Source organism: Rattus norvegicus, chromosome 4, assembly GCF_021556685.1.
Source record: "Rattus norvegicus strain SHRSP/BbbUtx chromosome 4, alternate assembly SHRSP_T2T, whole genome shotgun sequence".
NCBI lineage: Eukaryota > Metazoa > Chordata > Mammalia > Rodentia > Muridae > Rattus > Rattus norvegicus.
Genome location: NC_141537.1, coordinates 158,882,145 through 158,954,233, shown reverse-complemented (window position 1 = coordinate 158,954,233; position 72,089 = coordinate 158,882,145). Strand labels below are relative to the sequence as shown.

The 72,089-nt window shown below is 39.4% G+C and overlaps 1 protein-coding gene and 1 non-coding gene across 2 annotated transcripts; one reads left to right on the top strand and one right to left on the bottom strand.

The window, feature by feature from the left end:
- Positions 1-13,645: 13,645 nt before the first annotated feature.
- On the top strand, positions 13,646-65,754 carry Vom2r51 (vomeronasal 2 receptor, 51). Its single transcript, NM_001099510.1, is given in 6 exon segments — positions 13,646-13,860; positions 14,999-15,296; positions 28,355-29,164; positions 46,863-47,087; positions 48,309-48,432; positions 64,862-65,754. Coding segments are annotated over 6 exon segments (2,565 nt in total).
- LOC120102683 (small nucleolar RNA SNORA17) lies at positions 51,134-51,261 on the bottom strand. Its single transcript, XR_015687375.1, has one exon. It is a non-coding gene; the product is annotated as a small nucleolar RNA SNORA17 (small nucleolar RNA).
- Positions 65,755-72,089: the final 6,335 nt, after the last annotated feature.

Sequence of the window (72,089 nt, the reverse complement as noted above, 5' to 3'; positions counted from 1 at the left end):
TTTTTGTTCTAGAGCTTTTAGGTGTGCTGTCAAGCTGCTGACATATGCTCTTTCCTGTTTCTTTCTGCAGGCACTCAGAGCTATGAGTTTTCCTCTTATCGCAACTTTCATTGTGTCCCATAAGTTTGGGTATGTTGTACCTTCATTTTCATTAAATTCTAAAGAGTTTTTAATTTCTTTTTTTATTTCTTCCCTGACCAGGTTATTGTTGAGTAGAGCATTGTTCAACTTCCACGTATAGGTGGGCGTTCTTCCTTTATTGTTATTGAAGACCAGCTTTAGACCATGGTGGTCTGATAGGATGCATGGGATTATTTCTATCTTTCTGTATGTGTTGACGCCTGTTTTTTGACCAATTATATGGTCAATTTTGGAGAAAGTACCATGAGGTGCTGAGAAGAATGTATATCCTTTTGCTTTAGGATAGAATGTTCTATAAATATCTGTTAAGTCCATTTGGTTCATGACTTCTCTTAGTCTGTCTACATCTCTGTTTAATTTCTGTTTCCATGATCTGTCCATTGATGAGAGTGGCGTGTTGAAATCTCCTACTATTATTGTGTGAGGTTCAATGTGTGCTTTGAGCTTTAGTAAGGTTTCTTTTACATATGTAGGTGCCCTTGTATTTGGGGCATAGATATTTAGGATTGAGAGTTCATCTTGGTGGATTTTTCCTTTGATGAATATGAAGTGCCCTTCCTTATCTTTTTTGATGACTTTTAGTTGAAAATTGATTTTATTTGATATTAAAATGGCTACTCCAGCTTGCTTCTTCTGACCATTTGCTTGGAAAGTTGTTTTCCAGCTTTTCACTCTGAGGTAGTGTCTGTCTGTGTTTCTGAGGTGTGTTTCCTGTAGGCACAGAATGCAGGGTCCTCATTGCATACCCAGTTTGTTAATCTATGTCTTTTTACTGGGGAGTTGAGACCATTTATGTTGAGAGATATTAAGGAATAGTGATTATTGCTTCCTGTTATATTCATATTTGGATATGAGGTTACGTTTGTGTGCTTTTCTTCTCTTTGTTTTGTTGCCAAGACAATTAGTTTCTTGCTTTTTCTAGGGTGTAGCTTGCCTCCTTATGTTGGGCTTTACCATTTATTATCCTTTGTAGTGCTGGATTTGTAGAAAGATATTGTGTAAATTTGGTTTTGTCATGGAATATCTTGGTTCTCCATCTATGCTAATTGAGAGTTTTGCTGGATACAGTAACCTGGGATGGCATTTTTGTTCTCTTAGGGTCTGTATGACGTCTGTCCAGGATCTTCTGGCTTTCATAATCTCTGGCGAAAAGTCTGGTGTGATTCTGATAGGTCTGCCTTTATATGTTACTTGACATTTTTCCCTTACTGCTTTTAGTATTCTTTCTTTATTTTGTGCATTTGGTGTTTTGACTATTAAGTGTCGTGAGGTGTTTCTTTTCTGGTCCAATCTATTTGGAGTTCTGTGGGCTTCTTGTATGCCTATGGGTACCTCTTTTTTTAGGTTAGGGAAGTTTTCTTTTGTGATTTTGTTGAAGATATTTACTGGTCCTTTGAGCTGGGAGTCTTCACTCTCTTCTATACCTATTATCCTTAAGTTTGATCTTCTCATTGAGTCCTGGATTTCCTATAAGTTGTGGATCAGTAGCTTTTTCCGCTTTCCATTATCTTTGACAGTTGAGTTGATGATTTCTATGGAATCTTCTGCTTCTGAGATTCTCTCTTCTTTCTCTTGTATTCTGTTGGTGATGCTTGTATCTACGATTCTTTGTCTCTTCTTTTGGTTTTCTATATTCAGGGTTGTTTCCATGTGTTCTTTCTTGATTGCTTCTATTTCCATTTTTAATTCCTTCAATTGTTTGATTGTGTTTTCCTGGAATTATTTCAGGGATTTTTGTGATTCCTCGCTATAGGCTTCTACTTGTTTATTTATGTTTTCCTGTGTTTCTCTAAGGATGTTCTTCATGTCTTTCTTGATGCCCTCCAGCATCATGATCAAATATGTATTTGAAACTAGATCTTGCTTTTCTGGTGTGTTTGGATATTCCGTGTTTGCTTTGGTGGGAGAATTGTGCTCTGATGGTGCCATGTTGTTTTGGTTTCTGTGCTTGGGTTCCTGCGCTTGCCTCTCGCCATCAGATTATCTCTAGTGTCACTTTGTTCTGGTATTTCCGACAGTGGCTAGACTGTCATATAAGCTTGTGTGTCAGGAGTGCTGTAGACCTGTTTTCCTGTTTTCTTTCAGCCAGTTATGGGAACAGAGTGTTCTGCTTTTGGGCGTGTAGTTTTTCCTATCTACAGTTCTTCAGCTGTTCCTGTGGGCCTGTGTCTTAAGTTCACCAGGCAGGTCGCTTGGAGGAGGAAGGTTTGTCTTACCTGTGGTCCCAAGGCTCACGTTTACTCGTGGGGTGTTGTTCATGAACTCTCCGCGGGGGCAGCAACTGGGAAGGTCTGTGCTGCCCTTTCCGGGAGCTTCTGTGCACCAGGCTTCCAGATGGCATTTGCTGTGTTCCTCTGGAGTCAGAGATGTGGGCAGAGTGTAGTCTTCTCTGGTTTCCCGGGCATGTCTGCCTCTCTGAAGGTTTAGCTCTCCCTCCCTCGGGATTTGGGTGCAGAGAACTGTTTATCCGGTCAGTCCCTTCAGGTTCTGGTGGTGTCTCAGATGCAGTGGACTTGCTGCTCCTGTGCCCTTATCCAAGGGCACCCAGAGGCCGTATACAGTTTCCTCTTGGGCCAGGGATGTGGGCAGGGGTGGGCAGTGTTGGTGGTCTCTTACGTTCTGCAGTCTCAGGAGTGCCCACCTGTCCCGGCGGTGAGCTCTCACTCCCACAGGGATTGGGAGCAGTGAGCTGGAGGCAGGGAGCGTGAGATTGGGACTCCGGCTAAAAGCCGGAAGTGTCCGGTCCTAGAGGAATTTTGCCTCTGTGTGTCCCGAGTTCACCAGGCAGGTCGCTTGGAGCAGGAAGGTTTGTCTTACCTGTGGTCCCGAGGCTCAAGTTTGCTTGTGGGGGTGTTGCTTATGAGCTCTCTGTGGGGGCAGCAACCAGGAAGATCTGCGCCACCCTTTCAGGGAGCTTCTGTGCACCAGGGTTCCAGATGGTGTTTGGTGTTTTCCTCTGGAGTCAGAGATGTGGGCAGAGTGTAGTCTCTTCTGGTTTCCCAGGCGTGTCTGCCTCTCTGAAGGTTTAGCTCTCCCTCCCTCGGGATTTGGGTGCAGAGAACTGTTTATCAGGTCGGTCCCTTCAGGTTCCGGTGGTGTCTCAGACGCCATTTCTACTCATTCTTGTTCTGAGTATGATGAACAGTCATGAGTTTTTCTCCTTCCTGGGTTTCTAAGAACAAAAAATTGTATGACCACACCCATGTCCATTCAGTGTTTTGAGTTGCTTGTTTAACCTCCTCTGATGGAAAGTTTCTCTTACAAGGACTCTACCTGCCTCTGCAGGAGTTGACTTCAACTGCTTGCTCCTGATATGAAATAGAAGGCAAATTCAGATTCATATTGCTTTACTTTTTTCTGATACTTTGTTTACGATATTCCACTATAGAGACTCAAGTCCTTAGAGATGACCCAGTGCAAGAACAGTGAACAACCCCAAACATTAAGGACTACTGTCTGACTTCCAACATAGTAAACCTTTCCAAAGATTCTGGAAATGTGCTGGGATAGGTTGGTGGCAGTGTTCCTGGACTGCACAGGCCCTGGATCCTATCTCCAGTGCTGAAAACATAAAATGAAACAGAGAGTATTTTTTGTCTAAAAAGTTATTCAACTTCTCTTTTTATCTGATTTGAGTGGTCTCCATTATAAAGAACAAAAGTTGTATTTGGATAGGTGATAAAAAACAATGAAATCCAAGCATGTGTAAAAACACATATGTGCTTCCTGGTTGCTGCCGCTGCAGAGAGCCCGTGGGCAGCACCCCACAAGCGAACCTGAGCCTCGGGAGCACAGGTAAGACCAAATTTTCTGCTGCAAGAAAGCTGCCTGGTGAGCTTGGGACACACGGAAGCAGAATTTCTCTAGGACCGGGCACGTTCTGTGTTTACCGGAAGTCCCACACCCGCGGATCCCGGCCCGCAGCAGCTCTCTGCTCCCAGACCCGGTGAGAGAGAGACCCAACCACCTGGTCAGGTGAGCACTCCTGAGGCTGCAGAGCGGAAGAGACCACCAACTCTGCTCACCCCTGCCCACATCCCTGGCCCAAGAGGAAACTGTATAAGGCCTCTGGGCTCCCGTGGGGGAGGGCCCAGGAGCGGCAGGACCCCTGCCTGAGACACCGCTGGAACCTGAAAGAAACAGACCGGATAAACAGTTCTCTGCACCCAAATCCCGTGGGAGGGAGAGCTAAACCTTCAGAGAGGCAGACAAGCCTGGGAAACCAGAAGAGACTGCTCCCTGCACACACATCTCGGACGCCAGAGGAAAAAGCCAAAGACCATCTGGAACCCTGGTGCACTGAAACTCCTGGAAGGGGCGGCACAGGTCTTCCTGGTTGCTGCCGCTGCAGAGAGCCTGTGGGCAGCACCCCACGAGCGAACTTGAGCCTCAGGACCACAGGTAAGACCAAATTTTCTGCTGCAAGAAAGCTGCCTGGTGAACTCAAGACACAGGCCCACAGGAACAGCTGAAGACCTGTAGAGAGAAAAAACTACACGCCCGAAAGCAGAACACTCTGTCCCCGTAACTGACTGAAAGAGAGGAAAACAGGTCTACAGCACTCCTGACACACAGGCTTATAGGACAGTCTAGCCACTGTCAGAAATAGCAGAACAAAGTAACACTAGAGATAATCTGATGGCGAGAGGCAAGCGCAGGAACCCAAGCAACAGAAACCAAGTCTACATGGCACCATCGGAACCCAATTCTCCCATCAAAACAAACATGGAATATCCAAACACACCAGAAAAGCAAGATCTATTTTCAAAATCATATTTGATCATGATGCTGGAGGACTTCAAGAAAGACATGAAGAACTCCCTTAGAGAACAAGTAGAAGCCTACAGAGAGGAATCGCAAAAATGCCTGAAAGAATTGCAAAAATCCCTGAAAGAATTCCAGGAAAACATAAATAAACAAGTAGAAGCCCATAGAGAGGAGACACAAAAATCCCTGAAAGAATTCCAGGAAAACATAAATAAACAAGTAGAAGCCCATAGAGAGGAGACACAAAAATCCCTGAAAGAATTCCAGGAAAACACAATCAAACAGTTGAAGGAATTAAAAATGGAAATAGAAGCAATCAAGAAAGAACACATGGAAACAACCCTGGATATAGAAAACCAAAAGAAGAGACAAGGAGCTGTAGATACAAGCTTCACCAACAGAATACAAGAGATGGAAGAGAGAATCTCAGGAGCAGAAGATTCCATAGAAATCATTGACTCAACTGTCAAAGATAATGTAAAGCGGAAAAAGCTACTGGTCCAAAACATACAGGAAATCCAGGACTCAATGAGAAGATCAAACCTAAGGATAATAGGTATAGAAGAGAGTGAAGACTCCCAGCTCAAAGGACCAGTAAATATCTTCAACAAAATCATAGAAGAAAACTTTCCTAACCTAAAAAAAGAGATACCCATAGACATACAAGAAGCCTACAGAACTCCAAATAGATTGGACCAGAAAAGAAACACCTCCCGTCACATAATTGTCAAAACACCAAACGCACAAAATAAAGAAAGAATATTAAAAGCAGTAAGGGAAAAGGTCAAGTAACATATAAAGGGAGACCTATCAGAATCACACCAGACTTCTCGCCAGAAACTATGAAGGCCAGAAGATCCTGGACTGATGTCATACAGACCCTAAGAGAACACAAATGCCAGCCCAGGTTACTGTATCCAGCAAAACTCTCAATTAACATTGATGGAGAAACCAAGATATTCCATGACAAAACCAAATTTACACAATATCTTTCTACAAATCCAGCACTACAAAGGATAATAAATGGTAAAGCCCAACATAAGGAGGCAAGCTATACCCTAGAAGAAGCAAGAAGCTAATCGTCTTGGCAACAAAACAAAGAGAATGAAAGCACACAAACATAACCTCACATCGAAATATGAATATAACGGGAAACAATAATCACTATTCCTTAATATCTCTCAACATCAATGGCCTCAACTCCCCAATAAAAAGACATACATTAACAAACTGGATACGCAACGAGGACCCTGCATTCTGCTGCCTACAGGAAACACACCTCAGAGACAAAGACAGACACTACCTCAGAGTGAAAGGCTGGAAAACAACTTTCCAAGCAAATGGTCAGAAGAAGCAAGCTGGAGTAGCCATTCTAATATCAAATAAAATCAATTTCCAACTAAAAGTCATCAAATAAGATAAGGAAGGACACTTCATATTCATCAAAGGAAAAATCCACCAAGATGAACTCTCAATCCTAAATATCTATGCCCCAAATACAAGGGCACCTACATACGTAAAAGAAACCTTACTAAAGCTCAAAGCACACATTGCACCTCACACAATAATAGTGGGAGATTTCAACACCCCACTCTCATCAATGGACAGATCATGGAAACAGAAATTAAACAGTGATGTCGACAGACTAAGAGAAGTCATGAGCCAAATGGACTTAACGGATATTTATAGAACATTCTATCCTAAAGCAAAAGGATATACCTTCTTCTCAGCTCCTCATGGTACTTTCTCCAAAATTGACCATATAATTGGTCAAAAAACGGGCCTCAACAGGTACAGAAAGATAGAAATAATCCCATGCGTGCTATCGGACCACCACGGCCTAAAACTGGTCTTCAATAACAATAAGGGAAGAATGCCCACATATACGTGGATATTGAACAATGCTCTACTCAATGATAACCTGGTCAAGGAAGAAATAAAGAAAGAAATTAAAAACTTTTTAGAATTTAATGAAAATGAAGATACAACATACCCAAACTTATGGGACACAATGAAAGCTGTGCTAAGAGGAAAACTCATAGCGCTGAGTGCCTGCAGAAAGAAACAGGAAAGAGCATATGTCAGCAGCTTGACAGCACACCTAAAAGCTCTAGAACAAAAAGAAGCAAATACACCCAGGAGGAGTAGAAGGCAGGAAATAATCAAACTCAGAGCTGAAATCAACCAAGTAGAAACAAAAAGGACCATAGAAAGAATCAACAGAACCAAAAGTTGGTTCTTTGAGAAAATCAACAAGATAGATAAACCCTTAGCCAGACTAATGAGAGGACACAGAGAGTGTGTCCAAATTAACAAAATCAGAAATGAAAAGGGAGACATAACTACAGATTCAGAGGAAATTCAAAAAATCATCAGATCTTACTATAAAAACCTATATTCAACAAAACTTGAAAATCTTCAGGAAATGGACAATTTCCTAGACAGATACCAGGTATCGAAGTTAAATCAGGAACAGATAAACCAGATAAACAACCCCATAACTCCTAAGGAAATAGAAGCAGTCATTAAAGTTCTCCCAACCAAAAAGAGCCCAGGTCCAGACGGGTTTAGTGCAGAATTCTATCAAACCTTCATAGAAGACCTCATACCAATATTATCCAAACTATTCCACAAAATTGAAACAGATGGAGCCCTACCGAATTCCTTCTACGAAGCCACAATTACTCTTATACCTAAACCACACAAAGACACAACAAAGAAAGAGAACTTCAGACCAATTTCCCTTATGAATATCGACGCAAAAATACTCAATAAAATTCTGGCAAACCGAATTCAAGAGCACATCAAAACAATCATCCACCATGATCAAGTAGGCTTCATCCCAGGCATGCAGGGATGGTTTAATATACGGAAAACCATCAACGTGATCCATTATATAAACAAACTGAAAGAACAAAACCACATGATCATTTCAGTAGATGCTGAGAAAGCATTTGACAAAATACAACACCCCTTCATGATAAAAGTCCTGGAAAGAATAGGAATTCAAGGCCCATACCTAAACATAGTAAAAGCCATATACAGCAAACCAGTTGCTAACATTAAACTAAATGGAGAGAAACTTGAAACAATCCCACTAAAATCAGGGACTAGACAAGGCTGCCCACTCTCTCCCTACTTATTCAATATAGTTCTTGAAGTTCTAGCCAGAGCAATCAGACAACAAAAGGAGATCAAGGGGATACAGATCGGAAAAGAAGAGGTCAAAATATCACTATTTGCAGATGATATGATAGTATATTTAAGTGATCCCAAAAGTTCCACCAGAGAACTATTAAAGCTGATAAACAACTTCAGCAAAGTGGCTGGGTATAAAATTAACTCAAATAAATCAGTTGCCTTCCTCTATACAAAAGAGAAACAAGTCGAGAAAGAAATTAGGGAAACGACACCCTTCATAATAGACCCAAATAATATAAAGTACCTCGGTGTGACTTTAACCAAGCAAGTAAAAGATCTGTACAATAAGAACTTCAAGACACTGAGTAAAGAAATTGAAGAAGACCTCAGAAGATGGAAAGATCTCCCATGCTCATGTATTGGCAGGATTAATATAGTAAAAATGGCCATTTTACCAAAAGCAATCTACAGATTCAATGCAATCCCCATCAAAATACCAATCCAATTCTTCAAAGAGTTAGACAGAACAATTTGCAAATTCATCTGGAATAACAAAAAACCCAGGATAGCTAAAGCTATCCTCAACAATAAAAGGACTTCAGGGGGAATCACTATCCCTGAACTCAAGCAGTATTACAGAGCAATAGTGATAAAAACTGCATGGTATTGGTACAGAGACAGACAGATAGACCAATGGAATAGAATTGAAGACCCAGAAATGAACCCACACACCTATGGTCACTTGATTTTTGACAAAGGAGCCAAAACCATCCAATGGAAAAAAGATAGCATTTTCAGCAAATGGTGCTGGTTCAACTGGAGGTCAACATGTAGAAGAATGCAGATCGATCCATGCTTATCACCCTGTACAAAGCTTAAGTCCAAGTGGATCAAGGACCTCCACATCAAACCAGACACACTCAAACTAATAGAAGAAAGACTAGGGAATCATCTGGAACACATAGGCACTGGAAAAAATTTCCTGAACAAAACACCAAGGGCTTATGCTCTAAGATCAAGAATCGACAAATGGGATCTCATAAAACTGCAAAGCTTCTGTAAGGCAAAGGACAGTGTGGTTAGGACAAAACGGCAACCAACAGATTGGGAAAAGATCTTTACCAATCCTACAACTGATACAGGGCTTATACCCAAAATATACAAAGAACTCAAGAAGTTAGACCGCAGGGAAACAAATAACCCTATTAAAAAATGGGGTTCAGAGCTAAACAAAGAATTCACAGCTGAGGAATGCCGAATGGCTGAGAAACACCTAAAGAAATGTTCAACATCTTTAGTCATAAGGGAAATGCAAATCAAAACAACCCTGAGATTTCACCTCACACCAGTGCGATTGGCTAAGATCAAAAACTCAGGTGACAGCAGATGCTGGCGAGGATGTGGAGAAAGAGGAACACTCCTCCATTGTTGGTGGGATTGCAGACTGGTACAACCATTCTGGAAATCAGTCTGGAGGTTCCTCAGAAAATTGGACATTGAACTGCCTGAGGATCCAGCTATACCTCTATTGGGCATATACCCAAAAGATGCCTCAACATATAAAAGAGACACGTGCTCCACTATGTTCAACGCAGCCTTATTTATAATAGCCAGAAGCTGGAAAGAACCCAGATGCCCTTCAACAGAGGAATGGATACAGAAAATGTGGTACATCTACACAATGGAATATTACTCAGCTATCAAAAACAACGAGTTTATGAAATTCGTAGGCAAATGGTTGGAACTGGAAAATATCATCCTGAGTGAGCTAACCCAATCACAGAAAGACATACATGGTATGCACTCATTGATAAGTGGCTATTAGCCCAAATGCTTGAATTACCCTAGATCCCTAGAACAAACGAAACTCAAGATGGATGATCAAAATGTGAATGCTTCACTCCTTCTTTAAATGAGGAAAAAGAATACCCTTGGCAGGGAAGGGAGAGGCAAAGATTAAAACAGAGACTGAAGGAACACCCATTCAGAGCCTGCCCCACATGTGGCCCATACATATACAGCCACCCAAGTAGACAAGATGGATGAAGCAAAGAAGTGCAGACCGACAGGAGCCGGATGTAGTTCGCTCCTGAGAGACACAGCCAGAATACAGCAAATACAGAGGCGAATGCCAGCAGCAAACCACTGAACTGAGAATAGGTCCCCTGTTGAAGGAATCAGAGAAAGAACTGGAAGAGCTTGAAGGGGCTCGAGACCCCAAAAGTACAACAATGTCAAGCAACCAGAGCTTCCAGGGACTAAGCCACTACCTAAAGACTATACATGGACTGACCCTGGACTCTGACCCCATAGGTAGCAATGAATATCCTAGTAAGAGCACCAGTGGAAGGGGAAGCCCTGGGTCCTGCTAAGACTGAACCCCCAGTGAACTAGTCTATGGGGGGAGGGCGGCAATGGGGGGAGGGTTGGGAGGGGAACACCCTTAAGGAAGGGGAGGGGGGAGGGGGATGTTTGCTCGGAAACCGGGAAAGGGAATAACATTCGAAATGTATATAAGAAATACTCAAGTTAATTAAAAAAAAAACACATATGTGCAGGGACAGAGCTGGAGCAGAGACTGAGGGAATAGCCAACCAATGACTGCCCTAAATGGAGACCCATCCCATGGGCAAGAACTGATCCCTGACACTATTAATGATAGCCCATTATGATTCCAGACAGGAACCTAGCATATCTGTCTGCTGAGAGGCTCCACCCAACAAAATAAATGTTCTAATATTTTGGTTATAAAGCACTAGAAGCTATAAGAAATTGTTGTGAATTTGATGTTTTGTTTAACTAATTGATTGAATAATTAATCGTTATATAGTCTTACTGCAGATTACACCCCTTCTTCTCCTCCCAGTTCAACCCCCAAGCTCATCCACATCTCCTTTTATGCTCTTCAGAAAAGTCAAGCCTTCAACGGCTATCAAACAGCCTTGGCATATCAAGTGTAGTAAGACTGGGCATCTCCTCTTCTATTAAGGCTACACAAGGCAATTCAGTAGGGGGAAGGATCCCAGAGGCAGGCAACAGAGTCAGAGACAGCTGATGCTCCCACTATTAGGAGACCCACAAGAACACCAAGGTACAGAAGTGTAACATATGTGCAGAGTGTCTAGGTCAGTCCCTTGAAGATTTCCTGGTTTGCCATTCAGTCTCTGTGAGCCCTAGGTTACTTGGTACTGTCAGTTTTTCCTTGTGATGTCCTTTACCCTCTGACGCTTATAGTCCTTTCTTCCCCTCTTCTACAGGATTTGCCAAGCTCCTCCTAATCTTTGGAAGTGGGTCTCTGCATCTGTTTTCATTAGTTCCAGGGCGAAGCCTCTTTCCTGACAACTGCGATAGACACCACTCTATTTGGAAAAAACTTAAATGTTCCTCAGCATCAGAATGGATAAAGAAAATGTGGTACATTTACACAGTGGAATGTTACTCAGGTGCTAAAATAATGACAAGAAAATTGCCACCAAATGGATGGAACTAGAAATATCATCCTGAATGAGGTGCTTGAGTACCAGAAAGACAAACATGGTATGTGGATAACCACCTTAAAGTAAAGAATGACCATGCTACAATCCTCAGATCCAAAGAAGTAATCTGAGGAAAAGGTGATTTTCCTCCTGTTCTAAACAACAAAGCCTGTGTACACATTCTTACCTACAGGTTTTTGTCCTCTTAAGAGCTTTGCTTAAAAGTTTTTTCCACGTGAATGGATTTAATATGATTTGACAAAAGCAGATGTCATATCTCTGTATACATCTAAATTTCTTACTACAAACGTGCATTGCTTTTTTCATATCAAAATATGGTAACAGCTAGGCTTGGTGGTGCGCACCTGTGACCTCACCTGATCAGAGGATTGGAACAGGAGTGTCACAAATGCAGACAACCTGGAAAGCCCGTCCTTGCCTTTAAAGATTTAAAAAGGCCTTTGTAAAGACCATATTCAGGGGTTAAGTATGATGCCTGGTTGAGGGATGGGACCACCCACCATTGTCAAAATTTTAACACAAAATTGCTCCTGTCTAAAGGAAATGCAGGGACAAAGAGAGGAGCAGAGACAGAAGGAAAGGTCATCCGGAAACTGCCCACCTGTGTATCCCTGCCATATAGAGCAACCAAACCCAGTCACTATTGCTGATGCCAAGAAGTGCTTGTTAACAGGACCCTAATATCGATGTCTCCTGATAGGTTCTGCTATAGCCTCACCAATACAGATGCAGACGATTGCAGCTAACCATCAGTCTGAACACGGCGACCCAATGGAGGAGTTAGGGGAAAGACTGAAGGAGCTGAAGGCATTTATAACCCCATAGGAAGGAAAACAATATCAATCAACAATACCCCTCAGAGCTCCCAGGGACTAAACAACCAAACAAAGAATACACATGGAGGGACTCATGGCTCCATCTGCATATGTAGCAGTGGATGGCCTTATTTGGCATCAGTGAGAGGGGAGGCCTTGGTTTTGTTAAGGCTTGATGCCCTAGCATAGGAGACTACTAGGACAGTGAGGCTGGAGCAGATGGATGGTTGGGGGAGCACCCGCATAGAAGCAGGGTGGATGGCGTGGGATGGGAGGAGTTGGAGGGGAAACTGGAAAGAGGAATAACATTTGAAATATAAATAAAATAAAAAATAACTTTTTTGCGAAAAGGCTAAGGATATGACCTTATGAAAGAGTATTGCCTAGCAGACCCCATGCTCTTAAGTGCAGTCTCCTACAGTGCCAGCACCAAAAATGAATGAAAGAAGGAAGGAAGGAGAGAATAGAAAAAAGGGAGAGGTCAACCCATTGGCCCTCATGCACAATAGACATTTTTAAAAGCTAATAATATCTTTTGATTTACTTTCTTTGAAGTAATTTGAAATCATGTTAGTTCTTAAAATAAACAATGTGTGAATTAAATATTTATATTTAGTTTTCACATAGTATATGGACTTCAAAACATTGTACTCATAGCATATATAATGTAAGATGTTAAAACATACTAGTTGATAATTGACCATAATAAGTGATCAGAAATAATTTTTTCAAATGTCTTTGGCTTGGTCTTGCAGAAATACTCTAAAATGACAGTGATGTTAAATGATTAAGAGTCCAGTCCTTCTGCACACAAACACTGAGCCCTTTGATGCCTCATTTAGATAAACCTTCATGACTTAATTATGCTTCAACTGATTTGTTTCTTTTTACCTTGGTACCTTAAGAGGTCTCAGCTCACTGAGTGTACACACCCTACAGGTGTTTTAGAGGACTTCACACTTGTTCATAATTATGTGTTTTCTGCTGAGAATCAGGATTCCCAGGTGCCAAGTGAGAGGTTCCTGAGCCCTTGAAGACTCACAGTGACCCTGTGAAGGGGACATGATCTAGGGCTAAGTATGTGCAGCAGATTATACTCCCAGGACCTGAGGGAGTGTTTGGACACTGGTGGGCCTGTATCAGGACAAAACAGTGCTTTATAAACTTGCTCCACACTGAGCACACTGTTTTATCAGTTTGTTGATGTGCTATCGAGGTTGATTAGTTCAAGACTCTCACCTGAACAGCTATCTGGGTTTTTATCAATTATTTATCAATGTTAGCATGAAATTGCTCATTGCTTTCTCTCTCCTGATTGTTCTCATTGTATTCCAGGAACAAATTTCTTGGTTTTCCTTAAGTATACCTGCCTCTCCTGGCTACTATCAAGATGGGGATTTTGTTATTGGAGGACTCTTTTCCCTTAGAGTGACTGCTGGAGACACTAAAAGTAAATTTGGCTTTAAAGATACAATCTCTATGCCTGATATTGTTTATGCGTAAGTGTTTCGATTCTCTCTTTAAAAAATATCGTTTCAGGATTTCCTATATGTTGATATGTTTCAATGTATGTTGATCAAACACACCTCTCCTGCTTCCCCTCCAATGGTCAATGTCTTCTTTCAACTTCGTGGACTCGGCTTCCCTCCCTTCCTTCCTCCTTTTCTCTGTCCTCCCTCCCTCTCTCCCCCCATCAAGTTCATAGAATCTCTCTTATTCACACTTTTTCATCTACTGAGTTCATTTAGGCAATGCCAGTACTGCAGGTGTATAGGACATGATTTAAAGTCTAGGTAAGCTACTAGAGCACACCTCCTAAAGAAATGTAGTCTCCCATCCCCAGTAGCCAGCAAATGCCAGTAGCTCCTCAGCCATGACTGGCTCTGTGTATGTCTCTCCCCTAGTCATGCTGAATCCTCTTAAATATGTAAGAAGGATTTGAAAACACTTTTCAGTTAAAGTGACTTTTCTTCGATTTTATTAAGTGTATCGTACTCACAACACTATATTTTTCCTGCTTTAATAGACTTGAAATTCTTTTTTCAATTGCCATAGATCATCAAGCACTGTGTGTCTTCCCGAGGATTAACCTATTTTTGAAGACAACATGAATACTAAGTTTTAATGTTTGCTATTTCCCACATTGTTTACTCCTCCATTTTAATTTCTCAGACACAAATTGAACAGTAGAAGTTGAAAATTGTACATTTGATAGGAATTGGTGGTGCAAACCTTTAATCTCAGGGCTTGAGAAGCAGAGTCAGGGGGATCTCTAGGAGTTCGCAGTTAACTTAGACTACAGAGTGAAGTTCAGTCCATCCTGGGCTGAATAGTAAGACTGTATCAAAGAAAATTCAAAAATAAAAATTATGAATTTAATAATGAGTTATACTATGAATATTCCCTTTAAAAACTAATTCCTCTACATTTTAAATATAGAATATCCTGCTTGTCTTGGATTATTTTGCATATTCTTCATATGACTTAGATTGTTAGAAATAAAATTCCAGAATTTGAGAGAGAGCAGGGAGGAGCTGCATGAAAAAAAGAGAGGGGAGTAAAAGATGCAATTATAATTTAATTAAAAATTAAAAGAAAAAAGAACATAAAAATGGTCTTTCTAATTTTTCCTCCTAGGGATTTCACCAAACATTATCAGCACATGTTGGCAATGGTTTTTGCTATAGAAAATATCAACAAGGATCCAAATATTTTATTCAATATGTCCCTGGGATTCTATCTCTTCAATGTTGACTTTATTGAGATGAAGGCTGTGGAGAGTTCTATGGCTTTGCTCTCAGGAGAGACCCCCCCAGTTCCTAACTACAGCTGCAGGCCTGAGAAGACTGATAAGCTGGTTGCAGTGATAGGAGGCATTTCAACAGGAATATCAACCCAGATCTCCCGAGTTCTAAGTCTCTACAATGTCCCTCAGGTACGCAGAGAATCCTGGCTCCTTAGGTTAAACACAGAATCGTAGTAATAAATGCTAATTAATTTAGTTATTGTTTACTGATGAGGTATGGAAATAGTTAAAACTTTACTATTTAGTTATAATTTTTAACTCTGAAGTATAATTTATTCATAAGATGAAATTATGCTTGTACAACAAATTTAATTTAAAAACCTTTAAATTTGAAAAAACACAGATACAGTAATGACAGCCTGTACTTTTTCCACTCCTAGAAAATTTACTTTGCCTTGTACCATTGTTAATACTGTCTTACTTTTGTATCCAGTTTTTGAGCATCAGAAAGCAGGAGGACTAATAATTCTTCACATATATCTTCACTGTAATTACTATGCATATATTACTTATTATTTTAAAGTGGTATCAGGTCAGATTGCCACATAACATTTATTTTTACAAAGAACCATGAATCAGACTTACTCTGCCTGGATATTTGCGACTTTTCAGTTTTCTCTGATGGTTGGAAAAGTTTTGTTTTTGTCTTTGTTTTAAAATCTTTCTGTTGATTAGTAATGCTTCCTTATAAACAATGCTAGAGAGGTAGCATGTATATGTCAAAGGCACTTTACTTATTAATAAACTTGAAAGAGAGCTATTTAGAGAAATATGTTAGTTTGCAGATCGCAGTGGTCCAGCACTTAATGTTTCCCACTATCCTCAGTGAAGTAACTTACATCTTAGTAAAATGCATTAAGCTGCCATGTTGATTTATTTTATGTTTTAATTTTACTTACTTTGTTTATTTTTGAGACTGCTTCTCACCATGCAAACTTTCCTGGTCTTGAACTTCTTATGTAGCCCAGGATATTTTCACAGTGATCGTCCTGCCTTTTTTTCTATAGGAATGGGATTAAAGGTATGCACTATTATGCCTCACCATTTTTTTCTTTTATGAGTTTTTTTCTTCTTTTTTCTTTTTTTCAGATCTGGGGACTGAACCCAGGGCCTTGCGCTTCCTAGGCAAGTGCTCTACCACTGAGCTAAATCCCCAACCCCCTTTTATGAGTTTTTATGAGACTTCTTTCTTTTAAAATTTTGACATTGGACATATGCTTATTATGACGTTGATATTGAACACAATTTTACATAAGAAATGTGTATATAATTGTACTTGTCTCTTTTAGTCACGGATCCTCCTACTGCCTCTTAATGACCCCTGGCCCCTCACCTAACAGATCCTTGTTCTGTTTTCCTGACATAGGATCCTTCCCTTTGCTCTGCAGCTTTTTCATTCCATGTAGGCCCCTGATCAGCCATGCACTGATTTGATGAGCTACCAGAGTCCTTTCAGAAGATCCTTGTCTGAGGTGATATTTTGAAGTGCTTCCTGTAGCATTCCTTTGTTATTTCAAAGTTTTACCCTAATGTCTCTGAGATGATTTGAATAGATATTTGCTCAGGGTAATATAATTCCATTTCAAGTTTTCTACGTGTGGCTAGGTATTCAGTTTCCCTAGGAATTTATGGAAGCCACTGTCTCTTCTCAAATATATGTTTTTGACTATTGCTATGTGAGCTCATTTCTTGCTCTTCTGTTGGCATTGTGTAAAGATTTATGCTATGGCAACCCCAAGCTGCTGTGTTACCATGGCTCAGTAGTATAATTTGAGATCTTGTATATGAATTGACATGTACCAGTACCCTCACTATTTAGGATGGCTTTGTCCAATGGGGGTCTGAACGTGAGAATTGTCTTTGCTAGTTTTATGATGAGTGTCATAGGAAGTTTGATGAGAATTATGCTTAATAATATAACATTTTGGAAAATTTTGTCAATTTAATTTAGCCAATCTCTGTGGGTCCAAGTCCCATCTGTATCCTAGAGTCTTTTTTAATGTCCTTAAAGTCTTGTATCTGTGTGCTTAGTTTTATTTCTGGCTGCTTTTTCATCGCACATGGGGTTGCTCACGTGATTTCGCCCTCATTATTGGTATATAGGAAGCTACTAGTTTACGTTTATTTTGTGTTCTGTTACTTTAATGAAGTAAGTATCAGGTCTGAGACTTTTCCTACTTAGCATACCAGAAATATCCCATGAGAAAACCTACAGAAATAAATGTATTATATGTGAACAGTGATAATTTACCTTCTTATCTTGCTTGTGTTTTTTTAAAACTATATTTATTTTGTTAGGATTTCAAGTGAAAACTTAATGGCAAAAGTGAATACTCTCTAGAGTTTTTTTTGATAATTTTACTAATAAAGACTTTATTTTTCATCTGGCATTTTATTAATGTCAGTAGCCCTGTATTCAGTAGTTAAGGAGTTACGATCTTTGAGGTAAGACATTCTTTGGGGGATCAAGTTTCTTTGGTCTCTATGTTTGAGTTGTGTGTATGCTAGCTTGGATTATTTTGTTTTTTGTTTTTTGTTTTTACATGTAATCCTTTTATATAGATTTATTTTATTATTTTTAATATTTTGTATAGAGAAAAAGACTCAGGGGAAGGGAGAGAGTGAGAACTAGAATGGGACCCACTCGAATGATAAAAGAAATCCTAAGGCAGGGAACAGTAATAAAACATTGAACTAAAAGCTGAAAGAGTTTTGTTCAGAGAGCAGACCAGCAAGACAGGAGGGTGTGGCAGGAGGGCATCAGGAGCAACGGTAAGAACAAAGTGCATGTGAATGGGCCATAATGAAAACCTTGCATCATATGCTGACAAAAATAACTCTAAGGACTGAAGTTCAATTCCCAGCAACTGTGTCAGATGGTTCAGGAACATCTCTAACTTCAGCTCAGGGGATACCAACTCATCTGGTGTCTGTGGGCCCTGCAGTCTCTCTCTCTCTCTCTCTCTCTCTCTCTCTCTCTCTCACACACACACACACACACACACACACACACCCACACACACACACCAGTATGTTCCATATAAAGGGAAATTAAATAAGTTTCTCATTTATTTTGTTTAGTATAATATTAATATTTGCAGTTTCTTCATCTTCCTCAAAATATCTTCTTTTTTTATGGCTACATGTGCATATATAACATGTTTTTGCTTTTATTAATTCCTGCTTAAGACATCTAGTTTGTTTCAGTTTCTTGATTAATATAAACGGTGTAAAGAACAAAATCAACAATAATAGATGGATATCCAGTTTCTCTTGCTTTGGTTTGGAGCTTGGAATATCTATACCAAGGAGTAGTAGGGCTAAGTTCTGTCGTTGGTCTATCCTTAGTGTTGTTGTTTCATTCTATTATATTTCCAAACTGTGTCTGTTTGCATTTCTAATAGCAGCAATGGGCTTCCTGTTTTCTCACACCTGGTTTGGTTTGATAATTAAGATTTATTTCATGTGTACAGTGTTTCTCCTGCATGCATGGTATGTGCAACACATGTGTACCTAGTGTTCTTGGAGAAAGCCAGAGTAAATGTTAGATCATCTGGATATGGAGTTACAGGTAGTTGTGGGTGCTTGAAATGAAACCCATGTCGTGTGCAGGAACAGTTCATGTTCTTAACTACTGAGCCACCTTTCCATCCCCTGCTACTTATTCACATGATGACAACACCTGTGACTAAGGTGACAGAGTGTTGAAGTATTTGTAATTTAGATTCCTCCCAAGGATGTTTAACATAGTTAAAACACTTATTAAACAGTTGTGTTTCTTAAATTTTTTGAGAGCTGTGTATGGATATTTAACTGTTTTGTTGATTTAATGTTTCTTGGCTTTTTAAAAAATATTTATTTATTTATTTTATGTATAAGTACACTATAACTGTCTTCAGACACACCAGAAGAGGGTATCTGATCTCATTACAGATGGTTGTGAGCCACCATGTGGTTGCTGGGATTTGAACTCAGGACCTCTAGAAGAGCAGTCAGTGCTCTTAACCACTGAGCCATCTCTCCAGCCCGTTTCTTGGCTTTTTTGTATTTCAAGTTTTGCTCTTCAACCTATGGACACCAAGCTGCCTGTGGACAGTAAAAGTTATGATAGTTATGCAGGTAGCATTAACACAACAACTTCAATGTACTCACAATATCCAGGGGGTATTTGTGTGATTTATTTTAGTAATTCTCTTGCACAAGTCTTTTTCTTTTTTCTTTTCCTTATTTCCATTTCAAATGTTATCCCCTTTCACAGTTTCCCCTCCAGAAATCCCCTCTCCCTCCTTCTATGTGTGTGTTCCCCTACCCAAACATATACTCCCTCCTACCTCCGTGACCTGGCATTCCCCTACACTGGGGCATTGATCCTTAACAGGACCAAGGGCCTCTCCTCACATTGATGCCCAAAAAGGCCATCCTCTGCTGCATATGGGGTTGGGGCCATGGGTTACTCCATATGTACTCTTTGGTTAGTGGTTTAGTCCCTGGGAACTCTTGGGCAAGGTGGTAGGGGTTTGGTTGTTTGACCTTATTGTTCTTCTTATGGGCTTGCAAACCCCTTCAGTTCCTTTATTCCTTTCTCTAACTCCTCCATTGGAGACCCTGTTCTCAGTCCAGTGGTTGGCTGGGAAAATCTGCCTCTGTATTTGTCAGGCTTTGGCAGAATTTCTCAGGAGACAGCGATGTCAGATTCCTGTCAGCACGCACATCTTGGCATCCTCAAAGGTGACTAGGTTTGGGAGGGCTATATGTGGGATGAATCTCCATGTGTGGCAATTTCTGGATGGCCTTTCCTTCAGTCTCTGCTCCACACTTTGTCTCTGTGTTTTCTCCTAAGTATTTTGTTCCCCCTTAAAAGAAGGACTGATACATTCACACTTTGTTCTTTGTTCTTGAGCTTCATGTGTTGTCCTGCAAATTGTATCTTGGGTATTCCAAGCTTTGGGGCTAATATTCCTTTATCAGTGAGTGCATATCATGTGTGTTCTTACAAGTAAGTACTGGCTTACTTCACTCAGTATGATATTTTCTAGTTCCTTCATTTGCCTAGAATTACACAAAGTTATTGTTTTTAATGGCCGATTAGTATGCCATTGTGTAAATATGCCACATTTTCTCTATCCATTCTTCTGTTGAAGGATATTGGAGTTCTTTCAATTTTCTAGCTATTATAAATAAGGCTCTCATATTATAAATATGATCAAAGGAGAGCAAGTGTCCTTGTTATGTGTTAGAGCATCTTTTGGGAATATGCCCAGGAGTGGTATAGCTGGGTCCTCAGGTATACATGTCCAATTTTACAAGAAACAGCCAGACTGATTTCCAGAATGGTTGTACCAGCTTGCAATCCCACCAACAATGGAGGAGTGTTCCTCTTAGTCTGTATCTTCCCCAGCATCTGTGGTCACCTGAGTTTTTGATCTTAGCCATTCTCACTGGTATGAGATGGAATCTCAGGGTTGTTTTGATTTGCATTTCCCTGATGACTAAGAATGTTGAACATTTCCTTAGGCACTTTAAGGCCATACATATTCCTCAATTGAGAATTCTTTGTTTAGCTCTGTACCCCAAATATTTTATTTTATTGGGTTTTTTAAAATTACATTTCAAATATTATTCCACTTCCTGGTTTCCTGTCCATAAACCCCATATCCAATCCCCAGGTGGGGGTAGTCTCTGGATGGCCTTTGCTTCAGCCTCTGCTCCAAACTTTGTCTCCATCATTCCTCCTATGAAGATTTTTGTTTCCTCTTCTAAGAAGGACTGAAGCATCCACCCTTTGGTTTTCCTTCTTCTTGAGCTTCATGTGGTCTGTGGATTGTATCTTGGGAAATCCGAGATTTTTGGCTAATATCCACTTATCAGCGAGTGTATACCATGTGTGTTTTTTTGTGATTGAGTTACCTCACTAAGGATTTTCCTAGTTCTGTTCATTGGCCTATGAATTTCATGACAAATAAAATAGCTGAGTAGAACTCCATTGTGTAAATGTACCACATTTTCTGTAAACATTTCTCTGTTGAAGTGCATCTGGGTTCTTTCCAGCTTCTGGCTATTATAAATAAGGCTGCTGTGAACATAGTGGAGCACGTGTCTTTGTTGTATGTTGGAACATCCTTTGGGTATATGCCGAGGAGAGGTATAGCAGGGTCATCAACTATGTCAAATTTTCTGAGTATCCTCCAGACTGATTCCCAGAGTGGTTATACCAACTTGAATCCCACCAACAATGGAGGAGTGTTCCTCTTTCTCAACATCCTCACCATCATCTGTTGTCACCTGATATTTTTGATATTAGCCATTCTGACTGGTATGAGGTCGAATATCAGAGAAATTTTGATTTGCATTTCCCTGATGACTAAGGATGTTGAACATTTCTTTAGCCATTCAATATTCCTCAGTTGAAAATTTTTTGTTAACTGCACCCCATTTTTAATAGGGTTATTTGGTTCTCTGAAATCTTTGTATATTTTGGGTATTAGCCCTCTATCAGATGTAGGATTGGTAAAGTTTTTTGGTGGTTGCTGTTTTGTCCTAATGATAGTGTCCTTTGCCTTAGAGAAGCTTTTTACTTTTATGACGTCCCATTTTATGAGGTCACTTTAATCTCCTTTTGTTGTCTAAATGCTCTGGTTTGGACATCGAGTACTATGTTGAATAGGTAGGGAGAGAGTTGACAGCCTTTTCTAGTTTCTGATTTTAGTGGGATTGCTTCAAATTTTTCTCCATTTAGTTTGATGTTGGCTATTGGTTTGCTGTATATGGCTTTTACTATGTTTATGTATAAGCCTCAAATTCCTGATGTTTGCAAGATGTTTATCATGAAGGGGTGTTGAATTTTGTCAAATGCTTCCTTAGCATCTAATTAGTTAATCATATAGTTTTTTTCTTTGAGTTTTTTTATATAGTGAGTTACATTAATGGATTTACATATATTGAATTATCCTGTATCACTAGGATCAAGCCTACTTGATCATGATGGATGATCTTTTGATGTGTTCTTGGATTCAGTTTGTGAGAATTTTATTGAGTATTTTGGCATCGATATTCATAAGGGAACTTGATCTGAAGTTTTCTTTCTTTGTTGGGTCTTTGTGGGGTTTAAGTGTAATCATAATTGGGGCTTCATAGATCAATTGGGTAATGTTCCTTCTCTTTCTATTTTGTGGAATGGTTTGAAGAGTATTGATATTTGGTCTTCTTTGAAGGTCTGATAGAATTCTCCACCAAACCCATCTGGTTCAGGATTACTTTTTGCTAGGAGAGTTTTAATGACTGTTTCTATTTCTTTAGGGGTTAAGGGACTGTTTCGAGGGTTTATCTGATCGTGATTTAATTTTCGTGCCTGGTATCTGTCTAAAAAAAATTGTCTGTTTTATTCAGATTTTCCAGCTTTGTTGAGTGTAGGCTGTTGTAGAAGGATGTGAGGGTGTTTTGAGTTTTCTCAGTTCTGTTTGTTATGTCTTAAGTTTCATTTTTGATTTTCTTAATTTAGATACTAGCTCTATGCTCTCTGGTTAGTCTGGCTAAGAGTTTATCTATCTTGTTGGTTTTTGCAAAGAACCAGCTCCTGGTTTCGTTGATTCTTTGTATAGTTATCTTTGATTACAATTGGGTGATTTCAGCTCTGAGTTCGATTATTTCCTCCTGTGTACTCCTCTGGGGTGCAATTGCTTCTTTTTATTCTATAGCTTTCTAGTGTGCTGTGAAGCTGCTATTGTATGCTCTTTCTAGTTTCTTTTTGGAGGCACTCCGAGCTATGAGTTTTCTTTTTAGCAATGCTTTCATTGTGTCCCATAAGTTTTGGTTTGTTGTGCTTTCATTTTCATTAAATTCTAAAAAGTCTTTAATTTCTTTCTTTACTTCTTCCTTGACCAGGTTATCATTTCTCAGCTTCCACATATATGTGGGCTTTCTGTTGTAATTTTTGTTATTGAAGACCTGCCTTAGTCCATGGTGATCTGAGAGGATGCAAGAGATTAATTCAAACTTCTTGTATCTGTTGAGGCCTGTTTTATGACGAATTATATGGTCAGTTTTGGAGGAGGTACCATGAGAAGAAGATATATTCTTTTGTTTAAGGATGAAATGTCCTATAGATATCTGTTAAATCCATTCGGTTCATAACATCCGTTAGTTTCACTGTGTCTCTGTTTAGTTTCTGTTTCCATGATCTGTCCATTGATGAGATTATGAGTGGGCTTTTGAAGTCTCCCACAATTATTTTGTGAGGTGCAAAGTGTGTTTTGAGTTTTAGTAAAGTATTTTTTATGAATGTGCGTGCCCTTGCATTTGGAGCATAATTGTTCAGAATTGAAAGTTTACCTTGGTATTTTTCCTTTGATGAGTATGATGTGTCCTTTCTTAATTTTGGTAACTTTTGTTAGAATATTAATTTTATTCAATATCAGAATGGCCACTCTAGCTTTTTTCTTAGGACCATTTGCTTGGAAAAATTTTTTCCTAGTCTTTTACTCTGAGGTAATATCTGTCTTTGTCACTGATGTGTCTTTCCTGCATGCAGCAAAATGCTTGGTACTATTTATGTATCAAGTCAAGTAATCTATCTTTTTTATTGTGGAATTGAGTCCATTTGATATTACAAGACATTAAGAAAAGTGGTTATTCCTTCCTGTTATTTTTATTGTTAGAGGTGAAATTATGTTTGTGTAGGTATCTTCTTTTGGGCTTGTTGGAATAAGATTAATTTCTTGCCTTTTCTAGGGTATAGGTTTCCCTCCTTGTATTGGAGTTTTCCATCTATTATCCTTTATAAAGCTGCATTTGTGTGAAGATACTATGTAAATTTGGCTTTGTCATGGACTATCTTGGTTTCTCCATCTATGTTAATTGAGAGTTTTGCTGAGCATAGTAGCTTGGGCTGACATTTGTGTTCTCTTAGGCTCTGTATGAGATTTGCCCATGATCTTTTGGCTTTCATTGTCTCCTGAGAAGTCTGATGTAATTCTGATAGGTTTGCCTTTATATTTTACTTGAGCTTTTTCCCTCACTGCTCTTTTTTTTTAATTTTCTTTAGTTTGCCCTCACTGCTCTTAATATTCTTTCATTTTGTATACTCAGTGTTTTGATTATTATGTGACAGAAGTTACTTTTCTAATCCAGTCTATTTGGAGTTCTATAGGCTTCTTTTATGTTTATGGGCATCTCTGTTTTTAGGTTAGGGAAGTTTTTTTATTTTTCTATAATTTTGTTGAAGATATTTACTGACCCTTTAAGGTGGGGCTGTTCAATCTCTTCTATACCTATTATCCACAAGTTGATCTTCTCATTGTGTCCTAGATTTCCTGAATGTTTTTGGTTAGGAAACTTTTGCATTTTCCATTTTCTTTGACTGTTGTGTCAATATTTATTATGGTATCATCTGTTCCTGAGATTCTCTCTTTTATCTCTTGTATTTTGTTGGTGATGCTTGCATCTATGACTCCTGTTCCATTTCCTAGGTTTTCTGTCTCTGGGGCTGTCTTTCTTTATGATTTAGTTATTGCTTCTATTTTCATTTTTAGATCCTGCATGGTTTTGTTCAATTCTTACACATTTTTGGTTGTGTTTTCCTGTAATTCTTTAAGGGATTTTTGTGTTTCCTCTTTAAGAGATTTTACCTGTTTACATGTGTTCTTCTGTATTTCTTAAAGGGAGTTATTTATGTCTTTACTAAAGTCCTCTATCATCATCATGAAATGTAATTTTTTAAAATCCAAATCTAGCTTTTCTGGTGTGTTAGGGTATCGAGGTTTTTGTGTAATGTGATAATTGGGTTCAAATGATGCCAGGTAGCCTTTGTTTCTGTTGCTTATGTTTTTGCACTTGGCTCTCTCCATCTGGTTATCTCTAGTGCTACCTTCCCTTGCTGTCTCTGACTGCAACTCATCTGTCCTGTGATCCTGTTTATGTCAGAACTCCTCAAACTCCAGCTGTCTCTGTGATCCTATGATTCTGTGATTCTGTGTTCTGAGATCCTGTGTGTGTTATAGCTGCTGGGATCTTGAATTCCTGCTGTGACTAAGCTTCTGAGATCCTGTTATGTCAGAATTCCTGGGAGTTCAGCTTACTCAGGGTGCTGCAGGAGTGGGTGCAGGAGCCAGAGCCTTGGGTTTGTGCCAGGCACTGGTGCAAGCTGGAAGGAACTTTTTCTGGTTCCTATGGGGTTCCTAGTTATTCTGGGTGTTGGGAAAGATGTTGTGGCCTCAACTGTGATCTTGAGTGTGTCTGAGCTCCAGTGCTCCTGGTTATGTCTGATCTCCTGGGAGGTGAGCTTTCTCCATCTTCCTGTGATCCTTGGCCTTTCAGAGCACCTAGGAGTCACGTTTACTCTGAGTGTTTGGGACTGTGTGCAGAGCTAACACCCAAGGTCTGCTCAGGGCACAGGTTTAGACTAAAAGGAACCTCTTGCACAGGTCTTAAGAGTGAATTGTGGTTGGCAATGCTGTGATACTGATCAGGTTTTATATGAGTTTCATTTCCTATATTGTGTTGGGACTTTTGTTTGTCTTTTTTCTGTGTAGAATATGTAAACCATATCTAGTGTATGTAAATGAATTCCTAATATATGCAAATCACACCAACTATATGTATGACAGATAATCCTTCCTTTCTATTTCTTCTCTTTGCCTACCTGAGTGCTGTATTTCTCTTCTCAACCAGTTCTCTGTGTTGGATTCTCTGTATACTCAGTCCTGCATATTTCTTGATTCACTTTCATATTTTCTAGAGTTCATACTTGAGTTGAAGAAAATTTAGGAAGGTTGTCCAATGGTGATTTTAATCTGACCAACTTGCATTTTAACTTTCAGCAACTTTATTTGTTTTTGTTATTTGAGAATTTTTCCTCTACATTTTAAAATGTCTTCATCAAATGCTTATTTGCTAAGTTCTTTTTAGATTCTCAGTTTATTTAGTCTTACTGCATCTACCTCTGTTTGTGATTATTGAATATTGGTCACTCTACACAACATATCATCTCTGATATCAAACCTCCTATCATTTTACTTACTCTCTTTAATTTCTAGTACTGAAGGATTATAACTTCACCAAAGTGCCATAGTTATTTGTGCTTCACTATCTCTTTCAGTCTATGTGCATGTCTGTGGTGTGTGTGTGTGTGTGTGTGTGTGTGTGTGTATTTGATGAGCATATGAATACATGTGTGTGATGTGTGGCATGTAGGCATATATAGTGTGTGTCAGGACTGTGCAAAAAAACATGTTAATACACCTGGAGTCATACAGTCTTCCTTTATCACCTTCTACACTGCTGCCTTGAGTCAGGGACATTCACTGAACTGGAAGCTTGAAATTTTGAGCTGACTAGTCAATAAGATATTGGAATTTACCTGTCTCTACTGTGCTATGTTGGGATAAAAGCACACACAGCCATGTCTGACTTGTTATTGGGATGCTGAGGGTTTAAATTCAGGCCCTCATGCTTGCAGAAGCAGCACTTACAACCTACAGAGCCACCTCTTCAGCCTCTCTCTCTCTCTCTCTCTCTCTCTCTCTCTCTCTCTTTCTCTCCCCTTCTCCCTCCCTCTCTCTCTCTCTCTCTGAGTCATAGGGAGTGACAAAATAGAGCTTTTCTGCTTTGTCAACCCATCTCTCTGGAGACACAGCTCTCTTCCTGAGAGAAACACAAAGATTAGAAGCCTGAAAGAACCCTGGGCTTTTCCTGTCAGCACAACAGGTCTCTCCACCACAGAATCTTGCCTTATAATTGGATATAATTTATCATATTTCAAACATACTTTTTAAATTTTTTGGTTTAAAAGTAGTTCATTCAGACTTTTAGAGAAATGTTTAATTAAAGTTATGTTAATTAATAAAACTTAAATAGACTGTTTTATTAATTAATTTAGTTTCAGGGACTCATGAATGCATTATCAGATTATATATATATATATATAATCTTGTATCTATTTAAATTGTTTACATTTGTGCATTTAGTAAATATTGAATATTTCTTTATATTTCTGTTTCTTCCTCAAATTACTCATGCTTACTGAGTTCATTTTCTGATTTCTTCTTTCCTACCCACCCACCCCTCTCAAAGTCAGTTAACATGTATTGAGTGTCTGTATTCAATTATCCTGATTTTAGATTTAATAAGCGATATGTTCACTAAACATTCAAATTCAGATGCCTGGCGAGCAGAGCCAAATCATGAGCTGTGGACTAGGGCATGATCTAGTAGCCACTGACTTTAGGAGATAGTTTCCAGAATTTGTGTAGAAAGGAGGATCAAGTCCTAATCTGAGCCCTGGGATACTGGGATATTATGATACCACCAGTGTAGACAGAGATAGAAGAGTCAGTAAGTCAGACTGATAGTGTTGACCAAACCTTAGAAATACATTCCTTGACTAAAGAATGGTTTTTGGAACTCATTAAAGGGCACATTTGAAGGAAAAGGATTGTTGCATGCCAATATAAGATATTAAGTGCAGTCAGTTCTAATAATTGGTCATTGATATAGCATATTAGGTAATTAGTGATCTAGTCTATCACCCACCCAAGAAGAGATACCCTAAAGAGCATAGGAATAAGAGTATAGACATCTCAATTGAAATTCTCTGGTAAGAAGGATAGGGGAGATCAGAGGGTCATGTTAAAATAAACTTTAGAAGAATTATTGAGGTATATAGTCAGTCTTCTATCCTGAGCAAAATTATTTTAGGGCTATTGACTATGGATTGAACATTACAAAAAGACAATACACATAAGAACTTCAGGGAAATATAAACTGCATTAGTGGATTTTAAAATGCCTCATAAGTTCCATTTTATTGTTTAATTAATTATGGATTTGTGAAAAGTGAAAAGGCCTTCAGTGTTAAGTTGTCTCCACTTCAAATGTCAGGAAGAGTCAAAGTTTTGTATAAGAAGTGACAGATTTGTAAAAGCTCTTGTTTGACTGGTATTACAGAACTGAGAGAAGCAGATAGACACTCTGTGGCCCTATTTGATACATTTTATAAAAGGTTTAATAAAAGATACATTTTGTGTGAGCAGTGAGATGAAAGTGGTGGGTCATAGGTAAAAAAAATTGGTATTACTTAACAACACTATCTAATTATTTAATTTATTCTAAAGTGCATTAAGAGAAATTGTGAATCAAATCATTTGAGAAAAGCATAATTGTCTTGTGTTAAATAGTAACTTTCTTTCTATTTAGATCAGCTATGCTCCTTTTGACCAGAGTCTTGGGACCGAAGTCCAGCTCCAGTCTCCTTACCAGTTTCCTGTGCATACCACAGCTCTGTATCAGGGAATTATTCAACTGCTGCTATACTTCACTTGGATCTGGGTTGGCCTGGTGGTTCCAGATGATGTGAGGGGAGAACTCTTCCTTAGGGACATCACAGAGGAGATGAACAACCATGGACTTTGTGTTGCATTTGCAGAAAAGGTTCCAGAATTCCCTGCTAGGGACACAATAAACAGGAAACTTTTTATGGAAAGATTCATATTGACCCGTGTTATTGTTGCATTTGGTGACACATATTCTCTTCTGAGATTTGTCTACAACATCTATTGTAATACCCCTTTTGGTAACATCTGGATCACAACTTCTGATTGGGATATCACCACATTACCCTTTCAACAAAATCTAGGTTATACCTATTTTGGTGGAGGATTATCATTTTCTGTTCACACGGATGAAATTCTGGAATTCAAGGATTTTCTCAGAAGTGTTCAACCTAGGAAATACCCTCAAGATATCTTTATCCAGGATGTGTGGTCGAACTTATTTGAATGTCCTTATTTAGATAAGGACTGGATCAGGGAACTGAGTCAATGCGAGCAAAATGGCAACCTCAGCACCCGACCTTTATATCTTTGGGACATGAATACTTCACCCTCAAGCTACAAAGTCCATTTTGCTGTATATGCCATTGCCGAGGCCCTTCATGAGGAGCTGTCACTCACCGTGGAAGGAGACTCACTCAGGAAAGGTGGTCCCCGAGCTCTTCTCCCATGGAAGGTAGCAATAATTGATCTTGTGTTTTCTTAGGTTGTTAGGACCTGCCTTGTAAGTTCTACATTCTGAGTCATGATTTTTCCTAGTTGGTTTTAGAAAAGTATTTCAGTTGTTACCTTGTTTCCTTATGTTACTATATTTTTCCTCAAAGTATTCCTATTTATTTCAGTAGCATAAAGATACAGTGTTAGAGAATGATAAAGAAAAACACATTTTAATGGTTAAAGTTGAGCTAATATTACTACCAAAAACCAATATGTATATGCTGCTGACAAGTGGTTTTCCTACCTTAAGCATACTCAAACAATGACATTTAAGCCTTTTTATTTTCATATATCTTTTTATTACTACTTTTAATGTTTTTTCAAGAAATTAAAAGTCATAAATCAAGGGACTTTTATGAGTATAAACGTCATTTTTAACGAGATTTTAAGTCAATTTGATGCCAGAAGCTTCTTTTGTTTTCATATACAGATCCTAGAAAGATAGCATAGCTTCTATAAGACTAGACATTATGATCCATGACTGTTCTCTAGCCTATGGGAGGCCGAGGCAGAAAGATCATGAGTTTGAAGCCAGCCTCGGCTGTACAGAAAGACCTCGTCTTAAAAATCAAATCCAAAACAAAACTGAATAAAAAACAGGTTCTCTAAAATGATCCTGGATTGAATGTGGTGGCACTATCAGGTCATATCAACTTTCCACATGCTTACTCCTGGGCACCTGCTTATATTTTCAAACCTTTGCATTTACAACAATGTATCTAAATTATTTTCCTTTATATCATTTTCAACACTTTATTTTTGAGATTGTTTAAACTTGCTTATTATCATTTGCTACTTTCAAACATTTAAATAATGAATGTTATGAATTTTCTATCCTTGCTCCATTTCATTCCTTCCCCCTCCCTTCCTTGCTGGAGCCTTTCTACCAACCAGACCTGTATCACTCCCACGACCTCTTTTTGTAAGTGGTATACTCTGAATTTAACTAGAGATTCTAACCCAAGAGTGTGAGGTTATTACTGGACTAAGGGCTAATTAACACTTTACGTCACATAAATCTTTTGTGTTTTGAATTTTGTGGTTGTTTTCTTTGCTGTGCAGAAGCTTTTTCTGTTAGAATAGATTAACTTGGCTTTCACTGACTGCTTCTGATGTCATATTTGAAAATTATCATCAAGACTAATGACATTGACAAACTTCCCCCTCTGTTTTACTCTAGGAGTATTTTTATCTGTTTTGATCTGTTTTTACTTTATTTGATGTATGAAACAAACAGTTATTTACACGTTGAAACCCTGTTTCCACAACAGCATTTGTGGAAGAGACTACATTTCACCTGTTATTGGTGTGTTGTTTATTCAGTTGGTTTCTGGATCTCTGCTCAGTTCCTCTGTGCTGTGTGCATGTTATATTCAATGCTTGTATGATTGCAATTTTACAAAACTATTTGGAATGGGAAAAACAATGCTTTAATTTTGTTCTTTTTTTTTTTTTTTTTTTTTTTTTGGAGCTGAGGACCGAATCCAGGGCCTTGCGCTTGCTAGGCAAGCACTTAACCACTGAGCTAAATCCCCAACCCCAATTTTGTTCTTCTTGATAAAATTTGTAGAAGATGTGTGACACCTTTTGTCTCTTCTCTCCTGTGGGCATTTTAGACATTGTTAATCTATGAGAAAAAAACTCATTTAACTTTTGGAAGAAATTGTCCAAATCTGTGAAACCTTTTATGTAATGAAGTCTTTTAAACAATTTTAACTCTTCTAATCCTTGAGTTGTTATCTTCCTATGTCTCTTTAATCTCTTTCATCAATGTCTTACATGTTTCACCATAGGGATATTTAACCTATGTCAGTAAACTTATTCCTCATATGCTTGAGGCAAACCAGTGGGAGAAAAAGGGTCTCATGAGGAGTCAAAAGAGTCAGAGACACACCCTCTCCTATTTTTAGGAGTCCCACAAACATTCTAGCTAAACAGCCTCTGTAGAAATGCAGAGGGACCTGGTGCAGACCAATGCAGGCTCTGTGATTGTCAGTTCAGTATCTGTGAGCCACTCAGAGTCATGCTCTGCTGATTCTGTGGGCTATTTTCTCCTGGTGTTCTCAACTGCTTTGGCTCCTCCAATCCTTCCTCTCTATCTTCCATGGCTTTGCCAGGCACTGTCTAACATTTGGCTGTGGGTTTGGTCACCTGCTTCCATCCTACTAAATAAAGTTTCTGATGAGCAGACACTCATCAGAACTTGAGCAGGCACTGCTGTACGAGGAGAGCAGAATATCCAGAGGAATCCATTCATTGACTTGTTGCTGTTGTTGGGTTCCGTGGTGTTTGGTTCTACCTTAGCTCTCTGAGCCTCTGAGCTTCAGGTTCCTGGCCATCCAAGCAGTGTCTGGCGTGGGTTACCTCTCATATATTGAGTCTCAAATCAGACTAGTCCTTGCTTGGTCACCCCCACAGAGACCCAGCACATCTTGCCGTCAGGACAAGTTGTCGGTCCATTGATTTTTGGCTGGATGGGCATTCAAGGCACACGACCGGGAGCTTTGCCTGCTTATAGAAGATGGCCTGTTCATATTCCATATCCTCCATTACTAGGAGTCCTCACTAAAGCCACCGTCATAGATAGATAGTTTCAACTTCACTAGGTCTTGACGTCATCCCTAAATGCCCCGATATTTCATTTCTCTCTGTCTATACCCTCTCTACCTCTCTCTTCAAATATTTTCCTTCTTGTTTCCATCTTCACCCTCCCTCTAGTCTACTCACAAAATCTATTCTATTTTCCCTTCTGAGGAAGATTCCTGTGACACCCCCCCCCCCCAGAACCCTTCTTGTTACTTAGCTTCTCTTGGTCTGTGGATTGTAATACAGTTATCATTCACTTTACAGCAAATAACCATGTGTAAGGAAGTACATACCATGTTTGTCTCACTGGGTCTGGGTTGCCTCACTCTGGATATAATCTAGTTCCATCCATTTGGAAGCAAATTTCCCAATGTCATATTTCTAACAGCTGAGTATTATTCCTTTGTGTATGTGTACCACACTATGTTTATCCATTCTTTAGTTGAGAAGCATCTAGGTTGTTCCAGTCTCTGGCTATTATAAATAAAGTCAGTGTGAACTAACAGAGCAAGTGTCATTGTGGTAGGATGGAGTGTTCTTTAGGTGTCTTCCCAAGAGTGGTATAGGAGAGTCTTGAGGTAGATCAATTCTCAGTTTTCTGAGGATTCATTATCATTGTTTCTATAGTGGCTATACAAGTTTGTACTCCCTCCATCAATGCAGAAGTGTTGCTCTTGCTCAAACTCCTCGTCATCATGAGCTGTCATTTATATCTTTGATCTTAGCTGTCCTGACATGTGTAAGAGGGAATTTTAAAGTAGTTTTGATTTGCATTTCTCTAGTGGCTAAGGATGTCGAACGTTATTTTAAGTGTTATTCAGCCCTTTGTTATTCATAGATTGAGAATTCTGTTTAGCTATGCACCTCTTATTTTTTAATTTAGATTGTTTTTTTGCTGCCTAGTATCTTCACTTCTTCATATATTTTAAATATTTTTTTCTCTGTCAGATTTAGAGTTGGTATAAATCGTTGCCCATTATGTAGACTGCCATTTTGACCTTTTGAAGTTGTCCATTGCTTTGCAGAAGCTTCTTGGTTTCATTTGGTCTCATTCATTAATTGTTGAACTTAGTACATACACTATTAGTGTTCTGTTTAGGAAATTGTCTTCTGTGCCAATGTGTGCAAGGTTGTTCCTTAATTTTCCTACCATCAAGTTCTGTGTGTCTGGTTTAATATACTGTTACTTGTGCATGGTGATAAATATGGATGTATTCACATTATTCAACATAAAGACAATACCATTTTTTAAAGATGTTTCTTTTTATTGTTTATCTCTGGCTTCCTTATCAAAAATCAGGTGTTCATAGGTATGTGGATTTATTTGTAGGTCTTCAATTTGATTCCCTTGCACAACGTGTATGATTTTATGAAAATACTTCGTGCCTTTTATTACTATAGCACTATGCTGCAATTTAAAATTAGGGATGGTGGTGCCTTTGGACCTTATTTTTTTTCTTTTTTTTCTTTTTTTTTTATTAACTTGAGTATTTCTTATATACATTTCGAGTGTCATTCCCCCTCCGGGTTTCCGGGCAAACATCCCCCTCCCCCCTCCCCTTTGTTATGGGCGTTCCCCTCCCCATCCTCCCCCCCTTGCCGCCCTCCCCCCATAGTCTAGTTCACTGGGGGTTCAGTCTTAGCAGGACCCAGGGCTTCCCCTTCCACTGGTGCTCTTATTAGGATATTCATTGCTACCTATGAGGTCAGAGTCCAGGGTCAGTCCATGTATAGTCTTTAGGTAGTGGCTTAGTCCCTGGAAGCTCTGGTTGCTTGGCATTGTTGTTCATACGGGGTCTCTAGCCCCTTCAAGCTCTTCCAGTTCTTTCTCTGATTCCTTCAATGGGGGACCTATTCTCAGTTCAGTGGTTTGCTGCTGGCATTTGCCTCTGTATTTGCTGTATTCTGGCTGTGTCTCTCAGGAGAGATCTACATCCGGCTCCTGTCGGCCTGCACTTCTTTGCTTCATCCATCTTGTCTAATTGGATGGCTGTATATGTATGGGCCACATGTGGGGCAGGCTCTGAATGGGTGTTCCTTCTGTGTCTGTTTTAATCTTTGGCTCTCTATTCCCTGCCAAGGGTATTCTTGTTCCCCTTTTAGAGAAGGAGTGAAGCATTCACATTTTGATCATCCGTCTTAAGTTTCCTGTGTTCTGTGCATCTAGGGTAATTCAAGCATTTGGGCTAATAGCCTCTTATCAATGAGTGCATACCATGTGTGTTTTTCTGTGATTGGGTTACATCACACAGGATGATATTTTCCAGTTCCAACCATTTGCCTACGAATTTCATAAACTCGTTGTTTTTGATAGCTGAGTAATATTCCATTGTGTAGATGTACCACATTTTCTGTATCCATTCCTCTGTTGAAGGGCATCTGGGTTCTTTCCAGCTTCTGACTATTATAAATAAGGCTGAGATGAACATAGTGGAGCACGTGTCTTTTTTATATGTTGGGGCAATTTTGGGTATATACCCAAGAGAGGTATAGCTGGATCCTCAGGCAGTTCAATGTCCAATTTTCTGAGGAACCTCCAGACTGATTTCCAGAATGGTTGTAACAGTCTGCAATCCCACCAACAATGGAGGAGTGTTCCTCTTTCTCCACATCCTCGCCAGCATCTGCTGTCACCTGAGTTTTTGATCTTAGCCATTCTCACTGGTGTGAGGTGAAATCTCAGGGTTGTTTTGATTTGCATTTCCCTTATGACTAAAGATGTTGAACATTTCTTTAGGTGTTTCTCAGCCATTCGGCATTTCTCAGCTGTGAATTCTTTGTTTAGCTCTGAACCCCATTTTTTAATAGGGTTATTTGTTTCCCTGCGGTCTAACTTCTTGAGTTCTTTGTATATTTTGGATATAAGGCCTCTATCTGTTGTAGGATTGGTAAAGATCTATTCCCAATCGGTTGGTTGCCGTTTTGGCCTAACCACAGTGTCCTTTGCCTTACAGAAGCTTTGCAGTTTTATGAGATCCCATTTGTCGATTCTTGATCTTAGAGCATAAGCCATTGGTGTTTTTTTCAGGAAATTTTATTCCAGTGCCCATGTGTTCGAGATGCTGCCCTAGTTTTTCTTCTTTTAGTTTGAGTGTGCCTGGTTTGATGTGGAGGTCCTTGATCCACTTGGACTTAAGCTTTGTACAGGGTGAAAGGATGGATTGATCTGCATTCTTCTACATGTTGACCTCCAGTTGGACCAGCACCATTTGCTGAAAATGCTATCTTTTTTCCATTGGATGGTTTTGGCAACTTTGTAAAAAATCAAGTGCCCATAGGTGTGTGGGTTCATTTCTGGGTCTTCAATTCTGTTCCATTGGTCTATCTGTCTGTCTCTGTACCAATCACATGCAGTTTTTATCACTATTGCTCTGTAATACTGCTTGAGTACAGGGATAGTGATTCCCCCTGAAGTCCTTTTATTGTTGAGGATAGCTTTAGCTATCCTGGGTTTTTTGTTATTCCAGATGAATTTGCAAATTGTTCTGTCTAACTCTTTGAAGAATTGGATTGGTATTTTGATGGGGATTGTATTGAATCTGTAGATTGCTTTTGGTAAAATGGCCATTTTTACTATATTAATCCTGCCAATCCATGAGCATGGGAGATCTTTCCATCTTCTGAGGTCTTCTTCAATTTCTTTCTTCAGAGGCTTGAAGTTCTTATTGTACAGATCTTTTACTTGCTTGGTTAAAGTCACACCGAGGTACTTTATGTTATTTGGGACTATTATGAAGGGTGTCATTTCCCTAATTTCTTTCTTGGCTTGTTTATCTTTTGTGTAGAGAAAGGCTACTGATTTATTTGAGTTAGTATTATACCCAGCCACTTTGCTGAAGTTGTTTATCAGCTTTAGTAGTTCTCTGGTGGAACTTTTGGGATCACTTAAATATACTATCATATCATCTGCAAATAGTGATATTTTGACTTCTTCTTTTCCGATCTGTTATCCCCTTGACCTCCTTTTGTTGTCTGATTGCTCTGGCTAGAACTTCAAGAACTATATTGAATAAGTAGGGAGAGAGTGGGCAGCATTGTCTAGTCCCTGATTTTAGTGGGATTGCTTCAAGTTTCTCTCCATTTAGTTTAATGTTAGCAACTGGTTTTCTGTATATGGCTTTTACTATGTTTAGGTATGGGCTTGAATTCTTTTCAGGACTTTTATCATGAAGGGGTGTTGAATTTTGTCAAATGCTTTCTCAGCATCTACTGAAATGATCATGTGGTTTTGTCCTTTCAGTTTGTTTATATAATGTATCACGTTGATGGTTTTCTGTATATTAAACCTTCCCTGCATGCCTGGGATGAAGCCTATTTGATCATGGTGGATGATTGTTTTGATGTGCTCTTGGATTCGGATTGCCAGAACTTTATTGAGTATTTTTGCGTCGATATTCATAAGGGAAATTGGTCTGAAGTTCTCTTTTTTTGTTGGGTCTTTGTGTGGTTCAGGTATAAGAGTAATTGTGGCTTCATAGAAGGAATTCGGCAGTGCTCCATCTCTTTCAATTTTGTGGAATAGTTTGGATAGTATTGGTATGAGGTCTTCTATGAAGGTCTGATAGAATTCTGCAGTAAATCCATCTGGACCTGGGCTCTTTTTGGTTGGGAGAACTTTAATGACTGCTTTTTTCCTTAGGAGTTATGAGGTTGTTTAACTGGTTTATCTGTTCGTGATTTAACTTCAGTACCTGGTATATGTCTAGGAAATTGTCCACTTCCTGCAGATTTTCAAATTTTGTTGAATATAGGCTTTTATAGTAAGATCTGATGATTTTTTGAATTTCCTCTGAATCTGTAGTTATGTCTCACTTTTCATTTCTGATTTTGTTAATTTGGACACACTCTCTGTGTCCTCTCGTTAGTCTGGCTAAGGGTTTATCTATCTTGTTGATTTTCTCAAAAAACCAACTTTTGGTTCTGTTGATTCTTTCTATGGTCCTTTTTGTTTCTACTTGGTTGATTTCAGCTCTGAGTTTGATTATTTCCTGACTTCTTCTCCTCCTGGGTGTATTTGCTTCTTTTTGTTCTAGAGCTTTTAGGTGTGCTGTCAAGCTGCTGACATATGCTCTTTCCTGTTCCTTTCTGCAGGCACTCAGCGCTATGAGTATGCCTCTTAGCACAGCTTTCATTGTGTCCCATAAGTTTGGGTATGTTGTACCTTCATTTTCATTAAATTCTAAAACGTCTTTAATTTCTTTCTTTATTTCTTCCTTGACCAGGTTATCATTGAGTAGAGCATTGTTCAATTTCCACGCATATGTGGACATTCTTCCCTTATGGTTATTGAAGACCAGTTTTAGGCCATGGTGGTCCGATAGCATGCATGGGATTATTTCTATCTTTCTGTACCTGTTGAGGCCCATTTTTTGACCAATTTTATGGTCAATTTTGGAGAAAGTACCATGAGGCGCTGAGAAGAAGGTATATCCTTTTGTTTTAGGATAGAATGTTCTATAAATATCCGTTAAGTCCATTTGGCTCATGACTTCTCTTAGTCTGTTTACATCTCTGTTTAATTTCTGTTTCCATGATCTGTCCATTGATGAGAGTGGGGTGTTGAAATCTCCTACTATTATTGTGTGAGGTGCAATGTGTGTTTTGAGCTTTAGTAAGGTTTCTTTTACGTATGTAGGTGCTCTTTTATTTGGGGCATAGATATTTAGGATTGAGAGTTCATCTTGGTGGATTTTTCCTTTGATGAATATGAAGTGTCCTTCCTTATCTTATTTGATGAATTTTAGTTGAAAATTGATTTTATTTGATATTAAAATGGCTACTCCAGCTTGCTTCTTCTGACCATTTGCTTGGAAACTTGTTTTCCAGCCTTTCACTGTGAGGTAGTGCCTGTCTTTGTCTCTGAGGTGTGTTTCCTGTAGGCACCAGAATGCAGGGTCCTTGTTGAGTATCCAGTTTGTTAATCTATGTCTTTTTATTGGGGAGTTGAGGCCATTGATGTTGCGAGATATTAAGGACTAGTGATTATTGCTTCCTGTTATATTAATATTTGGATATGAGGTTATGTTTGTGTGCTTTTCTTCTCTTTGTTTTGTTGCCAAGAAGATTAGTTTCTTGCTTCTTCTAGGGTATAGCTTGCCTCCTTATGTTGGGCTTTACCATTTATTATTCTTTGTAGTGCTGGATTTGTAGAAAGATACTGTGTAAATTTGGCTTTGTCATGGAATATCTTGGTTTCTCCGTCTATGTTAATTGAGAGTTTTGCAGGATACAGTAACCTGGGCTGGCATTTGTGTTCTCTTAGCGTCTGTATGACATCTGTCCAGGATCTTCTGGCTTTCATAGTTTCTGGCAAAAAGTCTGGTGTAATTCTGATAGGTCTGCCTTTATATGTTACTTGACCTTTTTCCCTTACTGCTTTTAATATTCTTTCTTTATTTTGTGCGTTTGGTGTTTTGACTATTATGTGACAGGAGGTGTTTCTTTTCTGGTCCAATCTATTTGGAGTTCTGTAGGCTTCTTGTATGGCTATGGGTATCTCTTTTTTTAGGTTAGGGAAGTTTTCTTCTATGATTTTGTTGAAGATATTTACTGGTCCTTTGAGCTGGGAGTCTTCACTCTCTTCTATACCTATTATCCTGAGGTTTGATCTTCTCATTGAGTCCTGGATTTCCTGTATGTTTTGGACCAGTAGCTTTTTCAGCTTTACATTATCTTTGACAGTTGAGTCAATGATTTCTATGGAATCTTCTGCTCCTGAGATTCTCTCTTCCATCTCTTGTATTCTGTTGTTGAATCTCGTATCTACAGCTCCTTGTCTCTTCTTTTGGTTTTCTATATCCAGGGTTGTTTCCATGTGTTCTTTCTTGATTGCTTCTATTTCCATTTTTAATTCCTTCAATTGTTTGATTGTCTTTTCCTGGAATTCTTTCAGGGATTTTTGTGACTCCTCTCTGTGGGCTTCTACTTGTTTATTTATATTTTCCTGGAATTCTTTCAGGATTTTTTGCGATTCTTCTCTGTAGGCTTCTACTTGTTCTCTAAGGGAGTTCTTCACGTCTTTCTTGAAGTCCTCCAGCATCCTGATCAAATATGATTTTGAAACTAGATCTTGCTTTTCTGGTGTGTTTGGATATTCCATGTTTGTTTTGATGGGAGAATTGGGCTCCGATGGTGCCATGTAGTCTTGGTTTCTGTTGCTTGTGTTCCTGCGCTTGCCTCTCGCCATCAGATTATCTCTAGTGTTACTTTGTTCTGCTATTTCTGACAGTGGCTAGACTGTCCTATAAGCCTGTGTGTCAGGAGTGCTGTAGACCTGTTTTTCTGTTTTCTTTCAGCCAGTTATGGGGACAGAGTGTTCTGCTTCGGTCGTGTAGTTTTTCCTATCTATATGTCTTCAGCTGTTCCTCTGGGCCTGTGTCGGAAGTTCAACAGACAGTTCACTTGCAGCAGAAAAGTTGGTCTTACCTGTGGTCCCGAGGCTCATGTTTGCTCGTGGGGTGTTGTTTATGAGCTCTCTGCAGCGGCAGCAACCAGGAAGATCTGCGCTGCCCTTTCTGGTAGCTTCCGTGCACCAGGGTTCCAGATGGAGTTTGATGTTTTCCTCTAGCATCAGAGATGTGTGCAGAGTGCAGTCTCTTCTGGTTTCCCAGGCGTGTCTCCCTCTCTGAAGGTTTAGCTCTCCCTCCCACGGGATTTGGGTGCAGAGAACTGTTTATCTGGTAGATCCCTTCAGTTTCTGGCGGTGTCTCAGATGCAGTGGTCCTGCTGCTCTTGGGCCCTCCTCTACGGGAACCCGAGGCCTTATACAGTTTCCTCTTGGGCCAGGGATGTGGGCAGGGGTGGGCAGTGTTGGTGGTCTCTTCCGCTCTGCAGCCTTAGGAGTGCCCACCTGACCAGACCGTGAGGTCTCTCTCCCACGGGGTTTGGGAGCAGAGAGCTGCTGCGGGCCGGGATCTGCGGGTTTGCGACTCCTGGTAAAACCTGGACCTTATTTTACTGTTTATTATTTTAATTCTACTGATCCATGGCTATGGGAAGCCTTTTCATCTTCAGATGGCTTCTGTTTATTTATTCAGAGACTTATAGTTTTTTTTCTTTTGATTTTTTTTTTTTATTAACTTGAGTATTTCTTATATACATTTCGAGTGTTATTCCCTTTCCCGGTTTCCAGGCAAACATCCCCCTCCTCCCTCCCCTTCCTTATGGATGTTCCCCTCCCAACCCTCCCCCCATTGCCGCCCTCCCCCCATAGACTAGTTCACTGGGGGTTCAGTCTTAGCAGGACCCAGGGCTTCCCCTTCCTCTGGTGCTCTTACTAGGATATTCATTGCTACCTATGGGGTCAGAGTCCAGGGTCAGTCCATGTATAGTCTTTAGGTAGTGGCTTAGTCCCTGGAAGCTCTGGTTGCTTGGCATTGTTGTACTTTTGGGGTCTCGAGCGCCTTCAAGCTCTTCCAGTTCTTTCTCTGATTCCTTCAATAGGGGACCTATTCTCAGTTCAGTGGTTTGCTGCTGGCATTCCCTTCTGTATTTGCGGTATTCTGGCTGTGTCTCTCAGGAGCGATCTACATCCGGCTCCTGTCGGTCTGCACTTCTTTGCTTCATCCATCTTGTCTAATTGGGTGGCTGTATATGTATGGGCCACATGTGGGGCAGGCTCTGAATGGGTGTTCCTTCAGTCTCTGTTTTAATCTTTGCCTCTCCCTTCCCTGACAAGGGTATTCTTTTTCCTCATTTAAAGAAGGAGTGAAGCATTCACATTTTGATCATCTGTCTTGAGTTTCGTTTGTTCTAGGGATCTAGGGTAATTCAAGCTTTGGGCTAATAGCCACTTATCAATGAGTGCATACCATGTATGTCTTTCTGTGATTGGGTTAGCTCACTCAGGATGATATTTTCCAGTTCCAACCATTTGCCTACGAATTTCATAAACTCGTTGTTTTTGATAGCTGAGTAATATTCCATTGTGTAGATGTACCACATTTTCTGTATCCATTCCTCTGTTGAAGGGCATCTGGGTTCTTTCCATTTTCTGGCTATTATAAATAAGGCTGCGATGAACATAGTGGAGCACGTGTCTCTTTTATATGTTGAGGCATCTTTTGGGTATATGCCCAAGAGAGGTATAGCTGGATCCTCAGGCAGTTCAATGTCCAATTTTCTGAGGAACCTCCAGACTGATTTCCAGAATGGTTGTAACAGTCTGCAATCCCACCAACAATGGAGGAGTGTTCCTCTTTCTCCACATCCTCGCCTGCATCTGCTGTCACCTGAGTTTTTGATCTTAGCCATTCTCACTGGTGTGAGGTGAAATCTCAGGGTTGTTTTGATTTGCATTTCCCTTATGACTAAAGATGTTGAACATTTCTTTAGGTGTTTCTCAGCCATTCGGCATTTCTCAGCTGTGAATTCTTTGTTTAGCTCTGAACCCCATTTTTTAATAGGGTTATTTGTTTCCCTGCGGTCTAACTTCTTGAGTTCTTTGTATATTTTGGATATAAGGCCTCTATCTGTTGTAGGATTGGTAAAGATCTTTTCCCAATCCGTTGGTTGCCGTTTTGTCCTAACCACAGTGTCCTTTGCCTTACAGAAGCTTTGCAGTTTTATGAGATCCCATTTGTTGATTCTTGATCCTAGAGCATAAGCCATTGGTGTTTTGTTCAGGAAATTTTTTCCAGTGCCCATGTGTTCCAGATGCTTCCCTAGTTTTTCTTCTATTAGTTTGAGTGTGTCTGGTTTGATGTGGAGGTCCTTGATCCACTTGGACTTAAGCTTTGTACAGGGTGATAAGCATGGATCGATCTGCATTCTTCTACATGTTGCCCTCCAGTTGAACCAGCACCATTTGCTGAAAATGCTATCTTTTTTCCATTGGATGGTTTTGGCTCCTTTGTCAAAAATCAAGTGCCCATAGGTGTGTGGGTTCATTTCTGGGTCTTCAATTCTATTCCATTGGTCTATCTGTCTGTCTCTGTACCAATACCATGCAGTTTTTATCACTATTGCTCTGTAATACTGCTTGAGTTCAGGGATAGTGATTCCCCCTGAAGTCCTTTTATTGTTGAGGATAGCTTTAGCTATCCTGGGTTTTTTGTTATTCCAGATGAATTTGCAAATTGTTCTGTCTAACTCTTTGAAGAATTGGATTGGTATTTTGATGGGGATTGCATTGAATCTGTAGATTGCTTTTGGTAAAATGGCCATTTTTACTATATTAATCCTGCCAATCCATGAGCATGGGAGATCTTTCCATCTTCTGAGGTCTTCTTCAATTTCTTTCCTCAGTGTCTTGAAGTTCTTATTGTACAGATCTTTTACTTGCTTGGTTAAAGTCACACCGAGGTACTTTATATTATTTGGGTCTATTATGAAGGGTGTCGTTTCCCTAATTTCTCTCTCGGCTTGTTTCTCTTTTGTATAGAGGAAGGCAAGTGATTTATTTGAGTTAATTTTATACCCAGCCACTTTGCTGAAGTTGTTTATCAGCTTTAGTAGTTCACTGGTGGAACTTTTGGGATCACTTAAATATACTATCATGTCATCTGCAAATAGTGATATTTTGACCTCTTCTTTTCCGATCTGTATCCCTTTGATCTCCTTTTGTTGTCTGATTGCTCTGGCTAGAACTTCAAGAACTATATTGAATAAGTAGGGAGAGAGTGGGCAGCCTTGTCTAGTCCCTGATTTTAGTGGGATTGCTTCAAGTTTCTCTCTATTTAGTTTAATGTTAGCAACTGGTTTGCTGTATATGGCTTTTACTATGTTTAGGTATGGGCCTTGAATTCCTATTCTTTCCAGGACTTTTATCATGAAGGGGTGTTGAATTTTGTCAAATGCTTTCTCAGCATCTAATGAAATGATCATGTGGTTCTGTTCTTTCAGTTTGTTTATATAATGGATCACGTTGATGGTTTTCTGTATATTAAACCTTCCCTGCATGCCTGGGATGAAGCCTACTTGATCATGGTGGATGATTGTTTTGATGTGCTCTTGAATTCGGTTTCCAGAATTTTATTGAGTATTTTTGCGTCGATATTCATAAGGGAAATTGGTCTGAAGTTCTCTTTCTTTGTTGTGTCTTTGTGTGGTTTAGGTATAAGTGTAATTGTGGCTTCGTAGAAGGAATTCGGTAGGGCTCCATCTGTTTCAATTTTGTGGAATAGTTTGGATAATATTGGTATGAGGTCTTCTATGAAGGTTTGATAGAATTCTGCACTAAACCCGTCTGGTCCTGGGCTCTTTTTGGTTGGGAGACCTTTAATGACTGCTTCTATTTCCTTAGGAGTTATGAGGTTGTTTAACTGGTTTATCTGTTCCTGATTTAACTTCGATGCCTGGTATCTGTCTAGGATATTGTCCATTTTCTGAAGATTTTCAAATTTTGTTGAATATAGGTTTTTATACTAAGATCTGATGATTTTTTGAATTTCCTCTGAATCTGTAGTTATGTCTCCCTTTTCATTTCTGATTTTGTTAATTTGGACACACTCTCTGTGTCCTCTCGTTAGTCTGGCTAAGGGTTTATCTATCTTGTTGATTTTCTCAAAGAACCAACTTTTGGTTCTGTTGATTCTTTCTATGGTCCTTTTTGTTTCTACTTGGTTGATTTCAGCTCTGAGTTTGATTATTTCCTGCCTTCTACTCCTCCTGGGTGTATTTGCTTCTTTTTGTTCTAGAGCTTTTAGGTGTGCTGTCAAGCTGCTGACATATGCTCTTTCCTGTTTCTTTCTGCAGGCACTCAGCGCTATGAGTTTTCCTCTTAGCACAGCTTTCATTGTGTCCCATAAGTTTGAGTATGTTGTATCTTCATTTTCATTAAATTCTAAAAAGTTTTTAATTTCTTTCTTTATTTCTTCCTTGACCAGGTTATCATTGAGTAGAGCATTGTTCAATTTCCACGTATATGTGGGCATTCTTCCCTTATTGTTATTGAAGACCAGTTTTAGGCTGTGGTGGTCCGATAGCACGCATGGGATTATTTCTATCTTTCTGTACCTGTTGAGGCCCGTTTTTTGACCAATTATATGGTCAATTTTCGAGAAAGTACCATGAGGAGCTGAGAAGAAGGTATATCCTTTTGCTTTAGGATAGAATGTTCTATAAATATCCGTTAAGTCCATTTGGCTCATGACTTCTCTTAGTCTGTCGACATCACTGTTTAATTTCTGTTTCCATGATCTGTCCATTGATGAGAGTGGGGTGTTGAAATCTCCCACTATTATTGTGTGAGGTGCAATGTGTGTTTTGAGCTTTAGTAAGGTTTCTTTTACGTATGTAGGTGCTCTTTTATTTGGGGCATAGATATTTAGGATTGAGAGTTCATCTTGGTGGATTTTTCCTTTGATGAATATGAAGTGTCCTTCCTTATCTTTTTTGATGACTTTTAGTTGGAATTTGATTTTATTTGATATTAGAATGGCTACTCCAGCTTGCTTCTTCTGACCATTTGCTTGGAAATTTGTTTTCCAGCCTTTCACTCTGAGGTAGTGTCTGTCTTTGTCTCTGAGGTGTGTTTCCTGTAGGCAGCAGAATGCAGGGTCCTCGTTGCGTATCCAGTTTGTTAATCTATGTCTTTTTATTGGGGAGTTGAGGCCATTGATATTGAGAGATATTAAGGAATAGTGATTATTGCTTCCCGTTATATTCATATTTGGATGTGAGGTTATGTTTGTGTGCTTTCATTCTCTTTGTTTTGTAGCCAAGACGATTAGTTTCTTGCTTCTTCTAGGGTATAGCTTGCCTCCTTATGTTGGGCTTTACCATTTATTATCCTTTGTAGTGCTGGATTTGTAGAAAGATATTGTGTAAATTTGGTTTTGTCATGGAATATCTTGGTTTCTCCATCAATGTTAATTGAGAGTTTTGCTGGATACAGTAACCTGGGCTGGCATTTGTGTTCCCTTAGGGTCTGTATGACATCAGTCCAGGATCTTCTGGCCTTCATAGTTTCTGGCGAGAAGTCTGGTGTGATTCTGATAGGTCTGCCTTTATATGTTACTTGACCTTTTTCCCTTACTGCTTTTAATATTCTTTCTTTATTTTGTGCGTTTGGTGTTTTGACTATTATGTGACAGGAGGTGTTTCTTTTCTGGTCCAATCTATTTGGAGTTCTGTAGGCTTCTTGTATGTCTATGGGTATCTCTTTTTTTAGGTTAGGAAAGTTTTCTTCTATGATTTTGTTGAAGATATTTACTGGTCCTTTGAGCTGGGAGTCTTCACTCTCTTCTATACCTATTATCCTTAGGTTTGATCTTCTCATTGAGTCCTGGATTTCTTGTATGTTTTGGACCAGTAGCTTTTTGCGCTTTACATTATCTTTGACAGTTGAGTCAATGATTTCTATGGAATCTTCTGCTCCTGAGATTCTCTCTTCCATCTCTTGTATTCTGTTGGTGAAGCTTGTATCTACAGCTCCTTGTCTCTTCTTTTGGTTTTCTATATCCTGGGTTGTTTCCATGTGTTCTTTCTTTATTGCTTCTATTTCCATTTTTAATTCCTTCAACTGTTCGATTGTGTTTTCCTGGAATTCTTTCAGGGATTTTTGCGATTCCTCTCTGTAGGCTTCTACTTGTTTATTAATGTTTTCCTGTGTTTCCCTAAGTGTGTTCATGTCTTTCTTGAAGTCCTCCAGCATCATGATCAAATATGATTTTGAAACTAGATCTTGCTTTTCTGGTGTGTTTGGATATTCCATGTTTGTTTTGATGGGAGAATTGGGCTCCGATGGTGCCATGTAGACTTGGTTTCTTTTGCTTGGGTTCCTGCGCTTGCCTCTCGCCATCAGATTATCTCTAGTGTTACTTTGTTCTGCTATTTCTGACAGTGGCTAGACTGTCCTATAAGCCTGTGTGTCAGGAGTGCTGTAGACCTGTTTTCCTCTCTTTCAGTCAGTTACGGGGACAGAGTGTTCTGCTTTCGGGCGTGTAGTTTTTCCTCTCTACAGGTCTTCAGCTGTTCCTGTGGGCCTGTGTCTTGAGTTCACCAGGCAGCTTTCTTGCAGCAGAAAATTTGGTCTTACCTGTGGTCCCGAGGCTCAGGTTCGCTCGTGGGGTGCTGCCCAGGGGCTCTCTGCAGCGGCAGCAACCAGGAAGACCTGTGCCGCCCCTTCCGGGGGCTTCAGTGCACCAGGGTTCCAGATGGTCTTTGGCTTTTTCCTCTGGCGTCCGAGATGTGTGTGCAGGGAGCAGTCTCTTCTGGTTTCCCAGGCTTGTCTGCCTCTCTGAAGGTTTAGCTCTCCCTCCCATGGGATTTGGGTGCAGAGAACTGTTTATCCGGTCTGTTTCTTTCAGGTTCCGGCGGTGTCTCAGGCAGGTGTCCTGCCGCTCCTGGGCCCTCCCCCACGGGAGCCCAGAGGCCTTATACAGTTTCCTCTTGGGCCAGGGATGTGGGCAGGGGTGAGCAGTGTTGGTGGTCTCTTCCGCTCTGCAGCCTCAGGAGTGCCCACCTGACCAGGCGGTTGGGTCTCTCTCTCACCGGGTCTGGGAGCAGAGAGCTGCTGCGGGCCGGGATCCGTGGGTGTGGGCGAGACTTACAGTTTTATCATACACGTCTTCTGCTCAATTCATTTTGCTATCAAAGCATATTTTATATTTTTGTGGCTATTGTGAAATATTGTTTACCTAATTTTTTGTCTATCTGTTTGTCATTTTTATATAGGAAGGCTACTAATTCTTTTTATTTAATTTTGTGTCCAGACACATTGCATAAAGTGTTTGATCAGTTATAGGAGTTCCCTGGAAGTGGTTGCTTATGTACACTATCTAATAATAATACCTTGAGTTTTTATTTTCTCATTTACATCCCTTGATCTCCTTCATCTATCTTATTGCTGTAAAACCCATTTGGCTTATAACATCCCTCTAGCATTTGCTGAGTTTTTGTCTGAGTGTTTGTGTGTGTGCGTGTGTGTGTGTGTGTGTGTGTGTGTGTGTGTAGAATATAGGCCTACTTCTGACATGCATTAACCCTATGATAAATGTTTGATATGTATAACAATAATGAGAGACACAGAAGCATACAGTTTGAGAAAGAGTGAGCAGTTACAGAAACCACTTATATTTGCATCTCTGTGACTTATAGCACAAGTTCAGAATGTTATTTTTCACTTTTAGCTCCATCCATTCTTACAAAAGTGCCAACTTGGGAGAAGCTCCAATGAGCAGAATGTCATGAACAATGAGGTTTCGGCAACCAAGCTTGACATCTTTAATTACCAGTCTCTGCAGAGTGGTACCAAAGCTCAAGTGAAAGTTGGCAAGTTTGTATATGAATCTCACAGTGTTCAACATTTTTCCCTAAATGACAAAATCATAATGTGGGGTGAACACCACAATCATGTGAGTATCTTTGAGGTTGGCACCATGTACTGTTCTAAGAGTAGAATTCCTCAGAGAACAAGGTTGCCAGAAATCATTACCCTTTGGCCCAAGAAGAACAAAGAGAGTTAATTGCCAATCTCTGTATGCTTCTGGGTCCCAGAATAGCAAGAGAGAGCTAATGGTTAGAGGTCATTAGCCTTTGGCCTTCATCCATCACTGTCTCACACCTCAGTACCTGACTGTTGGTATGGGACCCCAGCAAATTGCCACTCTTTCCTGTCTACTTTTATGAGAGTTAGGTGTATCCTATCTCTGACTCACTCTGTCAACTCTGATTCACTACTTTGTCTGCCCTTCAATTAGAAGTTACTTTCAAACATGGGTGCTTCCTTCTACAAACTAATTTTACATTCTTTGTTGGGGATTTAAAATGTGCTAAGAGTTAAGCCATACCACAACTAGAAAAGGATTTTTCAGTAAATAACCGAATCTCAGAGTACATAGTGTGATTAAATATCCTGAATAGATATTTCTGGATTTGAATTTTAAAACTATATTCACATTCATCCCCTTATTATTGGAACTCTTAACCCTGAATATCTCAGTGATGTGAAAAAAAGAGGTGATATATAGTAATGTGGAACAATTATGGTCTTCAAGAGACACAATGAATTTTCTCCAATGGAAGACCCTGGATGTGCCAACCACTGCAAGGCAGGTCTCATGTTCAGGAGTAGTTATGTAGCAAAGTGGAAGAATCCACAATATTTATATACATAATTTTATGTGGTCATAGTTTGGTGAGTTTTGTTTTGCTTTGTTTTTCTTTTCTGTGCCATTGTACTTTTTTCTAGTTTTTTTTGTAGTTGTTTTATTGGGATTTTGATTTGTTCTTTGAGAAAGAGCATAAAGTTTGGTGGCCAGGGAAGACAAGAGGATCTAGACAGACTTAGGGGAGGGGAAGAATATGATCAAAATATATTCAAAGTTTAAAAATTGTTTTAAATATAAGTATAATAAATATAGAAATAAGAGTTGAATGAAATAAAATAGAGCAAGAGTTCAAAAGAGAGAGGGGGAGAGAGAGAGACACTTTGCTTTGCACTCTCTAAAAGCATAGTAGTTCTTGATTGTTACAAAACACAGATGCACAGATGTCCTGCTTAAATCTATCATCTGGATGCTAATGCTGAATGTCATGTGTTGACTGTCTTCCTTCCTCCCATGTCTTCTATGCAGACGCCTTTTTCTGTTTGCAGTCAAAGTTGTCCACTTGGATTTAGGAAATCACCTATTGAAGGGAAACCATTCTGTTGTTTTGATTGTCTTCCATGTCCAGATGGAGAGATTGCAAATGAAACAGGTATTTACAAAATGAATATGACTGTGGACATTTTTGGAAATGATTCTGAATATAAAAAAATCTAGAAATCATTCTGGATGTGGAAATTTTGAGAAATGATTCTGAATGTGGGAATGATTCACAACAGTATAGGGGTGAGTAACTCAAAGCATGAAGACACAGTGACAATTATATAGCTAACACCTGGTTCTTGCTGGATGGAGGTTACACACAATTTCAATCCCAGCAATCCATAGGTGGATCTCTAAGTTCAAGGCCAGCCTGGTCTACAGAATGAGTTACAGGACAGCCAGCACTGTACAGAGAAACCATGTCTTCAAAACAGACAAACAAAATCTTGATTTTAACCCAATCATTTATTTACTGTAGTTTATCTGTTTGTTTTATTGGCTATGCTGCATGTATTAGTCTCAATCTCCCGGGCTATAGCAATCCTCCAGTCTCAGTGTCCTGGGTAACTAAGACCACAGGAGTGTACTCCTGCCTCTGGCCCTGCTTTGTCTTCTGCACATTTGCATTGAGTTTAGTTTTATTTCTTTGTACCCCTGCTTTTCACTAATGGTTCTATTACAGCTGTAGCAGTATTGGTGAGTACAGTTAGCACTCTCTGTATACTGCAAACAGTGCTCTGTGAGTACCCTAAACTATGAGATTCATGACAAAGTGTGACCTTATTTCATGCTTACAATAAATACTAATTATAACCAACATTTTACACACAAGGAAATTAAACTTCAGAGAAAATATATAAGTTGCCCATGATCATACAACCTAGAGAGAACTGAGATAAAATATATACTTGTCAAAAGAGAGCAACTGCTATAGACATTGTTACCAGAGTGTCATTGATGGCAGATACAGCACTCTTATTCTGGTACCCTGGGACCTATTTGAGACCATTTCTATGGTGAATAGTAGAAGCTCCATGAATATGTGTTTAATGGCTAAATAAGTACTTGCTATATGACATTTCCTTTGAAATTAATTTGATTCATGTGGGAGCTCTCATTATGCTTTCTCTGGTACTGTGAGCTAGCATGAGGCCACTGTACAACCATGCACTGAGAGATCACAGAGAATGAGTGAGGTGCAGGGCTGTGAGTGAGGTGCAGGGCTGTGAGTGAGGTGCAGGGCTGTGAGTGATGTATGAGGGAGGATGTCCCACCAGTGGTATTCCTACTGCCCAGCTATCACTTCTTCCTTAAATTGATTCTAATTGCAAAACCTCCCCAGAGCACAACAGCAATGCTTTTGAGTCCTGACTTCACATCTAACATCTGTTTTGAATCAGGTATTTTGTCACACTCATTTTAATTTCCTGAATGAAAATTTATCTATAAACACTGGTTAAAATAAGGTCCTTTTCTTTTTTGGTGGCAAAGTAGTGATAGGCCAGACTAACTACCTCCTGATTTCTGGGCTTGCAGACAAGCATCACCAAGCTCCGGATATTAATTAATTAATTAATTAATTAATTAATTAATTGTTAACCTTTATTTTGCTCTTTTGTAAATTTCACACCATACACCCTAATTTCACTCATCTCTCCATCCCTTTGCAACACTCTCTGCCCCAACAGAGAAAGAAGAGCTCATTGCAGAAGCTGAAATATTACAGTGGGTCCCATGTTAGACCCTTATGTCCACACTTCTTTGCTTGCCAATGTGCTTTGCTTTCGATGCTCATTGCAAATACTTGTTGGTCTGCTATGAACCCCTGGCTTCTGCTACTCTATGGTTACTAAAATCTCACTCTTGAATATTCTGTTGTTGTCCTATGTCACAGAGATCTTGTAGTTTTAGATATGTAGTACTGGACCCTTTATGCACTCCAGCAGTTTTTAATAGTGTAGATGTTGGGATGGACCAATTCAAAGACCTGGATCCTTGCCTAAGATGTATCTGAGCTTGTCAGCCCACTGGCTTTCCTGCCATTATGCTCTCAGGTCCAGTTCCCAAAAAACCCCTGATTCCAAAGGCACCTCTACCCTGCTGCTCAGGTGGGGTACAAGGACTGTTCTTCTGAGTGTTGCAGCTGGTGAGGGACATGTCCAATCGTCCTACTCCCATAATTTCAGGGCCAGCTCTTCTGTCTGCCATAGATGGCAAGGCACTAGGGAGGGAAGGAGGCAGTCTCTCCTTGGTCAGCACCAATGGCCAGTAGATAAGAGGCAGGGATGGTTCTCCCACACTGATATCCTTTGGGCTGGCTCACCTGCAACCAACACATCCAGGGCCAGCTCTACTGTGCTGACCAGGTATGGTTTATGGCCTGTTCTACCAAATTCTGCAGTACGTAAGGGGCAGGTACAGTTCTCCCAAGTCACAAGGGGCAAAGAGGAAGGTATCTCTCCCCCACCCATGTCACTGCCAGTCAAGTGCCTGACCAGCTATCCTGTGTTCATGCCCTTGGGGATGGCTTACATGCCCTCAGGCTTTAAGGTCAGGTCTATTGTGCTGTTCAGGGGATGTGCAGGGCTCCTTCTCTTGAGTCCTGCAGCTGGCAAAGGGCTTATATCAGGCTCATACCTTATTTTTCCTGAGTAATATCTTCTGAGGATTGTCTGTCTTGACCTGGCTACAGCCAGGAGCCCTCAGTCCTACAAAGACTTCTTCTAATCTGTGGCTTGCTCATGGACCTCATGGTCATTGGGGTCTATGCCACACCAGACTGGTGGTCATCTCATGTTCTTTATCCAGGGAGTGCTGAGCTACTAATTATTCAGATGTTCCTAGGTCAGAACATTGTGAATAGACATAGCCTCTCTCCTGCCAATTACTGACATACATGTGACACAGCAGCTACACCTGCAACACTTCTAGGAGCAGTCCCTGCTCAGTATTCTTACCAACTTCAAATACAACCTGATTTTCTTTTCTTTTTTTGGGGGGGTTGCTTTGTTTTTTAGAAAAGTAATACATTGGCATTGATAGATAAACATGAAAGAAATTATATCTACACTGATACTTAGGAAAACCACCTGTTTAATGTGCCTTTAGTTTTGTCTAATATGCTTCTGGCAATCTTTCCCTCTTCACCCCATAGCAGTACTTTCTAAGCCATCAACAGACGACTTAATGTTTAAGTATATATGAATCTCAATGAATCTCCTTTCCTTCAAATCTAACATCTGCCAAGTATAACATTACCTTTGTACGTCAACACTTACCACATTTCATAATCTGAAACAACAATTTTGATGCTATGTCTACAGATATTGAATTTTACAAAAGCACTTTGCAAATATACAAGTTTTTATTTACCGAGAATCAGGGTTTTAATACAGTGGTAAAAAACTGTTGTAATAAATATCCTGGAAAAATATTTCTATCATCATCCTGCATTTAGCACATTTTTTTTGTGCTGGGAATTGGACCTAAAGCCTTATATATGCTAGGCATGTGCTCTGGACTCAGCTGCTTCCACAGATCATGCAATTATCACCATGAAAATATTTCATTACATGGACTAAATTCAATGAGGCCTCACCATACACCTTTGAAAATGCATTCATACTGGGTTCTATGGCCCAATGTGTTTCATATACTCCATTATATGCTTTTTAGAGTATTTGATCTATTCCCTTGTGATGAGAGAACTGAGTTAACCAGAGCCAGGCTGACTCCATGACAGGCTTCAAACTGGCAGTTTGGGAGACTAGCCCACGTTTCAGTTTCTCAGAACTGGAAAAGCAAGAACAAATCAATTCCAGAAAAGAAACAAACAAGCAAACAAACAACCACCCAAACAACAACAACAACAACAACAACAACAACAACAACAACAACAACAACAACAACAAAAACCAAAAACACCCATCAGAGGCAGCCAACCAGGAAACTTTCCCACCACCTAGCAGACAGCCAGTCAGGATCTGTACTACCTAACTTGAGCCATATGTATGTATATGTGTATATCTATATCTATATATCTCTATCTCTATCTCTATCCCTATATCATCTATATATTTTCCAGTAAAAGTCCCCCCAATTCCCATTTACAAATATGCCCATACTCCTAGAGATGGAGCCAAGCATTCAAAGGTAAAATCACCCAATTCCACCATAACAGGGCTTAATGTGACCCTTAAAGTTCATACCTGTGTCTTCCATCCTGAATTATGGTAGACCCTGACATTCAGGCTCTCTGCAGAGTAAATGCTCTTTACTGTTGCATACTATTTGATTCTGGAGTATCATGTTTTGTCAATCATAGACCCTTACATTTGGGGGCTTGTCTGGGATTTGCTGAAGACCCCTCACCCAAATAGTTCAGTTTTTTTCCTTCTTCTTTTCCAATTGGTAAGTGCCTAGTTGTCTGTTGTCTGTCTCTTTGTTAGTGTTTTGGGTTTAATCTGGAGGCCAAGAGTGGCAAAGAAGATGACTATTCTGTTTTACAACAAGGGGCTGTGGAGGATGCTCCTGAAGCTCCCTATCTTGAGGAACTTGCTAGTTCTTATCTGATTTCTGAATCAGCTGTGGTTCTATGGGCTTTTCATGTGTAGAAATGAAGACAGTCTAAAACAGCCTTCTGTTTAACTTTTCTTTTCATTTTTCCAGAAATATTACTTGTGTCTGCCTGTGTGTATTCTGTTTGTGCTTTTTATCTTCTTGTAAAATTTTTTCTTTGAAATCTAAGATGAGACTGATAGAGAGCACTCCACTGAGCTTAGTCCTAAACCATTTTATGGAGTTATGGATGGCTCATGTCTGGTTGTTTATTCTGGCAAACTAAAAATCTTTTGCAGAAATAAATGGCCCACTTATAAAGCAGGATGACCCAAGGAAGAAACTTTTGAAATGTGATTTTATTTTTTATTTCTAAGTTCTCTCTAACAGTTTTCTATGAAATATCTCTAAGAAAGTTCTTCTAAAATGTTCTTCTCTGAAATGTTCTTCTTCAGTTCTTTAAGGAAAAGGGGATTTCTTCTCTCACTGTCCTCAGCACTTATACATCTTTCAGAATACATGATCACATGGTAAAAAGTTCACCACAAGTATACACATGAATTTAAATCATAAATTGAGTAATAAGCTTACAACAGAAAATTTTTATATGTGTATCCACTAAGAATATTTATGTAGCTAAACATTCATCATCTAATACTAGCTCTACAGGTTCACTGAAAGTTAAAAACTATAATTTTTGTAACTAAGGCATTAGTGAAGTTTTATATAGATAAACCCAGTCAGTAACTTATCTTCTTTTTCTGCACCTATAGGAAATTATTAGTTCCCTGTTTATGGTCTTTGATTTATTGTTTTACAATCTCCTGGAATGTGCTCTAAGTTCTAGATGCATACCTATCTCAAAATCAATTAACTTGGTACACTTCAAGAATTGCAGAGTTCTCATTTCGGTTTTGAATCAGAATAGCAGTTCTATTACAAGTGATCTTAACAATTGCTAATATAATTTTATGAATTCTTATAGGATCATCATTAGAAATTACAAAATCATCTATTTGTCTATATAGGATCACTACAAGACAGTGCATCTTCATTGTTCTGTAGAGATCTGCTCAAAAGTGTGGGCTAATACTTAGTATGCTAAATATATAGCATAGTAATAGCATGAATCTTTCCTAAAATGTAATCTTGGCCTTGCCTAGAGCAGCAAATCTGTCCATGGTGTAACTATCTCAGGAAGATTAACAGCTACATTCTAGCTTCTCCTTGATGGCTCCTTGCTTATAGGTCATTGTCTATGAGCCCAAGGGCCACAGATCACAACATGGCAGTGCATGGTCAAAAAGGACCCTGTTTGGTTGAATCTCCTTTTGTCATCATCTGCACTGCTCCCAACCTTCTTTCTTCTTCAGGAGATTCTACCTTGAACCCCCACTGACTTGCTTCCTCACTTTGCACCTCAGGAGGATTTCAGTCCTTCTTCTTATATCATTATTCTTACCACTGCTGCCCTTGCTCTACCAGCAAAGGCAGAGGAAGTAGCAGCTCCTGACTCCCCTGACACTCCTGACTCCACTTGGACTCCACTTCACATTTGGGCCTGTACTGCCCAGAGGGCTGACTCTACTATAACCTAATCCCTACAGGCTGCAGGACCTACAGATGTGCAGAGGAGACAGTTCATGATTTGTCTGCCATTTCCTTGTAGGAATATTTATAATTGAAAGTTGCAAAACCCAAAATTTTCAGAAAGACACTCATTATTTATAGGTCTTTTAGATTCAGTCATGCTAACTCAGTGGCCCACCTGACATGACAGTCGGCAACTGCTCCAGGTCCTCTTCACAACAAAAATAAGGAAAAGGGTTTAACCATGGGAGTTTCCGGGAGATTGATTCTAGGAGCAAATGGAATACGCACTAAAGTCCGGGATGATAGTGATGCAGCCTTCTCCTTAGCTCAACCTAACTAGGATTATAACACTGATAAATGTAAGGAGAGGCTCTGGGTCTAGTGCCAGAATTTGATGGGGTATCTCTGAGAAACCACTTAATGGTAATCCAGGTGATGCAGAGAAAAAAAATGAGAGCCCCAGAGAATATCTAAAAGGATTTTTGAAGTCTATATGACTCTACAAGAGGACAGGAAGATGAACTAAAATGGACCACTAAAGTAGACATGACCTTAAAATTTTTTTTAAAGTCATGCTGCAATTATGGCTCTGGGCTTCCTGTACCTGTACATACAATTCAACCTGTATGTGGATGGAAAAAGGGGTTAGCAAAAGAAATGCTCACCGAATCTTTGAGTCCATGAAAGTGACCATTGGCTTAATTATATAAAAAGCTGGAACCAGTGGCCCAAGGATGGCCAACCTGCCTCCAGATCATAGCTGCCACTGCCCTGATGGTCAAGGATGCTGACAAGGTTACTATAGGATAGAAATGTGTTATTAACACCCCTCAGTGCTATTGAGGGAACCGTCAGGAATTCACCCATCCAATGGCTGTCCAATGTTAGAGCAGTACACTTTTAACACTTTCAGGCTCTACTTTTAAATCTTCTTTGCATGATATATACCCTACATCTTCCATAAATCCAGCTACTTGGCTACCTGACCCATCCTTAGATATGTAACATGATTCCAGTTTTGGGGGCATGTCCAGAACATTAGGCTGGAGTTTTTTTGACATACCCTGGTCTGATACCAAATGGCATCTACTTCACAGATGCAGAAACTTCATCAAAAATACAACTAAGAGTGTGGTGGTGGGTGGGGCTCTTTGTAGACTTGGACTCTGCTGTTTCAACAACTATTATTTTGCAGCCAGAAACATCAGCCCAAAAGGCTGAGTTGAAAACTTTAATTCAGACTTTAAAATTGTTACAGGAGACTATAGGCAACAGTTATACTGACAACAGATATGTCTTTGCCATGGTTCATATACAGGGGTCTATATATCAAGACAGGATTATTGACTGCTTCAAAAATGGACATCAACACTAAGAAAAAATACTTGCTTTTCTCCAGGCATTATGACTTCCTCTCAAAATAGCCATAATCTATTACATTGGGAACACACACACACACACACACACACACACACACACACAATATAGCACTACACACAAAAGATAGCTCAAGGCTTCATCTACTGGGTCCCCTAGTCCCTTTAAAATCTTATTTTATGTTGCTAGTAAAATTTCACCACTCTCATGTCTTCCTTATCCTTAACCACCTTGTATCCCCTGAAACTAAGCTGTACAGAAAGAGGAAAACAGGCTACAGGATGGGATACATGTTTTGCTTGTGGACTGGGAGGATATATAAGAGGAGAGGACTCTTTTGGAGGAATTCTGTTCACTGTCTGACTGGTTGTTAGATAGGTTCCAGGGGTATGCATTGAACCCAATAAAGTCCCAGCAAGACCAGATCCCAGCCCTTGACCACACCTATTCCCATTCCCACCCTAAACCAAGAGACAATTTCACTGACATCCTGCTCCAACAAAACCTACTTCACCACACGGACCAGCACCCCTATAATTGTTACAAGCTTCTTTCCAGGTAATAATTTCCTCTCATCCAGATTTGACAGTGGACTGTTGGTTATGCTTAAATGCCTAACCCCTATACTATGATGGAAAGGCTGTTCCTGGAAAGTATTTGCAGAGAACAGATAGTGCTCAGTGTAGATGGCAGCAATCAGAATGAATTGTTGACCCTCCAGTCAAGAGAGACAATGCCTTTATATTGAAAATCAGAAACCTATAGAATATTCATACCTCTGAACTTCCATTGTAATGCCTGCCAATATAGAATATGGGTACCTATTGCCTCCAGAGGATGCTTGGTGGGCCTATACACCAGGACCCACCCCTTGTATTCATACCTTAGTCCTAAATATATCATTTGATTTCTGTATCCTGGTACAGCTAGTACCCTGAATAACTTATTACACACAGGAAGCTATTCAGAATCAATATGACCAAGGGAAAAGGGAAAAAGAATGCTGTGTCTTTCCACCCTGTTTGGTATAGGAGGAAATGGAGCAGCTGGCACTGGAGCTTCAGCACTAATACTGCAAGACAAGAATTACTGAACCTTACAATAGGTAGTGATGTGAGAGAAATTGAAAATCTATTAACACTGTACAAGACACTTTCTTCTCAATCTTTACAAAACAGAAGAGGCTTAAAATTATTATATTTTCAGAATGTAACTAATGTGCATATAGCTCTAGGAGAAAAATACTGTGTTTTGCCTGATCATATGAGAGTAGTCAGAAAAACTATGAATCAGTTTGAAAACAAATTAAGTGATAGAAAATTAGAAGAACAACAAAAAATGAACAAAAATGAATCTCAGGACTGGTATAAATCCCTTTTTAATTGGTCACCTTGGTTGGTCACGCTTTTCTTGGTTTTGACTGTCCCTGATTTGTGGACCCTATAGAATTATCGCTATAATCAAGTTTGTTAGAGAAAAATTACCACTATTCAATAAATGGTTTTCAAACAGTAATACCAGACCCTAAAATCATCTCTCAAGATTCAAGATGGCCTAGTACTCAAAAGGAAAGCACTTGTTGTTTCATTGTATCAAATATGTTACTAATAATACTAAAACCAAAAATTAAGAAATTCTTATTTTAAAATTTTTACAGGGTTACAACATTAAACGGTTTAAAATCACTGGTTTTAAAGTCCTTCCTCTCTTTTCAATTTGCCTAAACTCTGACAAGGCACTAGTAATCCAAAGCTAGAAAAGAGTTCTCTCAGTCAAGCACTCTGATGATTTTTTTTTGCTATTTTTTATTGGATATTTTATTTACATTTCTAATATTATTCCCTTTCCTGGTTTCCTGTCCATAAGCCCCCTATTCCCTCTACTTCTCCTTCTTCTATAAGGGTGTTCCCCTCCCCATCCACTCCCACAATACACCCCCCCTGGAAATTCCCTTACACTGGGGGGGTCCAACCTTGGCAGGACCAAGGGCTTTTCTTTCCATTGGTTCCCAACAAGGTCATCTTCTGGTACATATGCAATTGGAGCCATGGGCAGTCCATGTATAGTCTTTGGGTAGTGGTTTAGTCCCTGGAAGCTCTGGTTGGTTGGCATTATTGTTCCTATGGGGTTGCAAACCCCTTCAGCTCTTTCAGTCATTTTTCTAATTCCTCTAATGGGGATCCTATTCTCAACTCAGTGGTTGCTGCTAGCATTTGCCTCTATATTTGACATGTTCTGGCTGTGTCTCTCATGAGAGATCTATACCCAGTTACTAGACTGATTCCCAGAATGCAATCCCACCAACAATGGAGGAGTGTTCCTCTTTCTCCACATCATCACCAGCATTTGCTGTCACCTGAGTTTTTGATCTTAGCCATTCTCACTGGTATGAGGTGGAATCTCAGTGTTATTTTGATTTGCATTTCCCTGATGACTAAGGATGTTGAACATTTCTTTAGGTAATTCTCAGTCATTTAATTTTCCTCAGCTGAGAATTCTTTGTTTAGCTCTGTATACCATTTTTAGTAAGGTTATTTGGTTCTCTGGAAAATTGGACATTCCACTAACTGAGGATCCAGCTATACCTCTCCAACATACAGCAAAGACACATGCTCCACTATGTTCATAGCAGCCTTATTTATAATAGCCAGAAGCTGGAAAGAACCCAGATGCCCTTCAACAGACAAATGGATACAGAAAATGTGGTATATCTGTACAATGGAGTACTACTCAGCTATCAAAAACAACGACTTCATGAAATTCACAGGCAAATGGATTGAACTAGAAAATATCATCTTGAGTGAGGTAACCCCATCACAGAAATACACACATGATATGCACTCACAGACCTCATGAAGCTGATGAAGAAGGGTGCCTAAAATGCAGATGCTTCATTACTTCTTAAAAGGGGAACAAAAATATCCATAGGAGAGGATATGGAGGCAAAGTTTAGAGCAGAGACTGAGGAATGTCCATTCAGTGTCTGCTCCTCATGTGGCCTATATCTATATACAGACACCAAAACTAAATAAGATTGATGAAGCACTCTGCTCTTTTAACCATTTCCTGTCCTGATACTGGCTTCAGGCCAAACTAAACTATACTGGTAACTATTATGTTCTGTTATGTAAGTCTCTTTATGGAGTATGCTTTTGGGTTAAAATTTTTTATCTCAATATTGAAAAACCATCAATTCAAAACTGACTTTTAAGACTCAAAATACAATAGGAATCAAAAGTTAGGCCAAAAAGTGATGTAGTTAATTATAAGTTAAAACTTTATTTAGTCTCCTGTTTTGTGTTTGCAAAGTACAGTTTAAAACAGATAATTAAAACAGACAAAGATTGTTAAGTCAGATATTCTAGATTCATACTGGTCCTGAAACCAACCAGTGATCTGCTAAATATGAAATTTAATATCTTTAAACTTACTTTAAGCGACAGAGACTCCCAATACCTGACAACACTGCTCCTAACCCCAAGGTCTCCAAGAAGGAAAGGACACAATGGGGTTGTGGTATGCTAACCACTAGGTTTAACTGCCTCAATGCTTCTTCTGATGGCAGGACCTAGTTTAAACAGTAAACAAAGAGAATTGATTGACCTCCAGGTGTGTGTGTGTGTATGTATGTATGTATAATGTATACATGTATAAACCTGGAAAATTGATTGACAAACTGAGGTCATTTCTCCCAAGTTTCTTTACCTCAGGAGGGATACTCAGATTTGCTAGGCCTGGCAGCTGAAGATTGATCCTACCTAGAGACCTGTGTCCCCAACGAAGCCATCAACATCACAGAAGCCTAAAGGGATGGCCATCAGAGTAATATATATTCAGTTAATTGCAATCTATTTTTCTTCAATTTCTCTGAATTTGTTGATGGCTACTGATAGTTTCACATCTGGACAACAGGCAACTAGCTTCTTACATCAAGATAATCCACTACTGTGCAAGTTTATTGGTTAATTGGATAATGAGTTTAAACCACTAGGTCTCTTTTTTAAAAGGGCAGACATGTTTGTTTTTCTAACAGGCTCCAAATTAAAATGTAAACAGGTTTCAGAAGTGGCTTTTTACTGTTCCTTTATTTATCATGATCAAATGTGATTTTAAATCTAGATCTTGCTTTTCTGGTGTGTTTGGATATTCAGTGTTTGCTTTGGTGGGGGAATTGGTCTCTGATGATGCCATGTAGTCTTGGTTTCTGTTGCTTGGGTTCCTCCGCTTGCCTCTCGCCCTCAGGTTGTCTTTGGTGTTTCCTTGTTCTGTTATTTCTGACAGTGGCTAGACCGTCCTATAGGCCTGCGTGTCAGGAGTGCTGTAGACCTGTTTTCCTGTTTTCTTTCAGCCAGTTATGAGAACAGAGTTTTCTGCTTTCGGGCATGTAGTCTTTCCTGTCTACTGGTCTTCAGCTGTTACTGTGGGCCTGTGTCCTGAGTCCACCAGGCAGGTTGCTTGGAGCAGAAAAGCTGGTCAAAACTGTGGTCCCATGGCTCAAGTTGCTCATAGGGGGCTGCTTTTGAGCTCTCCATGAGGGCGGCAACCAGGAGGGCCTGTGCTGCCTTTTCCTGGAGCCCCCATTCACTGGCATCCTAGATGGCTTTAGGTGTTTTCTCTGGAGTCAGAAATGTGGGCAGAATGTAGTCTCTTTTGGCTTCCCAGGCGTGTTTGCCCCTCTGAAGGTTTAACTCTCCCTCCCATGGGATTTGGGTGCAGAGAACTGTTGACCGGTTTGCTTCAGGTCCGGGCGGTGTCTGGACTGCCTATTTAAACTTTTTTTGCAATAACTGTTCTCAGTAACAACAATTCATGTTTCTGATGAGTGTTTAAATAAAAAAAATTTAAAGTCTATACAAATTTGAATTGTTCTAACATATATTATATTAGAATATTAGAATATTATACATACACAGACACACAGACACACACACACACACAGACACACACAGACACACACACAGACACACATACAGACACACACACAGACACACACACACACACACACACACATATATATATTATATATATATATATATATATATATATATATATATATATATTCCTGAGGATATAAAAGCTTAAGTAAATTCTCAGGGTCAGAAAATTATTTAAGGTATATAAGTGTCAGTTAGAGAAATAGAAAATGATTTAAAATAGCTACAAAATAAAAAAAAGTTTCAGATTTTCTCGCTCATCTATGCTATTATATACTGACTTCAAACGTTCAAAATTTTAACATTGATCACTGAAATTATGAGAAGCAAATGGAGCATTAGCTGCTTATAATTCAGTCAGAAGCTCAAGGTTTTAAATTCCCTTTAGTTGTCACCGAAATATAGACTTAATGATGTTTCTCATCATGTTAAAAAAAATCAGTGTTCAATCTGTGTATTTAGTGTTCTCGACTAAAATGAAAAAAGATGTGCCAGTCATTATAAAAATTATAGTTTTGCAAGATATCAAAGACATGTCTATTCCTGTTGTCTTAAAGATATCTGTTAATCTTTTTATCTAAACTACAGATTTCAATGCAATGATAAATAGTAAGGAATATTCTCTTGTAACTAAAAATCACACAAGTTTCAGAAAATCAAGAAGTAATGAAATTTGGATCTACTTACCATAAACCAGATGTACTTCAGACGAGTGTTCCTCCCTGTTTTTGAGAATAAAAATTTTCCATTGGCTGGGTAGTTTTCTAACCTTCCCCAATTTCTAAGAATAAACTTAATTTCTGTCTCTAGTTTATATTTATCTCAGCAGGTTTTCATCTCATTGATGGAAGACCAGCGGGGTGGGAAGACCCCTACTCAAATCTCGAGATGACGCAACCCCCAAGAACTCACGAGAAACCGGTCTTGATGTAATGAACAAGAGGTGTATTTGAGAAACCAGAGCTCTGGGGACGACACGTATCTCACACAGGAGACAGAGGAGTCGACCCAGAGCCCAATTAGGGGAAGGTATTTATAGGGAAAATTACATAGGTAGTTGGCAATAGTTACACAAAGCAAAGCAATTTCACTAGTTTGTTTACATTGGCACACATGATCTAGCTTGGACTCAGTACAACTCCAGGCCACCCTGCCTCTGGGGCGAGCTGACCCCAACCCTTTTTTCTTAGGACTGGTAAGTCAGGCCTTATCGAGGCCAGATGTCTTATGTCGAGTCAGGCCTTAATGAGGCCGGATGGCTTATGATCAGCCAGGCCTTATCAAGGCCAGATGGTTTATGCTGATCTAGGCCTTATCGAGGTTAGGTGGTCTATGGCTGGACTACTTCCCCATAACATGTGATGTTATTCTTTTGTGAGGTGCACTGGCCCTCACAGCGGGGATAGTGGGGGATAGTTTAAAAAATCTTTATTCTTTCACTGACATTGAAGAACAAGCAACCTGAAGATTGCAAACTGCTGAATGCTAACTTATTAAAAACTGACATTAACCAGCCCAAGCCATATGATGTTTGCCTATCTTTCATTTGGATCGCTGAACCAGATGCTTCTAATAAATGCTCCATTGCCCAGCCTTTGACTAGCATTTCAGCCTCCTTGGCCTCCAAGAAACAATGTCCTAAAATCATTTATTAATATATATATATATATATCATCCATTATCCCACTTTACAGGCTGTGAAGCTAAGACAAAAAGGCCCTTATTTTCAACCATAACATATGATTTCTAGGTCACAGTTGGCACTCGGCTAATGACTAAGATCTTGGAGAAAAATCCTGATCAACAAATGATTTGATTGAATTACAATTCAGAGTAGGGAGTAGGAAGGCAGAATTAACCAGAGCCAGGCTGACTCCATGACAGGCTGGGAGACTAGGAACAAGTTTCTGTTCCCAGAACTGGAAAGGTCCTTCAACTCAAGGGAAGCTCAGACCTCACCTCAGAGGCAGTCAATCAGGAGTTGTAGAAGATAAACCACCACCTGGCTTGAACCAATTATAGTTAATCATCAAAAGTCCCCAGATTCCCCCAGAGTCTTAACTGATTACAAAGGCATCCATAACTCTCTGGAGATGGAGCCAACCAATGAAGGAAAAGAAAGGTAAAAATCACCAATTTCTACCTTAACAGGCTTTAAATTGACCCTGCAGAGTCATCATGTCTCTCTTTCTCCCTGAAACTTGGTAGACCCCTACAGGTAGGGTCTCTGCTATTGCATGCTATTTGGGTCTGCGGTGCCATTCTTCACAAATCGTGGACTCTTACAATAGTAGTACAACTAGTTATATTTCCTGCGTAACACTTTTCTTCAAATTACCAGTATCTAGCTGCTTATGTCAAAGGATATATTCTTCAAAATCAAAAGGGAAAGTGAGCAGAACTGATAGCCAAGCACATTGACTTTGGATAATAACTATGAACTAATCACTACCCCAGAAAAACGACCTGTATATACCACTGCGATGAACTTGTTTGAACCACTCTTAGGAAGATAAATTAATGGTATAGAGTGATAAATACTTTACTGGTATTTTTAGAATTTTTGTCTGACCTGTAAACTAATAGTTAAATATGTAATTGTTTTCATTTATCCATTCATTTGTTCCTTTCTTTCTCTTCTCTTCTTTTGAGACAAGGCCTCACTTTGAAATTCTGTCTGGCCTGAAATGTGGTATGTAGACTAGGCTGGCTAGCAATCTTTTGGTTTCTGTCTTCTGAGTATTAGAGTTACAGGTGTGCAGTGCTGTGACTTATAGTAATTATTGTCCTAGTTAAAGATGGGTCTGATGTAAGTGTCCTTCAGAGTGAATGAAGTCTAAGTTTAGCAAATAAAGCTTCCCATTCCACTGTATTTCTCTTAAATATTCAAAGACCTACACCTTCTTTTAAAAAGATACTATGGGACGAGATTTATTGAATTTTTCTCTAAAATTACAGAAAACTCAAATAATATAAATACATGTAATAAACATACATTGAAAATTAAGTGCAAAATTATTTTTCTTTAATTAACTTCTAGTCAGAATACAAATAAGGATTTTAAGAAACTTACAAAAACAAGCATTTATTATCATAAGAAAATTCTATTCCCCTCTAGAATATATTGACTTCCACATATCTTCTAAAACAATGATATATTATTTGGTGAAATCAAAAGGAAAGAAATAAAAGAATATGACATAATTCTTAAACACAGATGTCATTAAATGCTGGGAAGTTTTACTTTCTATGCTTTTTACAATAACAAGCAAGAGGTCCCAGGGATAAGAGCTCCAGAGAAGATTGTGAACTACTAAATGGAGAGCTTGTAAAGCTAGAGACGGACATCTGCAATCAGGAAGCAGGAGTCGTGAGACACGACAGGGACCTTGAGCACATAAACTCACAGAGACACCAGATCAAGACAGACCAAGTCTCAGGATGAATCAGGGATGCGCTCATAATGTCCCAGCCCTAACAAAGAGCTATTGACAACAGTGGGTTAAAAAAAGAGGAAGAAAAGTTTGGAGGAAAACTTTTGAGAGGGAGAGAGGAGTTGCAGGGGGAAGAAATTGGTGGTAGATGTGGTCAAAACACATGATATGCATATATGAAGTTCTCAAGTAATAAGAAGATTTTTAATGAAGAAAATAAATAAGAAGAACAACAACAGGAACAAGAACAAACAAACAAACAAACAAACAACAACAACAACAACAACAACGAAATCCTAAAACCTTGAAGGTGCATTTTTCTCTTCCTTTCATATCTAATCAAATATACTTTTCATATTGTCTGATTTCCCTTCAATATCTTTCTAGATTTCTGATTCACTCATATTATTCAAGTCTACTCATTTTCTGAATATTTTATGGATCCCAAAGTATGTATATTTTTCTATAATGAAAGAAAAGTTAGCTACTTCATCTATTGTTTTCAATATGTCTCTGCTTCAGTGAATGTAACCAGGGATATCTCCTTCAGAATTTAGCAATGGCTGTGCTGAAAATATATGTCCCATGTGTACATCTGGACAATGACATATAGAATGAAATAAATCACCTGCCTCATTTTCAGATATGGATCAATGCATCAAGTGTCCTGAAGATCAATATCCCAATAAGCAGAGGAATTGGTGTCACCCCAAAATTACAGCATTTTTGTCCCATGAAGATACTCTAGGAGCAGTTTTGGTTTCCGTGGCAATTAGTTTATCTGTCTTTTCAGCCATGATTTTAGGATTATTTATCTGCTATCGGGACACACCCATTGTCAGAGCAAATAACAGAAATCTCAGTTATCTCCTCCTGGTTTCTCTAATGCTCTGCTTCTTTTGCTCATTAATATTCATTGGCCAACCTAGAACAGTCACTTGTGTCTTGAGACAAACAATTTTTGGGGTTGTATTTTCCATTGCCATTTCTGCTATCTTGGCAAAGACCTTCATTGTGGTTGTGGCCTTCAAGGCCATCAAACCTGGAAGCACTTTACAAACATGGATGGTGACCCGAGTCTCAAATGCTATAGTCTGCTGTGGTTCCATCATTCAAGTGTGCATCTGCGCTGTCTGGCTGGGAACGTATCCCCCTTTCCCTGATGTCGACATGCAGTCAGAGTTTGGGCAAATCATCCTCTGGTGTAATGAGGGCTCCACCCTTGCCTTCTATTGTGTTCTGGGGTACTTGGGCTTTCTGGCCAGTCTCAGCTTGCTTATTGCTTTTCTTGCTAGAAGGCTACCAGACACCTTCAATGAGGCAAAAACAATCACATTCAGCATGCTGGTTTTCTGCAGTGTGTGGATTTCTTTTGTACCTGCTTACCTGAGCTCCAAAGGCAAAACCATGGTTGCTGTGGAAATTCTCGCAATTCTGGCTTCCAGTGCTGGCTTACTGGGCTGTATATTTCTTCCCAAATGCTTTGTGATCCTACTGAAATCAGGTGGCCTTCCAAGAAAGAAGTTCTCTATATGACTTCCTCCTTAAGACAAAGGAATATTTTGTGATTTTTATGAAATGAACCATGTAGAAATAATGATTCTAGAGTAGTGCGTATTCGATGCATTCCACTAAACAATAACAACTGCTATGTAATTAAGTTTCTCTGCTATCGTTGGAGACAACCATTTACAGTTAACAAAGTCATCACAGGTTAGATAGTTGTCAACTAGAGGTGACTTTCTGAGAGTTTCTTTAAATCACAGTTTTCTCGTTATTTATAATATAATGTAACAAGACTAGAAAAGCTTAAGGATGAGAATGAGTGTAAACCTACACCATTTGTGTGGAAACAAAAGTAACAGATGATTAAATATGTGCTTCCTCTCTGTTATTCTTATACTGGCAGACTCTTTATAATCAATAAAAATATATACAAATTAATATTAAAGTAACCATGAGTTCTGCTGCAGAAAACTCATTGACTCTGCTTCTCTCCTTTGAAAGCCTCACAAGCAAAACAATATAGCATGTAAGTTTCAGAGTCTCAGGAGTGTTTTGTGCTCTTCTCTCTGCTCAGGTTGAACAACATGGATGAGAGTTTAAGTAGAGTTCCAGGGGAGACACAAACATGTCTACCCTGAGGATATCTAACACATTAGTGGATACATTAGAGTCACATGAGTGAGAGCAAACAGTCTTCATGGGAAATGCTGTTCTCTTCTAGAGTAGGGAGGTTCATATTGTCTTCCACAGAATCACCTAGTGAAAGCTGATATCATTTATATCTGCTGAATTCTATTCTCCAGGAGTGACTGTGTTTGAAAGCATATTTAGGTGAAGAGACGAGGTCAAAGGCCAGAGATTCAAAAGGAATTGGAGAACCATGGTATTGGGTGTCCTAGGACATGTAGCTTTTCAGGTATTTGCATTTTTCTAGCCAAGAATTTGCTTTAAACATGGTTGCCAGAACACATCAAGGCAAACTCAAGTTATGCTTGCAACATTGGGAACAGTCGCTGCTGAAGTATGGCAGTCCTGATCAAAAACATTCTCAATAAATCAGACAACAAAAGGAGATCAAAGGGATACGGATTGGAAAAGAAGAAGTCAAAATATCACTATTTGCAGATGATAAGATAGAATGCTTAAGTGATCCCAAAAGTCCCACCAGAGAACTACTAAACCTGATAAACACCTTCAGCAAAGTGGCTGGGTATAAAATTAACTCAAATAAATCAGTAGCCTTCCTCTACACAAAAGAGAATCAAGCCGAGAAAGAAATTAGGGAAACGACACCCTTCATAATAGTTCCAAATAATATAAAGTACCTCAGTGTGACTTTAACCAAGCAAGTGAAAGATCTGTACAATAAGAACTTCAAGCCTCTGGAGAAAGAAATTGAAGAAGATGGAAAGATCTCCCACGCTAATGGATTGGCAGGATTAATATAGTAAAAAATGGCCATTTTACAAAAAGCAATCTACAGATTCAATGCAATCCTCATCAAAATTCCAATCCAATTCTTCAGAGAGTTAGACAGAACAATTTGCAAATTCATCTGGAATAACAAAAAACCCAGGATAGCTAAAAGTATCCTCAACAATGAAAGGACTTCCAGGGGAATCACTATCCCTGAACTCAAGCAGTATTACAGAGCAATAGTGATAAAAACTGCATGTGATTGGTACAGAGACAGACAGATAGACCAGTGGAATAGAATTGAAGACCCAGAAATGAACCCACACACCTATGGTCACTTGATTTTTGACAAAGGAGCCAAAACCATCCAATGGAAAAAAGATAGCATTTTCAGCAAATGGTGCTGGTTCAACTGGAGGTCAGCATGTAGAAGAATGCAGATCGATCCATGTTTATCACCCTGTACGAAGCTTAAGTCCAAGGGGATCAAGGACCTCCACATCAAACCAGATACACTCAAACTAATAGAAGAAAAGGTGGGGAAGCATCTTGAACCATGGGCACTGGAGAAAATTTCCTGAACAAAACACCAATGGCTTATGCTCTAAGATAAAGAATTGACAAATGGGCTCTCATAAAACTGTAAAGCTTCTGTAAGGCAAAGGACATTGTTGTTAGGACAAAACGGCAAGCAACAGATTGGGAAACGATCTTTACCAATCCTACAACAGATAGAGGCCTTATATCCAAAATATACAAAGAACTCAAGAAGATAGACTGCAGGGAGACAAATAACCCTATTAAAATGGGGTTCAGAGCTAAACAAAGAATTCACAGCTGAGGAATGCTGAATAGCTGAGAAACACCTAAAGAAATGTTCAGCATCTTTAGTCGTAAGGGAAATAAAAATCAAAACAACCCTAAGATTTCACCTCACACCACTGAGAATGGCTAAGATCAAAAACTCAGGTGACAGTAAATACTGGCGAGGATGTGGAGAAAAAGGAACACTCCTCCATTGTTGGTGGGATTGCATACTGGTACAACCATTCTGGAAATCAGTCTGGAGGTTCCTCAGAAAATTGGACATTGAACTGCCTGAGGATCCAGCTATACCTCTCTTGGGCATATATCCAAAAGATGCCCCAACATATAAAAAAGACACGTGCTCCACTATGTTCATCGTAGCCTTATTTATAATAGCCAGAAGCTGGAAAGAACCCAGATGCCCTTCAACAGAGGAATGGATACAGAAAATGTGGTACATCTACACAATGGAATATTACTGAGCTATCAAAAACAACGACTTTTTGAAATTCATAGGCAAATGGTTGGAAGTAGAAAATATCATCCTGAGCAAAGTAACCCAATCACAGAAAAACACACATGGTATGCACTCGCTGCTAAGTGAATATTAGCTCAAATGTTCGAATTCCCCTAGATGCACAGAACACATGAAACTCAAGAAGGCTGACCAAAATGTGAATGCTTCACTCCTTCTTTAAAAGGGGAACAAGAATACCCTTGGGAGGGAATAGGGAGGCAAAGTTTAGAACAGAGTCAGAAGGAGTGCCCATTCAGAGCCTGCCCCACATGTGGCCCATACATATACAGCCACCAAACTAGATAAGATGGATGAAGCAAAGAAGTGCAGGTCAACAGGAACTGGATGTAGATCTCTCCTGAGAGACACAGCCAGAAAACAGCAAATACATAAGCGAATGTCAGCAGCAAATCACCTAACTGAGAACGGAACCCCCGTTGAAGGAATCAGAGAAAGGACTGAAAGATTGAAGGGTCTTGAGACCCCATATGAACAACAATGACAACCAACCAGAGCTTCCAGGGACTAAGCCACTACCCAAAGACTATACATGGATTGATCCTGGGCTCCAACCTCATAGGTAGCAATGAATAGCCTAGTAAGAGCACCAGTGTAAGGGGAAGCCCTTGGTCCTGCCAAGACTGAACCCCCAGTTAACATGACTGTTGGGGGGAGGCTGGTAATGTGGCGAGGATGGGGAGGGGAACATTCATAGAGAAGGGGAGGGGGAGGGGTTAGGGATGTTTGCCCGGATACCGGGAAAGGGAATAACAATTGAAATGTAAATAAATACCCAATTTAATAACGATTAAAAAATGAAAGATTAGCAATAATTGAAGCTAAAAATTCTCTAAAAATACCTTAAATGTTTCTTGACATTACAGAGATGTGAAATTGCAGTGTGCAAACATTCTCTTGATTTAAAAACTATGGATGATGTATCTGGCCAGTACTTTCTCTAGGGACAGACTGCTAGTTAGTCTGCTCCTCTGAAGACACATAGCCTGAGGTTTCCCAGGATATTCAGCGCACTCAGTGCAACTGGTAACAACCCTTTTGAAGTCCCATGGCTGCTGTGAGCCCAGTGGACTCAGGATCCATCACTCTCCAAAGCCCCCAACCCCAAATTTCACTTCCCTTCAGGCCAGGACTGACTGTCATCTGTTCTGCTTCCTTGAAGACACCACAGCCTGGGGTATCCCAGGAGATCTGCTGCACCCAGGGCAACTGAGCAATTGATCACCATCTTCCCTCCTCCCCTGAAAACACCATAGCTTGAAAGCATTACAGGAGTTCCTCTGCACACAACACAACTAAGCAACCCACACCACAGCCTCCCAGAAGATCTGCTGCAGCTAGTACAGCAGATTAGCAGATTCTCTGCCTCTCTGAAGACCACACAGGCTGAAGGTTCCACAGGAGATCAGCTAGAGCCAGGGCCTCAGGCATACCAGGAGGCCTAAAACATCTCAGGGACAAAGGCAGGCTCAAGACAGGGGCACCCAGACCAGCAAACACAGGGATAACCAGATGGTAAGAGGCAAGCTCAAGACCATAAGAGGTCAGGAATTACAGATATAAACATCATGAACAGAAAATAAAAAAGAAGAGAATCCCACGTGTAGAATATACCATAGAAGAGATTGACATAACTGTCAAAGAAAATTCAAAACATAAAAATTCCTAACCCAAAACATCCATGAAATTCAGGATACAATGAAAAGAACAAATATATGAATAATTGGAATAGATCAGAACAAAGATCCCTAACTCAAAGGACTTGAAACAGTCTTCAACAATATCGTAGAAGAAAACTTCCCAAACCTAAAGAAAGAGATGACCATAAATGTACAAGAGGCCTATAGAGCACCAAATAAATGGGACCAGAAAAGAAAATCCTCCTGTCACATAATAACCAAAACACTAAATGCACAGAACAAAGAAAGGATATTAAAAGCTGCAAGTGAGGGGTTGGGGATTTAGCTCAGTGGTAGAGCGCTTGCCTAGCAAGCGCAAGGCCCTGGGTTCGGTCCCCAGCTCCGGAAAAAAAAAAAAGACTAAGGCAAAAGCTGCAAGTGAAAAGGGCCAAGTAACCTATAAATCAACCAAAGAGAAACAAAGAGAACAAGAGAAAGAATAACCTCCCCCCCCCAAAAAAAACCCAAAAGCTGGTTCTTTGAGAAAATCAATAAGATAAATAAATCCCTAGCCAAACAAACGAAATGGCCCAAAGCTAGTATCCATTTTAACAAAGTCAGAAATGACAAGAGGGATAACAACAGAAATGTAGGAATTTCAAAACATCATCAGATCCTACCAAAAAGGCCTATACTCAACAAAACTGGAACATCTAGATGAAATGGGTGGTTTTCTAGACAGACACCACATGCCAAAGTTAAATCAGGAGCAGATAAACAGGCCCATATTCCCTAAGTAAATAGAGGAAATTAAAAACTTCCTAAAGAAACAAACAAGGCCAGGGCCAAGTGGCTTTAGTGCGGAAGTCTATCAGACCTTCAAAGAAGACCTAATACCAGTATTTCTCAAAACATTCCATAAAATCAAAATAATAGAAAAACTACCTAATGCATTCTATGAAGCCACAATTACTCTGATACTGAAACCATACAAGACACAATAAAGAAAGAGAACTTCAGACAATTTTGCTTATGAATATCATTGCAAAAAATAGTCAATATAATTCTTGGAAGCTGAATTCAAGAACACATTGAAACCATTATTTACCATGATCATGTCGGCTTCATCCCAGGGATGCAAGGTTGGTTCAATGTACAAAATTTATTAATGAAATCTACTATATAAACAAGCTCAAAAAATCACATGATCATCTCCTTAGATGCAGAAAAAGCCTTGAAAAAATACAATACCCCCTTCATGTTAAAAGTATTGGAGAGATCAGGAATTCAAGGCATATATGTAAATGTAATAAAAGCAATTTACTGCAAACCAACAGCCAATATCTAAGTATATATAGAGACACTTAAAGCAATCCCACTAAAATTGTGGACAAGGTAAGGATACCCACCCTCCTGATTGCTATTCAATATAGTACTCAAATTTCTAACTAGAGCCATAAGACAGTAAAAAGAGAACAAGTAGATACAAAATGACAAACAAGAAATAAAGGTATCATTATTTGAAGATGATATGATAGTATACATATGCAAACCCAGAAATCTACCAGAGAACTTCTACAGCTGATAAATAACTTCAGCAATGTGGCTACATATAAAATTAATTCAAATAAATCAGTAGCTTTCCTTTATACGAATGATAAACAGGCCAAGAAAGAAATTAGAGAAACAACTCCCTTTACAAAAGCCACAGATAATATAAAATATTTTGTGGTAAATCTAACCAAACAAGTGAAAGGTCTGTATGGCAATAACTTCAAGTGTCTCAAGAAATGTATTGAAGGAGATCTCAGAAAATGAAGAGCTCTCTAATGCTCATGGATTGGTAGACTTAACGTAGTCAAAATGACCATCACATCAAAGCTATCTACTAATTCAACACAGAACCTAACAACATTCTAATACAATTCTTCAAAGACATGGAAAGAATAATTCTCAAATTCATCTGAAAAGCAAAAAATCCAGAATAG